The sequence below is a fragment of the Dipodomys merriami genome, unplaced genomic scaffold (assembly GCF_024711535.1).
Source record: "Dipodomys merriami isolate MVZ:Mamm:240054 unplaced genomic scaffold, mDipMer1.0.p SCAF_14, whole genome shotgun sequence".
Taxonomy (NCBI): domain Eukaryota; kingdom Metazoa; phylum Chordata; class Mammalia; order Rodentia; family Heteromyidae; genus Dipodomys; species Dipodomys merriami.
In genome coordinates this window covers 8,331,395-8,390,000 of record NW_027202715.1, presented here as the reverse complement: position 1 = coordinate 8,390,000, position 58,606 = coordinate 8,331,395, and the positions used below count along the sequence as shown (strand labels likewise).

The 58,606-nt window shown below is 44.2% G+C and overlaps 1 protein-coding gene across 2 annotated transcripts; it reads right to left on the bottom strand.

Annotated features, from left to right (window-relative positions):
• Window positions 1-20,829: 20,829 nt before the first annotated feature.
• On the bottom strand, window positions 20,830-44,685 carry Prxl2a (peroxiredoxin like 2A). Of its 2 annotated transcripts, none has more exons than XM_070020729.1 (6): window positions 44,571-44,685; window positions 33,114-33,276; window positions 30,020-30,111; window positions 26,035-26,175; window positions 24,801-24,965; window positions 20,830-21,647 (listed from the first exon to the last, which is right to left on the bottom strand). In XM_070020729.1, exons 2-6 carry the CDS (start codon window positions 33,256-33,258, stop codon window positions 21,534-21,536), a joined length of 657 nt encoding a protein of 218 aa, XP_069876830.1. In that variant the 5' UTR covers window positions 33,259-33,276; window positions 44,571-44,685; the 3' UTR covers window positions 20,830-21,533. The 2 variants fall into 2 exon arrangements, with proteins under 2 accessions (XP_069876830.1, XP_069876829.1); XM_070020728.1 differs by having other exon boundaries at window positions 33,114-33,293; window positions 44,571-44,680.
• Window positions 44,686-58,606: the final 13,921 nt, after the last annotated feature.

The window sequence follows — 58,606 nt, the reverse complement described above, 5'->3', positions numbered from 1 at the left end:
AGCTAGGATTACAAGTGGGAGCCACCAGAACCCAACAATGCTGACTTTCTTGAGAAAGAGGTCAGGGAACCCTGGAGAAAAGAAAGGGGTGGGGAGAGGGGAAGAACAAAGAAGGAAAAAATGTGTTTCTTGGCCTGTCATCCAATGGCTATATTATTTTTCCCAGAATAATCTATTTTAAAGAATCTGCAAACTTTCAAGTATATCTTATTCTGATTACTGTTTCTTCTAAACCACAAGAACTCTCCTGCAGCAAGACAGGACTGAGGCACATGATAGTGGATCACGTGTAGGCACAAAACTCAGGAGCACACTTTAGTGATGGAGGCTAAATGGTGCTGGCAGGTGGGGGTAGCAATCATCCTATCATCTCGCTCACCTAAGCCATTATGTCTACAAACTGGAGACCAAGGAGAGAGGAAGCTTATTTAATAGGTGGCCTCCAGTGTCTTCCCAGCCATGACTTTGACTCAACCACAGTATAATTACCCCAAATAAGAGAAGATGGTTCTGCCAAAGAAGGAAAGTCAATGTAGCTAGGCAAGACATCAGAAAGAGAGGGAGGAAGAAGGAGGGAGAAGGAGGGAGGGAGGGAGGGGGAGAGAGAGAGAGAGAGAGAGAGAGAGAGAGAGAGAGAGAGAGAGAGAGAGAGAGAGAGAGAGGCTGAGTGCTGGGGGCTCATTCCCATAATCCTAGCTACTCAGGAGGCTGAGATCTGAAGATGGCAGTTCAAAGCCATCCCAAGCAGAAAAGTCCATGAGATTCTTATCTCCAGTTAACCACCATTAATAGTGCTATGGCTCAAAGTGGTAGAGCACTAGCCTTGAGTGAAAGAGCTCAGAGACAGTGTCCAGGCACAAAGTACAAGCCCCACAACCAATAAAAACCAAACCAAAACAACAAAAGAGAGACAGATGGACAGACAGAAACATAGAGAGATAGACAGAGAGACCAAAGGTGAGAGAGACCAAAGATGAGAGAGAGACAGAGAGACAGAGAGACCAAAGATGAGAGACAGAGACAGAGACAGAGAGAGGGGGAGGAAGATATCATGGACCAAGGGGTCAGACTCCCTGAGCCAAATGCCAGCTCTCTCCCTTAGAGCTGTGCCCACTCAAGGCTGAGCATTACTCATGTCTACTCAGGGACCTTTGGGATACATACACACGGTGCGACAATGCAAAGAACATCTCAACTGAAATGATCTCTGATGAACTGACTTTCACAAAGCTCCACTTAATAAGCTAAATGAAGGGGGCAGGGTCTCATAGGGAGTTACCCAGCCCATCCATGGTTAAACCAGAACCAGGAAGTAGATGTTTGGATCAAGCTGTAGATCACTATCCTGGAGCAAATATGCTAAGGGACAGTGCCCAGGCTCTGAGTTCAAGCCCTAGTTCTGGCATGTGCATATGCACGCACACACACACACACACACACACACACACACACACACACACACACACACACACACAGAACCATGACTATCAGTTCTGTGTCTGGACCTGATTCCCTATTGTCTTAATCTCACATCCAAGGATTTGGGGTTAAGATCCTCAGACGCTGAGGTTTAGACCCTGTCAGAAGAGATTCAGAAAGTTCCACCTGACCCTGACTTGAAAGTGGAGGAGGCAGGCATACCTGACAGGACGCACAGGTAGATACTAAAGGCCTTTCAGGTCCCCCTCTCGGTCCCTCTGGGAGCTCTGGGGGAGAGGGGTGATGGGGGTGGGGAGAGGGTTGGTTAGCTGGTCCCATGGGAGATTCTGGTTGTCTTCGGGGAGCATGGTCTGGTAGCTGCTGTTATAGGCACACATCGCCACCTAGGGGCCATCCTCTGAATTTCCAAGTTTATCAATGCACTGTGTGTGTGTGTGTGTGTGTGTGTGTGTGTGTGTGTGTGTGTGTGTGTGTGTGTGTGTGTGTGTCCTCAAGACTATGTAACATGCACCTAACTCTTCTCAGCTTCCTTTGGTGCACCCTACTCTCCGCTCTCTGTATGTACATGCTGCTCATCCCAGGGCCAGGCCTCTACTCCATCTTCACAGGCTCTCTGTCCTCTCGGTGCCGCCCCTCGTATCTTCCGATGTCTTCTATGCTCTTGACTGTGCTGTTTTTATTACAGACTTGATCTCTCTCCTGCAGTCCACGTTCCCTGGCTCTAGCTCTCTGATGGGTCTATCTTCCTCCTCCAAGCCCGCTGAGATCCATGCCAGTCCCCTCCTGTGTTCTGCAGAGGGTGACCAGGCCGGGCCTCAGAATGCACTGGCACAGAACATAACCACATTCTGACCACATGCCTCCCTCGCTTAAACTCAGTGGCACAGCCTGTCACTTCCCAGGCTGTGCAAACAGGACCTGAGCTTGGAAGTTGACCACGCACTTAGATTTGCCTCTGGGAGAAGGAAGCTGCCGGCCCCAAGACTTTTCTTCCATTCTCTATCCCATGCTGGAAGACAGGCAGTGGAGGTGTACATAGCTGCAACACAAGCAAAAGAGTCATCATGCTTTCTTGAAACATTTCTTGGCAGCTCCTGGGCTCTCCCAGCTCAGAGCTCCCATGACACCATGGGATTCCCTTGAAGTCTCACAGATTTAATTCTTTTTCTAGTTAATATTGTTTCCATCCCTTCCTGCACAGACTTCTGGGTCCTGTGCTGTTGGTCTCTGCACATGCTGGCATCTTGGCTCAGAACACCCTTGCTCTCGGCTGGCTGAAGACAGGCAGGTAGAAAAACTTCCGGGCACAGCAGCTCCTGAGCAATGCCTTCTGGAGAGAGACCTGGAGGGATCAGATCTAGTAAAGACCCCACGCATGTCACCCATTCTCGAAGTCTTTTTTCCAGTGCTGTGGCAACTTCTGGCCTGCTTGCCTGAAGGGCTCCTGCCAGCCTTCATCTGTCACCTCCTCTGTGGGTCTTTGGTTCTTCCCCACTGCCTCCTTCTGAAAGGAACAATCAGATACTTCAACAACAAGTAGCTAGCCCAGCACTGGTGGGTCATGTCTATACTCCTAGTTATTCAGGAGGCTGAGATCTGAGGACCATGGTTTGAAGCTAGCTCAAGCTGAAAAGTCCATAAGACTCTTATCTCTAATAAACTACTCAGAAAAAAACAGAAGTAGCACTGGGTGCTGTGGCTCAAGGGGTAGAGCATTAGCCTTGAGCACAGAGAGGCTCAGGGGCAGAGCCCAGGCCCTGAGTTCAAGACCCAGGACCAGAAAAATAAAAAAAGAAACATGAAAACAACAACAACAACAACAACAAAAGAAGAATGAGTAGCTAACAGGATGCCCATGGCTCCTGCCTATAATCCTAGCTACTCAGGAAGCTGAGATCTGAGAATGGCAGTTCAAAGGCAGCCTAGGCAAGAAAGTCCATGAGGCTCATCTCATCTCCAGTCAACCACTAAAATACTGATAGTGGACGTGCAGCTCAAGTGGTAGAGCACTAGCCTTGAGTGAAAAGGCTAAGGGACAGTGCTAGGCCCAGTTATGGCACACACACACACACACACACACACACACACACACACACAGAGCAGCTAGCTCATTGCTCTGGTCAGCCAGCAGCAGCTGTCTTCCTTTTGGGGAAGAACTTTTTCACAGTTCATGCAGATTGCTGGCTAGCCCATGAAGGCTTGATGTAGACCACAGGGCTCATGCCTGGTCCAGTCACTGTATCTAGGGTAAGGAATTTGGGACACAGAACCTGAAGCATCTGGGTGAGGTGTGGCATAACCAATTCTCTCAGGTCTCCAGGAGGGGGCAGTAGTGAGCAACTAAGCTCTGAGCTTTCGTGTTCATTCTGCCTGCTTTTGCTGACAGCAGATAAGAAAATTTATAACAGCACATTAACGCAGATTTACTATGCTTTCAGATCTGGTTTTCTAATGATTATGTGATTATTTGTCAATTTTTAAATGTGTCTGAAGCATATATGGCACTATGATCAGAGAACTCTATTAAAATGAGAAGAATTTAATTTGTTGCAGTGTTCGGTGACTCACATCTGAAATGCTAGCTACCCAAGAGGCTGACATTTGAGGATTAAGGTTCAAAACCAGCCCAGGCAGGAACATCTGAGACTCTCTCTCTCTCTCTCTCTCTCTCTCTCTCTCTCTCTCTCTCTCTCTCTCTCTCTCTCTCTCTCTCTCTCTCTCTCTCTCTCTCTCTCTGTCATGGGGCTTGAACTGTGGGCTTGGATGTTGTCCCTGCACTCTTTAATTCAAGGCAAGTGCTCTACCACTTGAGTCACAGTGCCACTTCCAGTTTTCTAGTGGTTTATTGGAAATAAGAGTCTCACAGACTTTCCTGCCCAGGCTGGCTTTGAACCACGATCCTCTACGGGACTCTTACCTATCCAATTGATCAGCAAAAACCCAGAAGTGGAGCAGTGACTCAAGTACCAGACTTGAGTGAAAAACCAAAGGGACAGTACCTGGGCCCTGAGTTCAAGCCTCAGTACCAACAGAGAGAGAGAGAGAGAGAGAGAGAGAGAAAGAGAGGGGGGAAGAAGGAGAGAATTTGATTTGTTTATTGTAGAAGATTGAAGAAGTAGCAGGGGAATAGTTAAAAGAATGTAATTCTTTTGCTTTTCTTCCATTGGACATTAGAGAAGACGTGGAGCTAGATATGTTCCTCTGTATGCACAGAACTATTCCAACCCCAAATAACACCAGCAGGGCACCCCGGAGGATACTGCATGTCAGTGGAGAAAGCAGGGCCCCAGAAATCTTCACACAAGAAGGCAAGAAGGTGTCTATTCTGTGTCCAGCTGGGGCCAGGGGAAAGAACTGGCCTTTTGCAGTAGAGTGAAGGGCTCATTGCTGGCGGCTGCTAGGACCCCACTCCACACTGGCCTCAAGTTTGCCCCAAGGTTCTCTTGATTCATGAGAGCAGCAGAAGAGATGAGAATTGGATAAGGGGAGTGTGGTTTCTACCTGGCAGAGACTTCAAAAGCTTTCTGCTTCAAAGGGCAAATAGTACTCTCTGTCCTAGTAACTCACTGGTCGCCAAGCCAAGGTATTGGCCTTCTCCTCTCCTCTTCCTCCTTCTCCTGTTCCTTCTCCTCTCTTACTTCTCTGTGTGAGCCGGGCTGGGGCAGGAGGAGCCTGAGAGGAGGGGGAGAACTACCCTTCTCTTTTCTAAGCAAGCCAGGCATGGTTAGGATGGGCGATCCTGCAGGCAAGGGTAACTCACACCTGTAATCCTAGCTATTCTGGAAGCTGAGATCTGAGGATCCTATTTCAAAGCCAGCCTAGGCAGGAAAATTCATGAAACTCTTTTATCTCCAATTAACTACCAAGAAAGCCAGAAGTGCAGTTGTGACTCAACTGGAAAAGTGCCTGCCTTGAGCACAAAGAGCTAATGCACAGTGCCTAGGCCTTGAGTTCAAGACCCAATACACCCTGGTACCAAAAACATAAATTTAAATTAAAAAAAAAGCAAACCAGAAAGAAAGTTCTGGAATAGCTGAATCCCCTAGCTCAGAAAGTTTGGCACTTCCAGAGAACTTATCTAGATTTGAATTCCCTTCCAGGATCCTGTCCATGTAAGGCATGTGGGCCAGCCCAGGCTACTGAAGCCATATGGATTTCTTCCTTCATGTGGCTTCAGTTTCATACCACATCTGTCTGTAATCCTCTCTAAGGGGGTCAGGGGCAGAGGGGAAGAGAGGGGAATGAGGAGGGGGGTAGGGCACACAAATGTCTGGGAAAGATTGCTGTGCACACAGGGTAGGGCTATTTTTATAACTTGATTGAAAATGTTTGATTAGTTAACACATCCACATGGAACAAATTATAAAGATTCAAAGGGAAGTAAACGGAACATCCCCAAGGATTGCCAAATACAGTTATCAGGTTTTCATGTTCATTTTCCATGCATATGTTTAAGGCAGACATTGCTGAATTTTTCCCAAAATTATTTTTTAAGTGAGGTTATATTTGGGAGAGAATTACCAAATTGTAACTGGGTAAAAAGCCATCTATGGGAAAGACTGTGTTGTTGTTGTTGCTGCTGCGGTTGTTTTTACAGTTTGAACTCAGGGTCTCACCCTCTTGCATGTCTTTTACACTCAAAACTGATACTCTATCACTTGAGCTACACTTCCATTTCCAGATTTTCGCTGGTTAATTGAGGAATCCCTCCAATTTCTCTTCCAGGAGTGATAGAGGAAGGAGGTGGGGGAGAAGAAAGTAAGGGAGGGATAGGGAAGAAAGAAGAAAGGAGAGATAGGGAGGGAAAAAGGAAGGAAGGAAGGAAGGAAGGAAGGAAGGAAGGAAGGAAGGAAGGAAGGAAGGAAGAAAGAAAGAAAGGAAGGGACATTTTCTAGAAACTCTTGCAGAGAAGTATTCCCTGAATTTTGACCAATAGGATGTGAGCAAAAGTCAGCTGTGCTGTTTCCAGGTTGTGCCTAAGGAATAGCAATATGGCCTCTGTTCCCCCTCCCCACTAACTCTAGTGAACTGGGGGACAAAGAGTTATCAACCCAGGATAATGGAATAAAAATATAGAAGGAAACAGGTCCCTGGGCCAATGGAGCCATGTCCCCCAGTCCTGGATTGCTAACATACATATTATCATGTAAAGGAGAAATGAGCATCTTTTCAGACTCACTAATACATATCCAGACAGATCTGGATAAACTGCATGATTTCCTGTATCTTTTTTTGTTTGTTTTTGTTTTTGTTTTTGTTTTTTTGGGGGGGGGTCCTGGGACTTGAACTCAGAGCCTAGGCACTGTCCTTGAGTCTCTCTGTGCTCAAGGCAAGCGCTCTACCACTTGAACCACAGAGTCACTTCTGGCTTTTTCTATTTATATGGTATGAGGAATCTAACCCAGGGCTTCATGCATGGCATCTAACCCAGGGCTTCATGCATGGTAGGCAAGCACTCTACCAATAAGCCACATTCCAAGCCCTATACTTCGTTGTTGTTGTTTTTGGTCGGTCATGGGGCTTGAACTCTGGGCCTGGGTGCTGTCCCTCAGCTCTTCAGCTCAAGGCTAGTGCTCTACCACTTGAGCCACAGCTCCGCTTCTGGTTTTCTGGTGGTTAATTGGAGATAAAGAGTCTCACAGACTTTCCTGCCTGGGCTGGCTTTGAACGGTGATCTTCAGATCTCAGCCTCCTGAGTAACTAGGATTACAGGCGTAAGCCAGCGGCGCCCAGCTCTACCGTGAGGGATGACAATGACCTGAGTCAGGTAGTAAGCACATTTCCTTTCCTACAGCATCTCTATTCCCTCATTCTCTCCCAGTCCCTCCCTCCCGTCTCCACCCATGAGTTGAATAGTTCACTTTCATCCCTGCCTAGTGAGCTCCACTGCTGTACTTTTCACCCTTTTCCCCTCAAATTCAGTGCCTTCCCCTAACCTTCCTAAAGATATACATGTGAATATACCATATATAAGGTAAAGAAGACTGAATCATCAAAAAACTAAAAAAAATCTTTTGTGGGGCTGGGAAGGTGGCTCAGTAGTAGAACGCTTGCCTTGCATGCCTAAGGCCCTGGGTTCGATTCCTCAGCACCACATAAGCAAAAAGAAAAAAGCCGGAAGTGGTGCTGTGGCTCAAGTGGTAGAGTACTAGCCTTGAGCTGAAGAGCTGAGGGACAGTGCCCAGGCCCAGAGTTCAGGCCCTACGACCGGACCCCCCCCCCCTCAAAAAAAAAATCTTTTGTTTCCATATCTTAGAGTTCATTTCAGTATGTATATTATTTTATATAACCATGAAGAGGTGCTTAGGCATTGACCTTTGTGATTCTCTCCTAGGCATATTCTCTTTTGGTATCACTGTATGGGAGTACAATTTGTCATATACCAGTGCATTTTAGGTCTAACTTCTGCATATCAGGGAGAACATGTGCCATTTAGCTCTTTGAGCTTAGCTTACCTCACTTAACATGATTTGTTCTAATTCCATCTGTTCCCTTGCAAGTGACACTATTTTATTCTCTCTAATGGCTGTTTAAAATTCCATGGTATATAGGTACCACCAATTTAGGATCCACTCATCTATTGTGGGGCATCTGAGTTGTTTATATATCTTGGCTATTATGAATTGTGTGGCAGTAAGCATGGATGTGCAGGTATCTTTATATCCTGGCTCATAATGTCTAGGGTAGATGCCTAGGAGTGGTATTGCTGGGTGGTAGAGAAGATCTATGTTTAGTTTTTTGAGGAACCTCCAGACTGCTGTCCAGAGTGGTTGCACTAGTTTACATTCCCACCAGCAGTGCAGCAGGGATCCTTTTCCCCCACATTCCCACCTACAACAACATCAGTTGTTCCAATTCAAAATGTTGGGCAATCTAACTGGGGTGAGATGGAATCTCAAAGTTGTTTTGATTTGCATTTCCTTTATGGCCAGGGAAGATAAGCATTTTCTCATGTGTTTCTTTGCCATTCTTATCTCTTCTGACAAGTCTCTGCTTAGCTCCCTTGCCCATTTAGTGATTGGTTTATTAGGTTTGGGAAGGGTTAGTTTCTTGAGCTCCTTGTATATATTGGATATTAAACCTTTGTCTGATGTATTGCCGGTGAAGATTTTTTTCCCAATTGGTTGACTGTCTTTCTAGTGAAGTAACAATGTGCTTAGCTGTGTAGAAACTTTTATTTTGATGTGGGCCCACATGTTGAGTCTCTCTCCTCTCCTGTTGTGATCCTGGGGTTCTATTCAAGAAGTTTCTGCCTATACCTATAAGTTCTCATGTTTCTCCTACTCTTTCTCTTGCAGTAGTTCCAAAGTTTCTGGTCTGATGTTGAAGTCTTTAGTCCACTTCAAAGTGATATTAGTGCACAGTGACAAGCAGAGATCCACTTTTAGTTTTCTGCATAAGGCTGCCAAGTCTTCCCACCACCAATTGTTGAAGAAGCTATTTATTCCCCACTGTATGTCTTTGGCTCCTTTGTCAAATATCAGATGACTGTAAGTGTGTGGCTTTATTTCTGGGTCTTCTAATCTATTTCATTGATGTTCAGGTCTGTTTGTGTGCCAATACCAAGCTGTTTCTTTGTTATGGCTCTGAGTAGAGTTGGAAGTCTAGTATTGTAATACCACAAAAAAAGCATTGCTTTTTTTTTTTTTTTTGCCTAGAATTGCTTGGGCTATTCTAAGTCTTTGTTGTTCCATATATATTTTTGGATTATTTTCTCTATCTCAGTAAAGAGCATCATTAAGATTTTGATGGGGATTGCATTGAATTTGTATGTCATTTTTGGCAGTATGGCCATTTTCACAATATTGATTCTACCCAACCATGAATGTGGAAGGTCTTTCCATTTCCTAGCATCCTTTTTGATTTCTTCAGATTTTTGTAGTTTCCACTATAGCAATCTTTTATATCTTTGGTTAGGTTAATTCCTAGGTATTTCTTTTTTTTTTTTTTGAGGCTATTGTAAATGGAGTTGTGTTCATGATTTCCCTTTTTGTTTGTACATTGTCAGCATACAGAAAGGCTACTGACTTTTGTGGATTAATTTTGTATCCTACTTTTTGCCAAAGTTGTTGATCAGCATTAAGAGCTTGGAGGAGTGTTTTGGGTTCTTTAGGTATAAGACCATATCATCTGCAAATAGAGATAGTTTTATTTCATTTTTCCCCCTATTTGAATCCCTTTCATGTCCTTTTCTTGCCTTACTGCTCTGGCTACGAATTCCAGAACTATTTTAAAGAGCAGTGGAGAGTGGACATGCTTGCTTGTTCCTGATTTTAGGAGAAAGGTTTTAATTTTTCCCCATTCAGGATGATGTTGGCTGTTGATCTGTCATATATAGTCTTTATTGTTTTAAGGAATGCTCCTTCTTTTTGTAGCTTCTCCAGAGCTTTTTAACATGAATGGATGTTGTATTTTGTCGAAGGCTTTTTCTGCATCTATTGAGATGGTCATGTGTATACCTTGGCTTTTAATTTACAAATATATTTTCACTTGCCAATGTATTTTGGTTGTATTGTAAATATACAGGTAAGCCAGGCACAATGGCACACCTGTAATTTCAACTACTTGGAAGACTGAAACATGATAATCACTTGAGCCAGAAATTCAAATTCAGCCCTGGCTACAGTGAGCCCCTATGTCAAAATAAGAATAAAACACTGAAGATACTGGATACTTTATTTTTATTTTTATTTATTTTTTGCCAGTTGTGGGGCCTGAACTCTGGGCGTGGGTACTTTCTGTCCCTCAGCTCTTCAGCTCAAGGCTAGCACTCTACCACTTGAGCTACAGTGCCACTTCTGGCTTTTTCTGCTTATGTGGTGCTGAGGAACAGAACCCAGGGCCTCATGCATGCAAGGCAAGCGCTCTACCACTGAGCCATCTTCCCAGCTCCAAATACTGGATATTATTGCACATCAAGTACATTAAAATTCTTCATTTTTAAGGACTACATAATATATTATCTGGTTATACCATCATTAATTAGCCTATTCATGGACATTTGGGTTGCTTTTACTGCTGTATATAAAAAATACATATTTACGCTAAGACCCAACCATACCACTCCTGGGTATCTACCTAGAACATCACAAGACAGGAGACCATAAAGACACTTATATAGCCATGTTCCTGGGTGCATTATTCACTAGAGGAAACAGTCCAGATGCCCTACAATTGTCAGTGGATCAAAAAAAATGTGATATCTATACACAATGGAATTTTTGTTTGTTTGTTTGTTTGTTTGTTTTTGTCGGTCCTGGGGCTTGAACTCTGGGCCTGGGCGCTGTCCCTCAGCTCTTCAGCTCAAGGCAAGCGCTCTACCACTTGAGCTACAGCGCCACTTCCTATACACAATGGAATTTTACACAACGATTAGAAAGAATAATTTTATGTCATTTGAGCCAGGCACCGGTAGCTCATGCCTGTAATCCTAGCTACTCAGGAGGCTGAGATCTGAGGATCACAGTTCAAAGCCCGCCGGGGCAGGCAAGTCTGTAAGGTTTTTATCTCCAATAAACTACCAGAACTGGAAGTGGCGCTGTGGCTCAAGTGGTGGAGCACTTGCCTTGAACTGAAGAGCACAGTGATGTGCCCAGACCCAGAGTTCAAGACCTACAACCGACAAAAAAAAGAAAAAGAAAAAAGAAAAAAATATATATATATAAAGATCTCTCTCTCTCTCTCTCTCTCTCTCTCTCTCTCTCTCTCTCTCTCTCTCTCTCTCTCTCTCTCTCTCTCTCTCTTTCTCTCTCTCTTATGTCATTTGCAGGGAAATGGATGGATCTAGAACAAATCATGTTAAGTGAAGTAAGCCAAGCTCAGAGAGACAAATAGTGCATGTTTTCTCTCCTATGCAGAAGCTAGATCTAAAATGTACAGGGACATGATAAATTATTCAGGACACTAAGCATTCACATACAGTGAGACCAAAGGAGGATACTCTTAGAAGAGGTACATAAAGGTACATAAGTTAGGTTCAGTTGGAAAAGATCCTAGCCTGGCAAAATGGGCCTAGGAGGGCAGTAACTGATGGTCAAGTCAATGACTTCCCAGGTCTGTTAAGCAATAAGCAGAACCAGAAATACCTTCACTTCTGCTGCAAAGAAAATCAGATCTCAAAGCCAATTGATATTCAAGGGGAGGGTAAATAGCCTATCTTTACCTGTGTGCCTCTGATCATATAAAATAATACTTACCAAAACTCCAGGAAATGGAAATAAGAGGTTTTTTTCTTGGTGTTCTTTTTGTTTTCTTTTTATCTTGTTTGTTCATTTATCTGTCTATGGGAAGGTAAGATGAGGCACAGAAATGGAGGGACAAAGAGGAACGAATGCAGCAGTAATACTCACTAAACAATATGTGGAAAATGAACTGTACAATTTGTGGGTGGGGTTGGGAGAGAAAAATTGGAAGAGAGCAAGGGAAGGGATGACATTGTATCCAAAAAGAAATGTACTCTTTACCTGACTTACGTAACTATAACCCCTCTGCTCATCATTTTTATAATAACAATACAATTTAAAGTTAATGAATGACAAAAAAATATATATGTGTGTGTGTGTGTGTGTGTGTGTGTGTGCACGTTATACCTTTTGTAGTGGCCTTACAGTCATTCTGTTTTGGTTTTTATTTAGTCTTTTTTTTTTTTTTTTAGATTTGGTAGTTTTTCTTAAAATATCCTCAGGCTTAGAGATGCTTTCTCCAGCTGTGTTACATCTGCTGAGAAACTCATCAAAAGTAGTCCGTCTTTTGTTTATTTTTTCTTTTCTCTCTCTTTCTTCTTTTCCTTCCTTCTTTCTTTCTTTCCTTCTCTCTTTCTTTCTTTCTCTTTCTCTCTTTCTTTCTTTTTTTTTTTTTTGGGTCCGGTCGTGGGGCCTGAACTCTGGGCCTGGGCGCTGTCCCTCAGCTCTTCAGCTCAAGGCTAGCGCTCTACCACTTGAGCCACAGCGCCACCTCCGGCTTTTTTCTTTTTGCTTATGTGGTGCTGAGGAATCGAACCCAGGGCCTCAGGCATGCAAGGCAAGCACTCTACCACTGAGCCATCTTCCCAGCCCCTCTTTCTTTCTTTCTTTCTTTCTTTCTTTCTTTCTTTCTTTCTTTCTTTCTTTCTTTCTTTCTTTCTTTCTTTCTTTCTTTCTTTCTTTCTTTCTTTCTTTCTTTCTTTCTTCTGTTGTTCCTGGGGCTTGAACTCAGTGCCTGGGCACTCTCCCTGAGCAATTTCCACTTAAGGCTAGTACTCTACCATTTTGAGCCACAGATCCACTTCTGGTTTTCTGGCGGGTTAATTGGAGATGAGTGTCTCAAGGACTTTCCTGCCTAAGTTGGCTTTCTCACTCTCCTGAGTAGCTAGGATTACAGGCATGAGCTGCCAGGGCCTGGCTTTTGTTTCATAGTGTTTTGATCGCTAACCTTTGTTTTGTTCTGTCTTAGAATTTCCATCTATGCTTACGTTTCCTGTTCGTCCTTGCATGCTATGAATTTGAGCCATTGCAGCCCCTTAGTCTATCAGCCAGTGTTGTTTTAAATTCTCCTTCTGATCATTCCCACACTCCTCCACATCTGAGTCTGGTCTGAAACTTGCTCTGTATCCTCTGACTTTAGTTTTAACTTTTCATATTCTCTATATATTTCTTCTTGATACTTTGACCGAATATACTGGATAACAAGAACTTCTGTAATTAACTCTTTTTGTAATATGATGCTAAAGTTTTTTCCTGGGAGGGAAGGGAGGCATTCTTAAGTCTTAATCTTTTAACAAGCCCGTACCTCTGGAGGGTGACTTTCACAAAAGCTTCTCTGTCTCCTCTCCCCTCCATGTTTGGTGAGACAGGATGGTTAAAGTGAGCTTGACTCAGGCATTTCTCATTCTCCTTGTTGGTTAGGTTCTAAAAAAGCCTAGCAGGTTTTTGTTTTGCTTTGTTTTGTGGGTCCTGGGGAACCCATGGCCTACAATCTCCCTTAGCATTTTCTGCTCAAAGGTGGCACTGTACAACTTGAGTCATACCTTCCGCAGAAAGTTTAGGACTTAAATAATCACTTACTTCTATGTAAAGCAAGTTTGTATTATGACCTGATTATTGAACTACCTAAGACAATTCCGGAAGCAGGTTTATTGTTTACAGATACATTAGCGAGGGGCAACAGAAGTCTAGAGTTATTGTGAGCATTTCCCCTGAGGGCCCGGACATCTGACCAGTGTAGGCGAAGTCTCGTCTCTGAGTGCTCCATTTGCACTGCAGTGGAGGGACCCCAGAGAATGGTCTACCCTAGATTTGTGTCCCAGGAAGACATGCTTGATTCATTCTGCTAATGCACTGAAGGACCTTGTTTTGCTCAGAACAGAGCCTAGTCTGTTCAGCCTGATTCCTCCTTATCTTAAGATGTTGGACTCCCAGAACATTCCACAGTTAAATCTTGAGAACTCCAAGTGAGAATGTGGGAAAACCTGAGTCTGTCTGTTGTACATCTCCTTGGCCCAGGATTTTCCCTGTTGAGAAGCTAATCTAAGCAGTGGCATCGATGACCACGCCTGTAATCCCAGCACTCGGAGGCTGAGACAGGAAGATCATGAATTTGGAACTCTGTGAAATCTAATGAATTTAAGACCACATGATCCTTCAGGTGACTCTGCTGTCTACAGCCAGTGAGCCTCTATTTATATTTCTGTACCCTTGGAGGGTTGATCCAGGTAGGAGAGGAAGATTTAGCAATCTCATATACGCTTCCAGTCTGGGCTAAAAGAAAGTTTAAAGCAACTCTGTGGTTTAAAAAAAAAAGAAAACAAACAACTTACATGAGGCCTGAGAAACAAGAGTCTCATTGTGTGCCTTAAAAATAAATATTATTATTGATATGTAGAAGCTCATTATATATTAGGTGTACCTTTATATACCTTTGTGGTATGAGTTTCAATTTTTCCCTCAGGTATCTATGAAACTTTTGAATTGGCTAATGGCTATTTTTGCCCTTCAGGTTTGATTTTTTTATTGAGGGCTAGGCAGGCACTAAGGAGACCAGCACGAACAAGGTCAACCTTGCTGGTTTTCTGGCATGTCCAGGCCACTGCTCCAAAGAGAATGAGGTGGATAACAGTTGCACTGGATGCAAACAGAACTGGGACTCCAGATGTGGTTCTACTGAAGAATCTGTTTTACCAATGATGGCCAAATCCAGATCATCTCCAGCATGACAGAGAGGGAGAAACAGACCTAGGAAAGGAAGAGACTGGCTCCATATTTCATGGTAAATAGATGGTCTAGCTCTAGAGAGTTGACTTCAGAGCCCTTTCACTCTATTAACATTATCCCTAAGAACGTGATTTCTCCTCTCCTCCATAAAGTGAAATTGTAGCCAGGAGCCAGTGGCTCACACCTGTAATCCTAGCAAGTCCAAAAACTGAGATCTGAAGATCATGGTTTGAAGCCAGCATGGACAGGAAAGTCTATGAGACTCAACTCCAATTAACCACCAAAATGCTGGAATTGGAGTTGTGGCTCAAGTGGTAGAGTGCTAGCCTTTAGCAGAAAAGCTTGGGGACAGCTTCCAGGCCCTGAGTTCAAGTTCCAAGACTGCAAAAAAAAAGTGAAATGGTAGAATCTACATTTTGGATGACTCTATCTGTGCTGTGGTAGTATTTAAAGTAGGACGCAGGAGCAGCATGCTTGTGGAAAGAAGAGACTATGTAATTAGAGGCATCACCTGCTGGGACAAAGCTCTGCAGAGGGCTGCCTTTTGGACAGGCCCAGAAAGACATTTTTAGGGACTTATCCTCTCATTCACTGCATCTAGTCATCGATGTTTCAGTTACTTTCAAGTAGCAAAGTCAGGGTAAATGTTTTATTGTTTTCCCTTTATAATCCAGGCTTCAAAAATGAGTCTCGTTTTTTTTTCTTCTCCTTAGCACTAACTAAAGATTCATTTGTTTCAATCAGGGAACTCAATATATATATATATAAAACCAAGCAGGACTTGAACTTGTGATCTTTCTGCCTCAGCTTCTTAAGTGTTGTGTTCACAGGCATGCACCATCATGCCTGGCGGACTTACTGACTCCTCTCTCCTCCTCCCCTTCCATTCTTTTTCTCTCCCTCTCCTCATCTCCCCTCCCCTCCCCACCCTTTCTCACTTTTCCTTCCTTCCTTCCTTCCTTCCTTCCTTCCTTCCTTCCTTCCTTCCTTCCTTCTATCCTTTTCTCCCTCCCTCCCTCCTTCCTTTCTTCTTTCTTCATCCCTCCCTCCCTCTTTCCCTTTCTCCCTCTTTTCCTCCTTCTCTTCCTTCATCACAATAATCTCATGGGTTGAAACACATCTGGTGTGTTTTTATCCACCATATATCAGTCTAATTGATGTTCAAACCATCTCAACTTTGGTCTCCTGAGCGTCTATTGCCTCAGTGGTTTTTGAGTGTTTATTTGATGTCTGGTATGATGAGCAGTTACAAACTCCTCTTATCCAAGTTCTGCCCCCGCCTACAGTCAGCCACTTCTTCAGAGAGTTCCTTTTACCGGAGGCTAATACTAGAAGGCCACAGCGTGAGCTCAGCCACCTTTTCAGATAGTTCATTCATATTTTCTGGTTGACCACCATGGAATCCAAAACAGACGTTGACCAAGCTTTGGTATATGAGGGGAAAATTCCTTTTGCTTTTCAAATATTCCACAATTGTTTCTCAATTTTAGGCAGTGGTTTTCCACCTTGCATGCATCGTACAATCCCTTAGGGAGTTTTTTGTTTGTTTAGTTTTTGGTGCTGATCCTGGGGCTTGAACTCAAGGCCCGGATGCTGTCCCTGAGGTTTTTTTTGCTCAAGGCTGGCACGCTACCACATTGAGTCACCACTCCATTTCTGGCTTTTTTTTGTTGGTTAATTGGACATAAGAATCTCACAGATTTTCCTGCCCAGGCTGGCTTTGAACTTCAATCCTCAGATCTTAGCCTTCTGAGTAGCTAGAATTATGGGCATGAGTCTGTCCAGCTACCCCTAGGGAGTTTTATAGATATAATAATGTGTAGAGCCATTTCCAGAGATTCTGATTTCATGGTACTAGGGTATGGTATGAGTAATGGCTTCTTAAAATTATGAAGCTGCTAGGTGGGGCTCTCAACCTTGGCTGCCTTTATTATTCTATATTTGTCTTTGTGCTTTACCTGCAAGTGGATCTCTATTCTATACTTTGAGCATGTCTTAAACATTTCTATCCATTGTATCCTATTAAATACATCATTCTGTTTTTTTTTTTTTTCTGCCCAGGCTGGCTTTAAACCATGAGCCTCAGATCTCAGCCACCAGAGATTGCTTCCCTTAGCATTGTTCCCTTAGCATACAGCTTAATTCATGTGCCTTTAATTCTTGCTTTGTAACAGTCAGTAGCTCAAAAAAAAATCTCATTGGCAGAGCTGGGCACTTGTGGCTCATGCTTTTAATCCTAGCTGCTCAGGAGGTTGAGATCTGAGGATCCTGGTTTGAAGCCAGCCTGAGCAGGAAAGCCTGTGAGATTCTTCTCTCTAGTTAAGCACCAAAGAAGAAGCAGAGCTGTGGCTCAAGCAGTAAAGTGCTTAAAAAAAAAAAAAAGCTCAGGGTTAGTACCAGGTCCTGAGTTCAAGTTCCAGAACCAGAATTAAATAAAAAAGAAAAAAAAAGAAACAAGACCACAAACAAATCCTTCTCCTTGAAACTAGGAAGTATTCAAGTCTTCAAAGGGTTAAACAGACTCACAAATACAGAGTCCTGCTTGCCCCAAAGGGCTCTAGCAATACAAAATGGTGGAGGGAGAGCAGCCAGATCAGTCCATCCTCACCACCCCTGCAACCTTCTCCAGAGGGCTTGTCTTCCCTCATTCTCCAGAGCCTCCACACCACAGTGGAAAGTCCTGCTCTGTGGAAAGAGTGAGTGTGTAGACACAGGTCTGTTTTTGAGAAATCAGTCAATTGGGGGGAAAGGACAGTCAGGTAACCAGTTTAGGAGGATCTTCCTATTCTCCCGTAACTACAGTCTGACTCTTCAAAGCTTCTCCATCTTCAAGAGTCAGCTACAAGTGAGGCCTGACCCACCCACGGAGATCCACACAGCACTGATACTTGCCACCCAAGCATTTTCCCCTAAAACCCATCTGTGAACTGGGAGTCATTAGGCTCTGGGAAAAGGGGCTCTTCAGGTATGACTGCGGCTCTTCCACACTTGATGCTGAGGTTTTAGAGTGGTTCTCAATCATGGCTTTGCAGGTGTGTACAGAAATATTGCTGGTTGGCCAGGGTGGCTCACATCTATAATCCCAGTTACTTGGGAGGTAGAGGTGGGAGGGCTATAGTTTGAGGCCAGCTCAGGGTAAGGGGAAGCAAGACCCCATCTCAGCCTGTTACTTAGTAAGTGGTGGCGTATGCCTCTGGTCCCAGCTATATGGGAGGCTGTAGGGAGGAGACTCTTAGGTAAAATCATGAGACCCTATCTAAAAAAATATAAAGCAAAAATAGGGTCTAGGATGTGGCTCAAGCAGCCGAGCACCTGCTTAGCTTAGTAAGGCCCTGAGTTCAGCTCTCAGTACTTTACAAGGGGAGGGAAGAGAAGAAAGGAAGGAAGAGATAGAGGAGGACAAGGAGGAGGAGCAGGAGGAGGAAAAGAATGAACAGAGAAAAGAAATATAGTTGCTTCAACCCTGTCCCAGAGATTGGACCTAGACCTCAAGCCCGTTGATTCTACTGGTATTCCTCAAGAATTTACATTCTGGATTTGCCAATCATTTATCAAGTAAAAAACCTGCTAATGGTTATAAAGCTGCTGAAGCTTCAAGCCCAAAGACCATAGCAGACATAAACACCTTTGATTTGCAGGCTTCGCAGAGTAACCCATGTACTAACATAACATCAAAATCACATGGAACTGGCTAGAAATTCAAAGCTCGGGTCCTACTCTAGAGAAATTGCTTCTCATGCAAAAGGCCTTGGGTTCTATCCCCAGAAAAGAAAAGAAGGCTGAGCTTTGGTGGTTCACAATTGTAATACTAGTTACTGAGGATGCTGAGATCTGAGGATACATGGTTCAAAGCCAGCTGGGGTTGAAAAGTTTGTGAGTCTCCAACTAACTAGCAAAAAGCCAGAAGTAGAAATGTGGCTCAAGGGTTAAAGTGTCAGTCTTGAGCAAAAAAGCTAAGACATAGCAACCGGGCTCTGAGTTCAAGCCCCAGAACTGGCATGGGGGGGTGGGGAGAAAGAGAGAAAGAGAGGAAAGGAAGGGAAGAGAAAGGAAAAAGAAAGGCAGGGAAATGAAAAAGTAAAGTAGGGAGGAAGATACACATACAACTGTAAATCCTTCTTTTATCCCTTTGAGATACACACATACCTCTTAAGCCCAGGGTTTTGTAAGAGCTTGGGTATCATGCCTTTGAAATAAAAATTACCAAGAAAGGCAGGGCTGACTCCCAGGCTGTGGGAGAGTAGGAGTCTAACTTCATAAACATGCCAGTCACACAGAGAGAGAGCCTGGTCACATTGCCCAGACCTCAACTTCTACTTCTTTGACCCTGAGGGTCCCCCCACCCCATTACTCACTCATTCTTCCTTCAAAATTCCCAGTCACTGCTGCACAGATCAGAGCTCTGTACTCAGTTCCATGCTGAGGACTCTCCAACTACTGCTCCTCCAGGAGAACAGTATCTGTCTCTTCTGCCCTTTACCCTCATTTCTATTTTAATGAGATACGTATGTGATTTGCACTTACACTGAAACTGGGGAAGTACTACTTTATGTTTACTCTTCCTTCAGGAATTTCTCACAAACAGCCCTGAATGGTAGGCATGAATTTTGTGAGTTTTGTTTTTTCTAGGTGGTACTGGGGTTTGAACTCAGGTTCTCTAGCTCATCTGACTTGTTTGTGCGTGGCTAGCACTCTATCACTTGAGGCACAGCTCCACTTCTGGCTTTTTTTTTTTTTTTTTTTTTGGCTGGCTAATTGGAGCAAAGAGTTTCACAGGTTTTCCTGGTTGGACTGGCTTGAACTGTGATCCTCAGATTTCAGTTTCCTGACTAGCAAGGATTACTGGAGTGAGCTGCCAGTGCCTAGTTTAGACAGGAATTTTTACCCTCACTTTAGCAATGAGTGATGAGTACAAGGGCTTTTATTTAAGGTCACAACAAACTGCAAACTGAACTATGTCATGACTCAAGCCAGTGCCGTTTCTACAACATGGGACAGAGGCCACATGGCCTGTGCAGCTGTTGGGGGTGGGGTAGAAATATCTGATCATGACCTCTATTCAGGTATCAGTGCCATGTGCTCTCAGGCATTCATTCACCTTTCTTCTGAACTTGCAAGAGAACTGTTTTAGATTCACTTTTAGTCACCAACTCTCTTGTGGGCTCCAAAGAACTCATTGGGAATTATCATATCAGCAGTAGCTGGACCCAAGGACCAGAGCTTCAGGGAGAGATGTCAGATCAATACAGTGCAGGTACTGTAGGGTCTTGACTCAAACTGAGGAAACCCAGCCCTCCATCTAGCCACTGCCACCTGAAGCCTGACCTAGGCCTGCCTCTCCTGAACACCTACTTATTCTGCATACTTAGTTCCTATATCTTTCCTACTTTCTCAACTTGAGAGAGATCTTGCTATGTAGCCCAGGCTGGCCTCAGCCTGTGAATCTAAGTGGATCTACACTCTTGTCTTCCAAATACTGGGATTCCGGGTATGTATCACCACACCTACCTTAGTCTCCATTTTTGTTTTGGTAGACTCCCTTTCTCCAGGCTGAGCTAGTCCTCTGAGTAAATCTTCTCCTGATTCTCTGGGTCACCCTTCTACTCCTAGGCCAATTCAAGGTCTTGGGGGAGACTCCTTGGAGCAGACGTCCCCTTGAGGATTTGCTCACCTTACACATGTAGGACACAATTGGAACATAACAAATTCCTGAGTGAACTGTATTTCATCTTTTATGTCCCTTTTTCTCCTGAATTACAGATTTAAACACTAAAGTCTTCTTCCAGAAAGGGTCAGACTACTAACATAAATGATGAGATGAATCTTTCTAATCATTTCTAAGTCTAAGAGTTCCTTTCCCTTATTGAATACCTATGGTAAATACTTTTATTTGGTAAATTTTATTATTATTATTACTATTACTATTACTATGTCAGTTCTAGGGCTTGAACTCAGGGCCTGGACACCATTCCTATGCTTCTTTTGCTCAAGGCTAGTGCTCTACCACTTGAACCACAGCTACACTTCTGGCTTTTCTGGTGGTAGTTTATTGGAGATAAAGAGTCTCATGGACTTTTCTGCCCAGGCCAGCTTTGAACCACAATGCTCAGATATCAGCCTCCTGAGTAGCTAGGATTACAGAGATGAGCTGCCAGCACCTGGCTATTACTCATTTTTAAAGAAAAAACTTGCACATACAAGGTGATTTCTGATACATAATTTTATTAGAGCCATAGATGATTACTTCTAGAAAATCAAATCTCTGAGGTTAGCAATGGCAAAACAATAAAACAAGATCTCATTTTTATAACTTTTCTTTCTTGAACTAGCTCATAACCTATCCTTATGAGTATTACCTTGACATTACATAACAAACAAGTCATTTGTGTAACAGAAAATAGGCAAGCCCAAATTCTTATATTTCCCAATCTTGAAGTCAATCATCAATTTTCCTTAGGTTTTTTTTTTTGTTGTTGTTGTTGTTTTCTTTTTCAGTTGCTGGAGATAGAACCCAGGACTTTGTGCATGCTAGGCAAGTACTCTGCCACTGAGCAATACCATGGCCTCAATTTTTTGTAGATTTTAATAATGAAAATAAAATAATCTTAGATAATAGCACTGAAACAGAATATAATTTGCAATGAGTGGCTATAGTTGGTTTTAAACCTCATACTTTCTCACTTTTACTGCAATTAGCTCTCATTAGTACATTAGATTTTTATCAGTTTTGTTTTGGGGCAATTTGCCTTGCTGAGACTAAACAGGAAATTGTATTAAATACACTCCACTCCACAGCAAGAACGTGGTGTGAGTACGCTTCTCACTCTTCATGGAGGAAACTCGATAGCGCTGATGAGCCAAGGTGTGTGCCCACAGTTACCCCTGAGCCAGAAATTTTTCCTGTGATCATTTTTGCTCTGAGGCGAGAGTCTCTTGTTTTATCTTGGCAGCAGCTTCCAGAACAGAACGCAAGTCTACTTTGTCTCCAAATTCCTTTTCTCGGTGTTCGAGAAGAATGCCCTAGGGAAAAAAAACAAAAACAAAAACAAAAAGGAAACGTCATTTCTTCTTCTGAGCCATTCATTCATGACACAGATAGTGAGCACAAGCTGTCCGCACATCAAGCCCTGTGCGCAAGCAGCAGAGAACAACAGATCTGAATCAGGCTCAACACCTGCCCCAGATGAGGCCAGTCTTCTAGGGAAGGAAGATTAAAGAAGATACATCACATGGACTACACTCTACAAACAGCACTTTAGTAGCAAGCAACCAGGAACAATGATGACAAAGGGACTGAGGAAGAATTCATAGACAACAAAAGCACAGCAGGTAAACAGGATATTCACAGCTAGAGATGCCAGGCACTGGTGACTCAGACTATAATCCTAGCTGGTCAGGAGGCTGAGAACTGAGCTATAATTATAGTTCAAAGGCCAGTTTGGAAAGAAGAATCTTCATGAAACTCTTATCTCCAATTAACCAGCAGAAAGCCAGATGTGGAGCTCTGGCTCAAATAGTAGAACACCAACCTTGAGCAAAAAAACCAAGTCAAGAATGTGAGACCATGGGGCTGGGGAAGGTGGCTCAGTGGTAGAGCACTTGCCTTGCATGCATGAGCCCTTGGGTTCCATTCCTCAGCACCACATAAGCAAAAAGAAAAAAGCCGTAAGTGGCGCTGTGGCTCAAGTGGTAGAGTGCTAGCCTTGAGCTCAAGAGCTGAGGGACAGTGCCCAGGCCCAGAGTTTGGGCCCCACAACCGGACCCCCCCCCCAAAAAAAAGAATGTGAGACCTTGAGTTCAATCCCTAATACAGGCATACACACACAAAAAAAGAGAAGAGGGTCTTCTCTTGGAAGACCCTGCTAGGCATAGCTTAGAGGCTAGATTTGGCGGGTCCTGGATGACAAGCTGAGAAGGGAGACAGAGGCCTTCCTTTAGTCTTCCTAGGAAACTGAAGACCACACTTGCATACTGAGAAGTAAAATGCACTAAGACACAGAACACACCACCTTTATCCTACAGTGGTGAAAAATAAAATAATATGCTTGAGATCAGTATCAAAGAATCCTTCTTAAAGAGTTCATTAATACGGGAGGGAAAAACTGGGAGAGAGAGAGGGAAGGGGTGACATTGTCCATAAAGAAATGCTTTCTTTACCTGACTTATATAATTGTTACTCTTCTGTATAGCACCTTTATAATCTTTATAACAATTAAAAATTATAAAAGAAAAAAAAGTTCCTTAATCTGGAAGCTCAAATTAAATTTTAAAAAGTTGCAATATGCTATCATTATTTATTTGTTTATTATTTTGCTTTGTTTATTCCTTTATTCAGTGCCAGTCCTGGGGCTTAACTAGGGGCCTGGTGCTTTCCTTTAGATTTTTTGTTCAAGGCTGGTACTCTATAGTACACTTCTGGCTTTTATTTTTGGAGGTTCATCTGAGGTAAGAGTCTCATGGACTTTCCTGCCCTAGATTGGCTTTGAACCACATCCTTAGATCTCAGCCTCCTGACTAGCTAGGATTTCAGGTATAAGCCACCAGCACCTGGCTTTTTCTGTCATTATTTATAAAGACCTAAATAAAACAAAAACTCCCAGCACACTAGAGTGACTGAAAGTGTAGAGTCGGAAATTAGATTTCCTTGCTTAATAAAGTAATCAGACAGTAAAAAACAAACTACTGAGGAGGCATGCATAATGCCAGGGGAAAATGCTCATGATACACTGCTAAGTGCAAAACAAGACTTAGTTTAGTAACATATCATTTTGGAAAAATAGAAAAAATAAAGCCAAAGTCTACTGAGCTCTGTTCCAACACCCTGTGTGGTGGCTGAGCCCACAGCATGCTCCAACACCTTCCATTGTTCTGACATTTTTCATTTTCTATAGTACACAAACACTCTGAAGCAACTATGTTTTCCACAATATTACAATAAAAGAAATTCCCAGACTGGGAAGGTGGCTTAGTGGTAGAATGCTTGCCTCGTATGCATGAAGCCCTGGGTTTGATTCTCAGTCCCACGTAAACAGAAAATGCCAGAAGTGGCGCTGTGGCTCAAATGGTAGAGTACTAGCCTTGAGCAAAAAGAAGCTCAGAGACAGTACCCAGGCCCTGAGTTCAAGCCCCAAAACTGGCAAAAAAAAAAAAAAAAAATCCTACCAAGTGGCAACTGACACAGTGGGAATGCAAAAAAGGTTGGGACAGGTGGGTAGTTCAGGGGTGCAGCACTTGGCCTAACATGCATAAAGCTTTGGGTTCAGAGCCCACTACTTCCAATAAAAAATCCCAGATGCTGGGCTGGGGGCATAGCTCAAGTAGGAGAGTATTTACCTAATAGGTACAAGGCCCTGGGTTTCATGACAGTACCAAGCCCCTCCCTCTAACACAAACATATACTAAATCCTGATAACGTACCATCCTCTAGGGAAGGGAAGACCAGACTCCAAGAAGAACCAACACAAACACCACACCCAGCAACACCAAGAATGCACGAGCTGGGCCTGTGAATACCAGGTGAATCATGACGAGGCAGAACAGGCTGCCACGTGTTCCAACTCTTGCCCTAGAGGCCACAGGAGGTAGAGATGTGCCAAGGGACCCATGGTGCCGGAGCAGAAAGGTGAGAGGTAATCTCCTAGAGAAGCAGCCTGCCCAGGTATAAGGGATCTGGAAGGGATCATGGGAATCACTTGTGTGTCTGTGTGTGCACCAGTCCTGGGGCTTGAACTCAGGTCCTGGGCATTGTCCTTGAGTTTTGTTATGCTCAAGACTACCACTCTAACCATTTGAGCTACATCTCTACTTCTGGCTTTATGATGGTTAATGTGAGATAAGAGTCTCTCAAGAGTTTCCTTCCCAACCTGGCTTTGAACTGCAATCTTCAAAACTCAGCCTCCTAACTAGCTAGGATTATAGGCATGAGCCACCAGTGCCTGGCTATGGAAACCACTTTTGAAGACAATTTATGAACAGGGCAGACAGAGTCTGTAGAGCAAGAGGCATCTGAATTCCTGTGCTTCTTACTAGCCCTCTCTGCCCTTCCTCCAGCTCCCTAGACATCTGGAAAGCAGGGCTGGAGACTGTAAACATGCAAAGTCCTGACCCCACACCAGGGCTTCCTACTCCACACAACACCGCTCCATAGACCTGCAGTGAACACTCAGAATTTACCTGCTTTTCTGACCCCATCACAAAAACTCCCCCAAGGATGAAGCCTTCGCCTTCCAGGTTGCCTGAGAAGCCTCCATTCCAGGCCCGGAAGAAGTTGGTCCACACGCCCAGACGGATGAATCCCATAAACATCATCTTGCGCTTTTGGGGACCGTAGAACTTTTTCTATGGAGCAAGAGAGACGTTGGGTGAGTATGCCTTGTATTCCTGCCTGTCTTCCCCGGGGGAAGGGAAGGAAGGTTTTCTGCAATGCTCTGGTTCTCAGCTATGCATGCAAGGTCTGCAGCTTCAGGTCCTCCCTGTGTGTCCCTGGAACCCCACTCAGGACCACACTCAACTGCTAGAGGAACGAGAGTCAACTGCTAGAGGAAAGAGAGAGCACAGCTAGGTTTAGCTTTATTTTTTCTCCTGGGCCCCACCCTTGCTCATAGCTGGTGAGTTCTGCTCTCTTCCTGAGTTTTGCTCTACTTCCTGAGTCTTGTTCATTTGGAGATAAGAGTCTCACAAACTTTTCTGCCTAAGCTGGCTTCTAACTGTGATCCTCAGATCTCTTGAGAATCCAACTTCCAGCCCAACCTTGCAAACAACTCTGTAACTTCTCATGTTCCTACAGTGTAACAGTGTAGAGAATGACAGGGAAAGAAAGACACCCACAACGAATCAAGGGGACAGGAGTTTGTGTTGTAGCTCCAACCAGCAATAGTGGAAGCGCCTGATGGGGTTTAGCTACTTTCTCCTCTCCTCGATCACACTGCAGGAAAAGTCTGTAATAACAACTTTCATGAGTTTGTTGGCTCCTGGGGCGCCAGTAGCTCATGCCTGTAATCCTACCTACTCAGGAGGCTGAGATGTAAGGATCACAGTTCAAAGCCAGTCCAGGAAGGAAAGTCCGTGAGATTCTTAACTCCAATTAATCACCAAAGAGTTGTAAGTAGAGCTGTAGCTCAAGCAGTAGAGTGCTAGTCCTAAGTAAAAAGCTCAGGGACAACTCCTAGGCTCTGAGTTGAAGCCCCAGATCCGGCTCAAAAAAAAGAATCTGTTTGCTTTTAAGAGTCTAACTTTGTTCTGCTCAGAGGGCTGGAGAACCCCTGCAAGTTCAGGATTGCTGAAGGGGAGGCTGCCTCCAGCTCCATGCCAGACAGGCCCTGGTCCACTGAATGCTCTATAGCTGAGCACTATCCTCACCTGCCTGCATATACCCAAGCAGCAGCCCACACCCGCATCCCACACATACCTTTTCATCCAGGAAGATCTCTCCTTTGAAGTAAGGCTGGAAGTCCTTCACTTCGGTGCTGATGTGCTCCTTTACTACAGCATACAGAGGGACACCCAGCTCCTCCAGCTTGGGTTTCAGGGAAGACAGGTCTGAAGCCTCCTGTGGGACACAGTGAAGTTCAGGGTTTGTACAAACTCCAGGGGGCTCTGCAGCCAATAAACCACAGCTTCACCCTCACAGGCCTGGAGCAGGGCTCACAGCGAGCATTGGATGAACAGCAGCAGCAACATGTCAGAGACAGTGAAGGCCTGGGTATCTCTCTCCTACCTTGTCTCCCAGCCCCTCTCCTGTGCTGGACCAAAGTATTGCAAGGACCCATCAGACATGTGTCGTGTAGATCATGGCCTCTATGCTTCTGCTCGAAGAGCTTCCATATCCTACTATAGCCTTCCTCCTTCATCCAGATCAAACCTACCCTCTGGAAAGGTATCCATGTTCTAGAAAGATCTCCCTGGCCTGTCCATCCTGGACTACAGCCTTGCTTCTCGTACATATTCTTTTTTGTGTATGCTGAGTCTGCATGTAGCTATTACATTGAGGGTTTTTTGCTTAGATTCCCAAATGTGTTTCATGGCTCAAATCAATATCTTCCCTTTCTTGGAGCCCTCAGTGCCTAAAACATGGCTGGATATAGAGATGGCACTAGAGAGCAGATGGACAGATGTGAAGGTGGATAATGGGGAGCAGGCAACTGAGCCAAAGAGCATAGACATCCTTGACATTCAGGAGCCGTGCGCTGGATGTATAAACTATACTGCATGAGTCATGTAGAACTTCCACCTTAAGAACAAATTCCTAGCCAGGCGCCAGTGGCTCACACCTGTAATCCTAGCTACTCAGGAGGCTGAGATCTGAGGGTCAAGGTTCAAGGCCAGCATGGGCAGGAAAGTCTGTGAGACTCTTCTCCAATGAACCACCAGAAAACTGGAAGTGGCACTGTGGCTCAAGTGCTAGAGTGCTAGCCTTGAGCTGAAGAGCTGAGGGACAGCACCCAGGCCCAGAGTTCAAGCTCCATGACTACCCCCACCCCCAAAAAAAGAACAAATTCCTTTCTCACATTAGATGTCAGAATTAAAGCATGGGCAAGAAATCTTTTCAAATGTAGCCTGCTAGTCTCTGGTACAAATGTAATTAGTGGCAAGTATATTATTTTTTAAATTTTCTATTTATTTATTTACTTGCTTATTTATTTATGTTAGTACTGGGGCTTGAATTCAAGGGCTAGGTATTGTCCCTTAGATTTTTCCCTCAAGGCTGGTGCTTTATCACTTGAGCCACAGCTCCACTTCTGGCTTTAAGGTGGTTAATTGGAGATAAAATAGTATCATGGACTTTTCTACCCAGGCTGGTTTTGAACCACAGTCCTCAGATCTCAGCTTCTGAGTAGCTAGGATTACAGATGTGAGCCACTGGCACCCAGTAATTTTTCCAGAATGAGGAAAAAAAATAGCTAGTACAAAACATAACATGTTTATCAAGGGTTTCAGTGCTTGAAAGCAGAAGGAGACTACAAGTGTCTAATATGGCTAATGAGTACCCGTTGAAGATGAACTTTCACAGTTTCCTCTGGAAAGTATACCATACAAAGTCAGAGAGTGGAAACTGAGTCACATGGCTTCTCCCTGGACCTCTCCAAATAATTCAGATTACCATCTGCCTACTATTTTGGCATCTGTAAGTTTCCACACTAGGCTACAATTAACAAGCGTTCTGTTGTTCTAGGAACTTTCTGGGCTTTACTGACCTTGACAGATCAAGCCAAAACAAGCTTTTAGGTTGGTATTTAGAGGCACAACCGATTTGGAATTCATCCTGAATTTAAACTTTAACTCCAGCAGGAGGCAGACTAAACAAGCCTAAAAAGATAATCATATAATGCTTGGGATGTGTGAACATGCAGTTACACAGCAAAAAGGAATGAAGACAGAGATGAAATTTAGATTTCTAGATTCAGTAGACTTAAAAAAAAGATGATCATAAGTTATATGACTTGACCCAATGTAATCACCAAGGTCCTTAAATGTGCAAAAGAGATCTCCATGCTGGGCACCAGTGGCTCAGGCCTGTAATCCTACCTAGTCAGGAGGCTGAAATCTGAGGATCCTGGTTCAAAGCCAGCCTGGGCAGGAAAGTCTGTGAGACTTTTATCTCCAATTAACTACCAGGAAACCAGAAATGGCACTGTGGCTCAAGTGGTAGAGCACTGTCCTTGAGCTGAAGAGCTCAGGGATGGAGCCCATGCCCAGAGTTCAAGACCCACAGCCAAAGAAAAAAAAAGAGATATAGAAAAGTTGGTGTCACAGAGACACAGCGTGACCTGAACATGGCCAGCTATTGCTAACTTTCCAACTAAAGGAAGGGGCCACAAGCAAAGGAATACTGGCAGCCTCTAGAAGCTGGAAAAGATAAAACAGATTCCTGCTACTGTGTCTGGGAGGAATGCAGCCAGAGTCCATATTGGAATTCTGATCTCCAGCACTGTAAAATAACTATGTTCTATACAGCAATTTGTTAGAAGGCAAGAGGCAATTAATACACCTCTCCAGGCAATGTGGCTTGACTATAGCGTCTGCACCACCAAGCTTCTCCTTTTTCATAAAATGGGAATAGTAATTCCAGGTTGTACTGCCAAGAGATAAGGAGGGGAAAAGCCTGCAAGACAACAGAAATGCAATGCCAGAAGGGGGGCACTGAAGGGTAAAAGGCCAGCAGGGCTGACAAGAATATCCTATCGGGTTGGCCTGGGCACCCAGAGGAATGAGAATGACCCCAGACAGAGTCAACAGAGCTACCTGTCTCAAGGGCAAGAATATTATCGATGCCAGCTTCCTCTCAGACAAGTCAGAAGTCTCTGAACTTCAGGCTTTTACAAACACCTGGGTAAGTCCTCAAGCCATTCTGGCCTTTGTTCTTTTTTGTTCTTTGTGCCACTAATGGGACTTGAACTCAGGGTCTGGGAGCTATCCCTTAGCTTTTTCACTCAAGATTGGCCCTCTACCTCTTGAACTATAACTCCAGTTCCAGGGTGTGTGTGTGTGTGTGTGTGTGTGTGTGTGTGTGTGTGTGTGTGTGTGTGTGTGTGTGTGTGTGTGTGTGTGTGTGTGTGTGTGTGTGTGTGTGTGTGTGTGTGTGTGTGTGTGTGTGTGTGTGTGTGTGTGTGTGTGTGTGTGTGTGTGTGTGTGTGTGTGTGTGTGTGTGTGTGTGTGTGTGTGTGTCGTGATTGGAGATAAGTATGGGATAGCTTTCCTGCCAGGGCTGATTTCAAATCATAGTTTTTAAATCTCAGCCTCCAAGAGTAGCGAGGATTACAGGTGTAAGCCACCAGTACCTAGCTCTGACCCTTGTTTTACCCATCAGCCTTATTTTACAAGGCTGAGCAGAACTCTTGCTTTCCCTTGATAAGATACCTTACCACAGAGACAATGATGGCTTCCCATCGAGAGGCCAACCTGAAGCTGACCGAGCTGATGAGCTCCAACTTGGTGACAGAACCAGGCATGCCCCCAAGGGGAGGGCAGGCAGATAGGTGTGTCCTTAAGAGTTTGACCTTGTGGGGAGCCACGTGCTGCAGCTTCACTATAGACCAAGCAATATGAGCAGTGCTGCAGACCCTGCTGGCCACATGCATCTGTGCACACTATCAGGAACACAGAAAAGGGCCCTAGGACCGCTGCAGTCCAATGGGAATCTAGTCTAAGACACAGCTACTTCCACACACCTTGCAAGTACCAGAGGAAGTATGTTGCTAAACCCAGGAGGAGATGGTGAGATTAAAAGGCAAGAACAGAACCTGTTAAAATAAGCATGGAGAGTAAGTAACAGAGACTAGTCAGGGCTGAAGAAAGGTGAGTGCACTGACAGGCGGCCCTTGGTCCTGGCTGAATGCTCCTGCGGACATTTGTTGGGATCTTCTTCTCTGATCAGATTCTCAAAGTTCACTCACCTCTCGACAGAGAAAACAACCTGGCCGACGCACAGCCATAATCACGGCTCCCCTCTTCTGCCATAGTTCCTTTGCTTTGAAAGTTCTTGGTTCTAAGGGAAAAGAAATGAAAACTCAGGATCTCTTCCTAGCCCGGCCCAGCTCTTCCCCAAGCCCTATGTGAAATACACAGAGTGGAGCCAGGCATGGGAGAGGATCAGATCAGGTACTTTATGTATGGAAAAAGACAAGCACAGGAGAGGAATGCTCATTCTCCTCAGGAAAGTTAGTAAAACTTAAGAATTCTACAGCATGTATATTCTAAAGGCCACTGCCCCAGAAAAATTTATTTTCAAGGGCTCAGCATAGTGGATCACTCCTGTAGTACCACCTACCTGACGGGTGGAGATAAAAATGATGGAAGTTAGCAGCTAGGCCAGGGAAAAAGCTAGTGAGACTCCATCTCAATAAAAAAGCTAGGTATGAGCTGGGTGCTGGTGACTCATACCTTTAATAAGTACTCCTAGCTACTCAGGAAGTGAAGATCTGAGGATCAATCAAGGTTTAAAGCCAGCCAGGCAGAAAAGTCCATGAGACTCTTATTTCCAATTAACCAGCAAAAAGCTGGAAGTAGAGATACAGCTCAAGTGGTAGAACACCAGCCTTGAGTGGAAAAAGCCACGAGAGAGCTTAAGGTGCTGAATTCAAGCCCCAATACTGGCACAAATTAAAAAATGAATAGCTGGGTTATGATAGCACCCAGCTGTAATCCCAGCTACTAGGGAACTAGGGAAGCACAGACAAAGGGATCAGTCTAAGATCAGCCCACAAAAAAATGTATGAGATCCTAAAACACAACTTAAGCAAAAAAGGATAGGGATGTAGCTCAAGTTACAGGGAAGGCCCTGAGTCAAACCCAGGCACTGAATGTTCCAAATTGTGACATTTCTAGTAAAATGTCAATTCCCTTAATGGCTAATGTTGTTAGACATGTAATATCTGTACGGCAGAAATATTGCCAAAACTAAAAAGGTCTTACACTTTGAAAAAAGAAAAAAAATCTTAAAACTATTCAAAGTGATGAGGAATGGTAGTACATGCTTGTAATCTCAGCTATTCAATAAGAAGAGGTAGAAAAATCACAAGTTCAAAGTCAGATCAGGCTAAGGTTAGGGAGATCCATTTAAAAAAATACAGAAACCAAAAAAGAGCTGGAGGTGTGCCTCAAATGCTAGAATATCTGCCTAGCAAGCATGAGTTCAATCACAAATATTGAAAAGAACCCCTAAATTTCCCTAAACAAAACATCAGCCCAACATACCAACACACACACACACACACACACACACACACACACACACACACACACACACACACACACACACACACACACCTGTTTTCAAAAGGAATAAGTCAACATAAGTTTAAAAAATAATTTTTTATAAGCCAGGCACCAATGGCTGAAACCTATAATCCTATAATCCTCCCTACACAGGAGGCTGAGATCTGAGGATCGAGGTTCAAACCCAGCCCGAGCAGGAAAGTCCATGAGACTCTTATCTCCAATAAACCATCAGAAAACTGGAAGTGGTTCTATGACTCAGTGGTAGAACGTGCTCACATTGAGCTGAAGAGCTGAGGGACAGTACTCAGGCCCAGAGTTCAAGCTTATGAGCGACCCCAAAAAATTCTTTTTACATTATTTAGGAAATTATTTTGAGGTGGGTGCTGGTTCACACTTATAATCCTAACTACTCAGGAGGCTGAGATGTGAAAATTGCAGTTCAAAGCCAGCCCAGTCAGATAAGTCTGTGAACCTCTTATCTCCAATTAGCCATTACGAAAGCTGAAAGTGGAAATGTGGCTAAAGTAGTAAAGCAGTAGCCTTAAGTGAAAGCACTAAAGGACAGCACCTAGACCCTGAGTTCAAACCCTAATACCAGCATAAAAATGGAAAAAAAAAAAGTTGAGCCAGGTATCTGTGTCTCATTGTTATAATCCTTGCCACTCAGGAGGCAGAGATCTAGGATCATTGTTTGAAGCCAATCCAAGCAGAAAAATCTGTGAGATTCTTATCTTCAATTTACCAGCAAAAAAAAAAAAAAAAAAAAAGCTGAAAGTGGAGTTGTGCCAGTCATGAGGGAAAAGGTTAAGCGCCGAACCCTAAGCTTAAGCCTCACTACCAGCACAAAAGGAAAACAAACAAACAAACTTGGAGTTGGGTTCCTAGTTAGAAGTGAGATGCAGAGAATTGAAGACAGCTTAGGCAGAAAAGCTCATTAGACCCCATTTCCAAAATAGCTAGCAAAAAGCAGCACTGAAGGCATGACTCATGTGGTAAAGATCCGGCCATCAACAAGCAAGTTGGATGAGTGCAAAGCTCTTGAGTTCAAACTCAAATAACACTCTTCCCTCCCACCCCAGACAGAGCGAGAGAAGGAGAGAGAGAGAGACAGAGGAATTCTTTCAGTATTTTTCACAGGCATCCATGTGCCTGTGAGATATTAGATGAACTACAAGGCAGGAGAGGAAATGGAAGTCAAAAAAGGTTGGGAAACCCTGTGTTGAACAAGCTTTGTTGAGTAACGAGTTCTCCTCAGGCCGACTTAACTCACTGCTTTTTCTATTTTTTTATTTTTATTTTTGTAAAGAACCCACAAGCTGGGGATTCCTTAGAACACTCTGGAAGGGCTGGTTTATTAAGTGATAGTAGAATATTACAAATTATCATTACAGTTAGTGAGACAATAAGAGTAAAAAAATGATTCTGATTTTTTTTAAAAAAGATAAACTAGCCACTAATTTCAAGATCACACCTATATAATTATGTGTACTCATGGAAAGGAACAGGCCCAAATCAAAAAGTAAGCAAAATGTTCTACCAAAATTCCCTTAATTGCCTGGCTTTTCAAGTGAAAAGAAGTAAAGAAAGGAATGATGCTGATCAAGATGCATTGTACTCATAAACTGACCCGCTGAATTGTACACTACTTAAACATAATTTAAAGAATAAAGAAAAAGAAAAAAAATGAAGAGGAATTTAGGAAGTAAACATGAGCAAGCCTGTACAACGGGTCCTTGGAAAAGTACTGAAATTAGCAAAGTGGCTCCTTACCCTTCTCCAGCGTCTTTAAATCAATTTCTTCCAGATACTCCAGTGCTGCTTTCTTTGGCTTGGACAGAAACAGGTCTGTGTTGGCCAGGAGCACTGCCAGGGTCGCAGCCCCCAGGGCACCTGCACCAATGGACCACATCCCCATGGTGAAGAAACTTGGATCCTGGAGAAAAGACATTTCTGGAGATTGAGAGGAAGGAAGATGTTACTGTTCTCACAGGGCAGCTGGGATCTGATCTCTTCTGTAGGAAGTTCAGGAGGGTGATTCACCAGGAAGGTCATGGAGGAGGGGCCAGAGCATCAGAGACTGACCAATCAGAGGCAAGTTCCTCAGAACCCTTTGTAGCAACTCTCCCAGAGCCTGGAGATAAGCACACATGGGTTTTTAGTACTGTGCCTTCTCCTTTTTCCTGTTATTGGCTCACCTATCAATCACCCCTGCCCCACTTTCAGTAGGAACAACTTTCTTTTTTTTAATTTATTTTATTTTATTTTTTTAATACAAAGACAGAAGAGGCAGGGATTGGGGTGTGGGGGGGGGTGTGCTCAGGCCCGTAATCAGAAGTAGAGCTGTGGCTCAAGTGATAGGGCATTAGCCTTGAGCTAAAGAGCTCAGGGATAGCACCCAGGCCCTGAATTCAAGCCCCATGACCACCACCAACAACTGGAAAAAAAAAAAAAAAGAGGGAGGTGTTAGGTTTTTAAAAAGAGGTAGCAGAGTAAGAACTGCACCATGCACGTGGTATTCAGGTAAGGGGTAGGTTTATTCAGTAGACCTGCTGGGACCAGGCAAGGTTGGCACTCCACGTGGCTTGGAAAGAGAGAGAAAAGAGCTAGAAAAGAGAGCATCTGGGAAAGAGGTGGGAAAGAGCATGCTAGGAAAGAGAAGAGAGCTGGGAAAGAGAAGAGAAGGAAAGAGCTGAGAAAGAGCTAGAAAAGAGCAGAGAGCGTGGAACAACTTTCTCTTCTCTCTTGTTTAAGAACCCTCCACAAGCAGGGACCACGGCCTCATCAAGACCCCAGCCAGAACCCAACCAGTGCCTCCTTTTCACTACAGGAGACAATCTCAGTAGATTTCTCCTAAATGAAAATAGCTTAATTTCAGACTCATTAGAGAAACAAAACAGGCTCATGATTTTTTTTAAGAAGCCAACAATAAAAAGAAGGCAATATAGAAAACCACAGTTGATAAGAAAGCCAATATCCTTAAAAACAAACCAGCTGCAAATGCCATGTTTAAGCTTGGTGTTGGATCTGGAATTTCTGCTGAATGAGTGGAAGAGTGGAAGAGTAGGTGCACTGCTTCAACAGAGCTGGGCAAAGGGAAGAGCTTCTCAAAGGGTCTTTCCTGTCTGAATCCAGCCTTGTTCCCAGCTGAAGCTTGAATGCCCGTAATAAGGCTCCCCCTGGATAGGAGATCTTAGGAGTACCCAACTCTGTCCTTCCATTTGGCTCTCTAGCCATCCTAAGATGGACTCATCCCAGTGCCTTCCTCCCTAAGACTCTGGCTGATTCTACATGCTTCAACCACTGGGGTCAGGTCTTTTGAGTGTGACCCACCAAACGTAGACACAACTCTTCCCTAAAGGATCCAGTCAGGAAAGGGTGTAAGACTGGAAAATTCTGCCACTGTTCACATCTGTAATCCTAACTACTCAGGATCTGAGGATCATAATTTGAAGCCATCCTGGGCAGGAAAGTCCATGGACTCTAGCTCCAATTAACGAACAAAAAGCTGGAGGTGGATCTATATGGCTCAAATAATACAGCATTAGCCTTAGGCACAAAAGCTCAAGGACAGCACCCAGGCCCCAAGTTCAAGCCCCAGGACCAGTACCAAAATACATACATGCATGCATGCATGCATGCATGCATACATACGTACATACATACATACATAGATTGGAAAATCCACATCACTGTTGAGGGACGGTGAGGGATATATCACAGTGAGATACGAGCAGGTAACCTGGTGAGGTGACTTTGGGAGAGGCCAACCTGAACTTCTTGATCAAATTTAGGAAATAAAAGAGAACTTCCAGGCCAAAGGTAAACATGGTATTTAAGAAATCTGGCACTTACCTACTTGGGAAGAAGAAAGAAACAGGATATCTGGGGGCCGGAAGTATGGCTGCTAGTATAGTTCATTTGAAGTGGGGGATTCCAACTCCAGAAGACTATAATCACACTACTCAAAATGTGGCCCATGGACCGTGGCCTCACCGCAAACATGTGATGAAATAAATCCGCACACTGAATGCTAAAGATGATTTATGTACAGTCAGGTTAGATCTTGGGCCAAGCCCGAAAGAATTTTCTACAGGCCTGTTTCCAGTTCATTCATGTGACAAAGTTATACATTATAACAAAATGGTCATAAGGGACAGAACAATTAGGTGGGAACACTCAGCTCTCTGCCACCTATTGTAAACAGGAAATTCCACACAGTCTGGAACAATGGCTTCATCTTTACATACTTCTTAAAACATCTCTGGATTTCTGGCATAAATGTATGATTTGGGAAAACATGAGTAGTGGCTGATCACATATATGTAAACACTTGGGTGTCAGTATGTATAGGCTGGTTTTGTATCTACCCTATGAGATTCGCTTGGATTCCTGGGACATAGTAGTTCATTCAGGAGTTCAGAGACCCCAAAAGTCAATCCATATCTTTCTAACACACCCCTATGCTCTAGAGGTCAACAGCCTCCATCTCCCTACCTCCCTCAACATGTTTGCTCAAAAAGGAATCCAAATCAGCCAGACTCAACATTTCCAAACATTGATTTAGCACTGATCTGTTCAATAAATTGCAATCTGAGAAGATGTAAAAATGAAACAATACAGAATACTCAAGGAGACATAGGCCTGATACCCAAGTAAACAGAAAAATGGGAGGGCCAGGCAGCTGCTTGGTAAAGGGCAAATGACAGGTGATGGAGGTGACAGGAGACAGCCAATCTGAGCAGCTGTAGATGCCTGGACTTGGAGATGGTACAGCACCCAGGACACAGAGTGAAAGCCTAACCAGGCCAGAGCTGATATGGGAAAGGGCAGACTAGGGAGTGGGGGTAGAGGTGGAGCCAGATTCAGACCTGAAGTGACTCATAGAACTCAACTCTCAATATCCCAAAGATTCCCTTCTGTTTACTGCAAGTCTGAGGATTAGGGTACAAGATCTGGGCTTCAAAGTCCCCAGGAGTACAGTTTTCTACTCAATCCCCTATTCCTACCAGCCAGTGGTGATCTAGAACATATGAGCAGAGCCAGGCAATGGTGGCTTACACTTGTAATCCTAGCTACTCAGGAGGCTGAGAGCTGAGGACTGTGGTTCAAAACCAGCCCAAGTAAGAAAGTCCATGAGACTCATCTTCAATTAACCACCAAAAAGTCAGAAGTGAAGCTGTGGCTCAAATGATAGAAATGCTAGCCTTGAGCAAAAATGCTAAAGGACAACATCAAGGATCTGAGTGTAAACCCCAGTATCAGGACACACACACACACACACACACACACACACACACACACACACACACACATACACACACACACACACACACACACACACATACACACACACACACACGCGCGCATGAAGTCACCTCTCTGGGGAGGTGGCCTCACCAACAGGCCCTTAAAACACCAAGCGGTCAGAGCCTTATCTACCCTTCTGACTGAAATACTTCTCAAAGAGGTCTCCAGCAGGTGGCTCTTTTGCCAGAACTAAGCAGTAAAAACAGACTCTATTCCCACCACAGGAAAACGAGGCCAGGTTGAGGGAGCTTTAGCATGCAGATAGAACTCTGCATTTCCACATGGGTCTCCCAGATCACTGAAGGCTACTAACTCTGAATTACCTGTCAGCTTGACTGACATATCTTGAGTTCATTCCCCCAGCAGTCTTGTGATGCTGACTGTTCTGTTGGTTGCCACCAACACTGAGGTTTGAAGAAGTTTGCTTGGCCACACAACTTCAGTAGTAAGTACCATTTGGGTGGGGTCAATGAGGCCTGAAAACTTGTCTTTCTGCTGTCACACCTGGCCTCACCACAGAGCAGAAATGACTTTGTGAAGGTATGATCCCCTCTGCCTTCAAAAGAATTAACAAAGATCAATGTATGTGTGTGTGTATGTGTGTGTGTGTGTGTGTGTGTGTGTGTGTGAGTGAGTGAGTGAGAAAGAGAAAGAGAGAGAGAGAGAGAGAGAGAGAGAGAGTGTGTGTGTGTGTGTGTGTACACCAGTACCAGGGCTTGAACTCAGGGCCTGGGAGCTGTCCCTTGGCTTTTTTGCTAAAAGCTGTCAACTCTTCCACTTGAGCCACAGCTCCATTTCTGGCTTTTTGGTGGCTAATTGGAGGCAAAGTCTCATTGACTTTCTTACCCAGGCTAGCTTTGAGACACTATCCTCAGATCTCAGCTTCTTGAGTAGCTACGATTACAAGTGTGAGCCTCCAGTACCCAGCTGCAACATTTTTTTTTCTTTCAGTCATGAAATCATGTCTGCTCTAAAGGAAATTTACCATACACCAGCTGTCCCTTCTCTTCCCCTCCCTCTGTGCCCTGAAGATTGTTTACAGAAGAGCCAACCCCCACCTGCCAACTACAGTATTGCCTTCCCCACCACCACCAACTTTATCTGATCTTCCCTGTCTCACAGAAGGTAAGGCAAGATAAAAGCACAGACAAACAACAGCTGGAGCAGCTCAGAGTGGCAGCTTTGGTCTGGGAAGAAGTTGGGGGTAGGAGGAAGGCATCCAGCTGGGCTCCCTAGTCTAAGCTATCATCGGATCTTCCCTAGGAGCCACTTTTTTCCCCCTTCCAAGTAAAGGCAGGCAGGGGAGAGAGGGCAGTTTGCAAGACTCCTAAAACAGTGCCCCTCCCTTTTTTTTGATGGGGGGAGGTGGTCGTGGGGCTTGACCTGTGAGCCTGGGCTCTGTCCCTGAGCTCTTCAGCTCAAGACCAGCACCCTGCCACTTAAGCACAGCACCATTTTTGGTTTTCTAGTGGTTAATTGGAGATAAGAGTCTCACAGACTTCCCTGCCCAGGCTGGCTTTGAACCACAATCCTCAGATCTCAGCCTCCTGAGTAGTTAGGATTACAGGCATGAGCCACCGGCACCTGGCTAGCAGTGCCCTTTTGAGTTCAACATACTTTGTTCTTCATCACCCGCATCTCCACCCACCCTGCTCAATCACTTTCAAGCTTTGAGCCCATCTCTTATACAAGGAACCTGTCCCATCCTTCCCACATGGACCTTACCCTCAAACCTCCAGCAGATGAAACTGGAGCACAGGTAACTCACCGTGCAGCGTCCTCACCTTTGTTTCTACTGAATGAAAAGTGGCAGATGCAGGCAGGGCAAGAGGAGGCAGGGAAGGACTAGACAGAGGTGGGGTTCTGGAGTTTTGCCTAGGCCTCTAAGCTCAGTCACCCCCATAGGCAGGACTAGGCTACACAGAAACCCTTGGGGCTCTCTCAGCTGCCAATTGTTAATCTTCTAGAAACATAGAAGTGCAGAGCTGCCACATCCCCCACCCCCACCCCACTCCCCGCCTGGGGCTTGCACTTTGCTCCAGCTCTTCAAAATGTTGAGCAAAGCTTTGAGTCATTTGCAGTCACGCAGATTATAACTTTTTCCAAGTGCTAGCAGACCTCCCCCCCCCCCCACCTCCCGCTTTGCTTTCCGGTGCAGATTAATGAAGTGGAGCTCTTAACCCAGCACACAAATCTCACAAATAGCCTCGAAGTCTCTTTCTCCACAACTCCTTGTGACTACTCTCACCCCACCTTTTAGGGCATTGCCAAAGACCCTCCTATTGTCTGATTCTCCTTTCCCTTTGCTTTCTCTTCTTCCTCTGTTACTCTATGGCCCCTCTCCCAACCCCCACACCCTCCTATTCTTCCACCCACTTATCTGGGTTATAGACTTCAAAGTCTTCATCCCTCTTCCAACTCAAAGTTTCCACTTGGGGGTTTTGTATGGATCTCTGTCTGCATTCAAAAGGGACTACCTCTCCACTACAATTTCTCTTTCAAAGTTCCCTGCCTCAGTGAATGACACAGCATCCTGCCCTGGGCTCCAGTTACAAACTAGAGTGACATTATTACCCAGGGCCCACGCCTAGCCAGCCAGGAAGTTCTGTCCATTGTGTAAATGTGTTTGCTGGCCAACTTCTCACCTCACTGCTCCCTTGCTGGCCATGGACCCCATTATTCTGTTGTGCCTTGCTTATTTCAATAGCCACAGAAGTGAATGGAATCAGCCGTAGTCTACTGGGGCTACTTATAGCTTCTTCTCCATACTCTAGCCAGAGTAACCTTCATATATCCCTCTCTGGTTTCAGATGATGACTGACAATGAACTTCTCAGCTCAGATAACAGGGCCTCATCCCTAGCCACTAAAGTGCCTTTACCGGACTATTCCAGGTTAAGGCTGCACATTTGTTCATGATGCTTCCTTTACTAAGAATGCTCTGCCCACCCAATGTCAGCTAAACACTGATGTATTTGTGAGGTTCAACACAAATAACACTTTCGCCCCAAATCCTTTCCCAAACTTCATGCTAAATGACTACTCTCATCTCTGATAGTGCACACGTATGTGTGAACATACACATACCTTTGCACACTGTGCAAATGGGCTATATGAACTGTAGGTCCTTGCATAGCCTGAAGACAATGGCTGTTGTCTTTTTTTTCCTTTGGTTGGTCATGGGGCCTAAACTCTGGGCCTGGGTGTTGTCCCTCAGCTTTTCAGCTCAAGGCAAGTGCTCTACCACTTGAGCCACAGCACCACTTGCGGCTTTTTTTCCGCTTATGTGGTGCTGAGGAATCACAACCAGGGCCTCATGCACGCAAGGCAAGCGCTCTACCACTGAGCCACCTTCCCAGCCCCAAGGGCTGTTGTCTTACTCATTCCTGCATCCCAGCCCTTAACATGGATTCTAGAAGATATGTTTAATGCCTAATGAAGGGATGTGAATTTTATTCTTTAATTTTCAGTGAGGCAGAATTGGAACTTACAATCATCCAATTTTAGCTCAGTATGGGAGGCAACTTTGGACAGGTTTGACCTAAGTTTGGGGCTTAGGTGACCTTACATTGAGTCCTAGCTCCACTGCTAGGCAATCTAACATAAACCATGAAAATATTCTGGGCTTGGGTCTCCTCATCTGAGGAGATGACAGAGGACATCCTAACTCTGACATCCACATACTAAAATACCAACAACTGAAGCCACAGGGATCTGATTTCTAGAAAGCCATGGGAGTGCCTGACATGATTATTTGCCAGCTGGTTGCACCCATTCTCACTTCCTTCTCTGCCATAACTGCTGCAGGTGGAAGAAGTTGCCTCTGCACAGGAACTGATAAAGTCTTAATAAGATAAAACATCAGCACTGTGTGGGTTAATTCATGCCTGAAACAAGTAGAGACAGCATCACATCATAAACATCAAGGGTACACCTGCCCAGCTGGGCCTCACCCAGGGAATCCTCCTTCAACAGAACAAAGGGGCCTGAGGCAGAAGGGAGAAAAGGAAGGAGGGGCAAGGGAGACAAAGGAGGACAAAAGCCTCTTGAGCCTCCTTGCCTCAGGTCTCAGTGAACAAGGCTGCAAGAATGCTCCCTCTACCCCAGATCTCCTCAACCAGCTTCTTCTTTAAAGCAACACTAATTCAGTTTCCCTTAAATGAGAAAACTAAGGCCCAAGGAAGGACTGGCTAAAACATGGCCAAATGCACAGCTAGTGAGTCCATAATTCTTTTTTTGGTGGGACCAGTACTGGGGCTTGAACACAGAGCATGGGCGCTGTCCCGAGCTATTGCACTCAAGGCTAGCACTCTACCACTTTGAGTCACAGCTCCACTTCTGGTTTTCTGATAGTTAAATGGAGCTAAGAGTCTCAGGGACTTTCCTGCCCATGATGGCTTTGAGCTGTGACCCTCAGATCTCCTGAGTAGGCAAGGATTAAAGGTGTAAGCCACCAGTGCCTGGCTGCCCACAGGTGGTTGTTGTTGTTGGTGATGGTGGTGGTGGAGGGGCTTGAACTCTGGGCCTGGGCGTTGTCCCTCAGCTCTTCAGCTCAAGGCAAGCGCCCTACCACTTGAGCCACAGCACCACTTTTGTTTTTTTCTGTTTACGTAGTGCTGAGAAATCAAACCCAGGGCCTTATGCATGCAAGGCAAGCACACTACCACTGAGCCACCTTCCCAACCCCTGCCCATAGTTTTTAATATAAAATCAAACACTCTGGGTCCTAGGTAGCTAGCTATGGGCCAGGCTTCTAAAGCCAGGACAGTAAAGGTAAGGGCTCAGGAAAAGAGGCCTTGCAGGTCTAAAACTTGATCACTAGCCCCAAGCACTCTGAGAGTGACAGTGTTCCTAAACCAGGCCTGGGAAACCAGGTAAGGGGAGCAAAGCCTGGCCTCTCCATGGTCCTGGCAAGTAGCTTATAAACCAATGTCAAATGTTATCTTAAGGGCCATACTGCTCATTCGCAGCTGAGAAGCTGGTAACAAAACCCTGGCAAGTGTAGATGCTAAAGAGACAGCTCAAAAGTAGCAGCTTAGAGCCCCTGGGCTCTGGTGACTCACACCTGTAATCTTAGCTGTTCAAGAATCAGATCCAAAGCATTGCAATTTAAAGCCAGCCCAGGCAGAAAAGTCTTGGGAGTTCAAAATAACCACCAAAAAGGGAGCTGGGCTCCCTACCACAAGCATGGCTCAAGTGGTAAAGCACCAGCCAAGCAATCAAGTCCAAGCCAAGTATGACACCTAAGTTCAAACCCTCCAGTGCCAGCAAAAAGTAACTAAATAATAAATGAAACAAAGGCCAGCTCATTAATGTGATGACACATTAAGCAACAGGAGGTACCCTCAAACCCACCTATGTCTTTAAGTATGGTAGAACTGGCCACTTGCAGTGAGCTCCATTTATGTGTCACAGCCTCCAGCCCTCATCCCATGGGGTGACTAACTGGCTATAGCTCCATCTTCTCCCACTCACACAGAGAATTCAGTTTTGAACAAATGCTCAAATCAAGCAAGTTAACAGAGTGGGCATACCTGAGGGTGGGGCATTTGGGGATTGCCACCCCTACCTACTCCCCCCCCCCAGCCCTGTCCCCAACTAATACAGTCTGGACTTAGAATCCCAACTCCATCAAGTTACCTGAGTGTGAGTAGAAGGCAAAGACTATACTAAAAAGGACATTGGACTACAGTGTCCTTTCCTGAACTCTTTCCTGCCCCCCCCCCAGAAGTCAACCCAACCCTCTGGTACCTCAGATCTTATTAGAAACAAGAACATTTTAAAGGATTTCAAAAACAATGTTCAAGAAAGGTATATGTGAAAATTAAAAGGAAGCATTATCTAGTCCTATTGTTTTTGTTTGGGATGTTGTCTTTTTTTGTGGATGCTATTTTTGTTTTTTTCTGGACAGGTTTTCACTCTGCAGATCCAGCTGACCTTGAACTCCCCCCCCCCCCCCCCCGCTAGGTTTTAAATCATCATTTTAATCATCATCTCCTTTCATTCCTTCTCCACAGACATGGCTTTCTTCCTAACGTAGTCCATTTGTGTTTCTATAACAAAATACCTTACACTGGAAACCTGGGGATAGTATTAGCATCCCCTGTGCTAGAATTACAAGCACACACCACCACACTTTTTCTTTTCTTTGTAGGGCTCAGATTCACTCACTGTCCTATACAGATACCAAATGTTGAACACCCTCTTCAGCTGTGTTACTGCATGTCTTCCTCCCAGGCAGAAGTTCTAGGTGGAGATCCCTGGCTTGTCTCCCTCTACTGCCATCTGTACACACTTCATGCCACCCCTGAGGCAGCTTCACAGTGTCTTCTGCTCTAGCAAAGGGCAGGAGGCAAAGGGCACTATTCAGTTGCAAAGGCCACTGGACTCAAGGGAGTGATGCGGGCTCTCTTCTCACCATCTCTGGACAGTTCTTGCCACACAAGCCATAGCCAAGGGACCCTGGGAGCCTTTGCCCAACATTTCACAAAAAAGCAAGTACCCAACTGGAAGGAGAGTTGCTTTTTTTTCTTGAGCAACTGGTAAAGTTGGACGTGAGCCTTAAAGTTCCAGTCAGAACCAAACCTTCTGGGTGCCACATAAGCTGAACAGATGACCTTGTTGTACCCCTTCAGGAGCAACACAGAGGGTCTCAACTAAATCATATACCCCTATAAATGAATATGGGAAAGGGGAGGTTCTAATTCCTAGAAGCTGTATGAATAACTGAACTCTAACTCTTACAAGCTGTATGAACCTGAACTGTTTTGCATTGGTGAAAGGAGGATGATTCTTGAATCATCTCTACAAGAGATTTTTTAAAAATTAAAGGAATAGAATGCCATAGACTTGATGTATAATAATTCTTACTCACTTCATCAATGATTCATCAATTTTTGCCTAAAATGTGATTTGCTCGAGGGTTTCCTGAAAACTGAGCTGAAAACTTTATAAGCTGACTCTATGACATTGCTTCTCAAAATAAAACTTTCCCTTTTTAGTTTGTTTTTTCTTGCCTTTTGTGTGTGTGTGTGTGTGTGTATGTGTGTGTGTGCGCGCGCGCGCCCTTCCTGGGGCTTGAACTCAAGACCTACACACTGTCTCTGAGATTTTTTTTCTTCTCAGAGCTAGCTTTCTACCACGTGAGCCACAGCTCAAGAGACATTCCTGCTGGGGCTGACTTGGAACCTCGATCTTCAGCTCTCGGCCACCGGAGTATCTAAGATGAAGGCCACAGGGGTCCAGCAACACTTGGCATTTTAAGTAGATCCATCTACTGGGTGTAGTGGGAAAATGTTTGGAAAGCACAAACTAAGTCGGGGGCTGGGCAATCGGGGCTGTGGAAACAGCATGGTGTGATTCGGGTAGGAAGAACCAACGTGGTTTGAATCTGAAGTCCAGTACAGACCGCCCTGGGGCCTGCGGGTGTGCGCCCCGCTCCCACCGGAAGCCCGCTGGGCCTCCACAGGGCCATGGCGCGGCCCGGCCGGGCCCCCTGCACCTGCCCAGGCCCAGGATGAGCTGTGTCACTGCGGCCCGGTTCATCCCTGCGTTCCCACGCCGCCTCTCCGACTTACGGGGTGCAGGGGGGAGGGGAGGCGCCCCAATTTGGAGCTGGGGTTTTGGGGGGTGGCACTTTTCTTGGGGAGGAGGGCACGCGCCCCCGGGGCTGGAGCAAGCTCCCTCAGCTGCACAGGACCGCGGGCACTCTGCCTCGCCTCCCTCCTCGGGGCAGGTCTGCACCATCACCCCTACCCCCACCCCCACCCCCCGCCCAGGCTTCGTCCTCAGACCCGGGCTCCGTGCCGCGTCTCCGGGCAGGGGAAGGTGGCGTGCACGGTGTTCAGGGAGGATCGGGCCGCTACACGTCCCCAAGTCTACCATCCCGCGCGCTGCCCACCAGCCCCGCCGGGATCCTCACCTGCCCCGCCTCGGCCTGCCCCGCCTCCGTGGACCTCACGGGCTTAGCCAAGACTTGCGGACCACGCTCGCCACAGGTGCGCCTCTCCCGCCCGCCTGGCTCCCGAATGGGGCCGCGGCGCCGCGCACCACGGCTTTAAGCCGGCATCGGCCGGGCCCGCGCCTGCGCACCCAGCGCCGGCTCCCCGCGCGCTCCCACGTGACCTGCCCCGCCCCCCGCGGAGGCGCGCTGGCCACGCCCCTTGGCCCGCCCCTCCGCGGGGGCGCGCGCGTGCGCGCGCTCTGGAACCTCTGAGGCTTTTGAGCGGGGCAGGTGCAGCGCTTGTTCAGCTCACGCCCTTGCTGATGGTCCGGGGAAGTCCCCGAATCCTTGCTAGAAGCACCTTTTACAACTCCTTCCCAGCCTGGGTATCCCAGCCTGGAAAGTTTTTTGTTGTTGTTTGGTGAGTGTGTGTGTGTGTGTGTGTGTGTGTGTGTGTGTGTGTGTGTGTGTGTGCGCGTGTGTGTGCATTCCCTGAACCCGAGGTCTCAGTGCCCGTCCTTGAGCCTTTTTGTTCAAGGCTAGCTCTCTACCACTTGGCTTCATTTCCACTTCTGGCTTTTCGCTTCTTAAATGGAGATAAAGAATCTCACGGGTTTGTCTCCCTGGAGCTGGCTTTGAACCGTGATCCTCAGATCTAAACCTCCTGAGTAGTTGGGATTACAGGTGGGAGCCACCAGGCCTGGTAGAGACCGCGCCTGCACAGTTTTGATGGTTTTGTGTGTTTGCTTGTTAGTTTGGGCTTGGCTGCAGAGGGCATTCTGGACTGCTGCCTTTGATGAGTGTCCCTCCATCAGATTTAGAATTGTCAGCCTCCATCCTCATTCCACACTCCTTTTTTACTACATGAGGTCAGTGCCCAGAAAGAGTGCTGAGCCTCAGCCAACAGAAATGGCTTCTGGTTATCTGCCTGCTCCTCACATTCTGACAGGAGTTTGTCCCCTTCACATTCATCTATCTGGTTTTTCTTTTCTTACTGTAAACGAATGGTACATTGTGGTATTTTCATACATGCATGCATATATATATATATATATATATATATATATATATATATATACCTATATTTGATCAGACATCCCCTCTATGACTGTTTCATTAAAGAAACAGAAAATATATAATACAAGAAAACATCAAACATCTTCCACATCAGGCTGAACAAAACAGTGACTTCTTTCCCCTTTCATTCCCTCTAATACCAATCCTACCCACACTCACATGAGTTTAACTTTTGAGACTTTTTGGGAGTAGCAGTGAAGAAGGAGCTGCAGGAGCAGAAGAGCCTTAAAACTGGCCTCTTTATGTCCCAAGAGAAAGGAGCCATGGGCCCAGTCAGCAAAGCTTAAGTTTATTTGGTAGGTCTACAAAGTAGTTGTTCACCTTCCTGTTCTGTATTCAAGTCCCCAGGGAAAGGTCTGGCAGTAGCAAATGACTAGGTTTGAGCTTCTCAGGTCAGAGCTATTAAAGCATCCTCTGTTCACCAATGCTCCATTATCTCTGGAGGACAGTGAGCTGATTCTCCAATGGGGAATGGAGAATTACACATCAATTGGGATCTGCAAGCCAATGTATCCCTGAGGAAAAGTCTGGAAGAACAATCCAAGAAACTAGTAACAAACCAGGGCCAGAAAGCTGTGGTACAAAAGTACTGCAGGCTTCTGGAAGGCTACAGATCCTTTCTCTTAAGGGCAGGATCATTTCCCCCAGTCATAGTCAATGTTCCACAAATAATATTTCACTTTCAGTCAAGCAGAGGGAGCTGGATGCCAATGGTTCACACCTGTAATCTTAGCTACTGGGGGAGTGTGTGTGGAGGGGAAGAGGGGATTCAGATCTGAGGAATGTGGTTTGAAGCTGTCCCAGGCAGAAAAATCTATGAGACCCTTATCACCAATTAACCACAAAAGAAATAAGTAGAGGTGTAGCTTAAGTGGTAGAATACCAACCTTGAGCACAAAAGCTCAGGAACATCTTCTAGGCCCTGAGTTCAAACCTTCAATACTGGCACTAAGAAAGAAAGAGAGGGAGGGGAAGGAAGGAAGGAAGGAAGGAAGGAAGGAAGGAAGGAAGGAAGGAAGGAAGGAAGGAAGGAAGGAAGGAAGAAAGGAAAAGGAAAGAAGGAAGGAAAAGGAAGGGAGGGAGGGAGGGAAGGGAAGAGAAGGGAGGAGGAAGGGAGGGAGGGAAAGAAGGAAAAAACAGGGAAAGATGGCTTATTTGAGCTTGAGTCTCAGCTATGTTCTTCAGATAACTAGCTCAGCATCTACCCTTTTACCTAAGACAGTCTCTGTCAAAAGCCACTAAGTATTCAAATGTTTTTTTTCTTTCTTGCGATTGTTTCTAACATATTTATAAGATGATTTCTTTGTTGCTTTGTATGTCCCTCCCCCACGGTATAACCCCTGCTTTCATTGTATTTGATGTTGGTATAATTTGTGGAGGGGAAGGGCAAAAACAAACCATTTAAATAGGGATACAGGTGGACCCATTGCAACAATGAGATGTACAAGTAGTAATGTTGAAAAACAAACTTTACAACTTTGGCAGGGTGAGGGAGTGGGGGGGAGGATGGGAAGGGGAAACAAAGGAGGAGGCAACAAGTATATCTAAAATATACTTGGAACTCAAAAAATTAAATCCCCCAACAACAAATCCTCAAAGAAACAACTGCCCAATAAATAAGTGGAATAAAGACTTACAGAGAAACTTCTGAAGGATAGCTAATAGACACATGAAGAAATGCTCAACCTCTCTAGCTATAAAAGAAATGCAAATCAAAACAACATTGAGATACCACCTCACCCCAGTTAGAATGGCAAAAATCAAGAACTCTAATAACAACAGATGCTGGAGGGGATGTGGACAGAAGGGAACCTTACTGCATTGTTGGTGGGAGTGTAAACTTGTTCAGCCACTTTGGAAAGTAGTATGGGGGTTCCTCAAAAGACTTCACATAGAGCTCCCCTATGACCCAGCAATCCCACTTTTGAACATTTACCCAAATGTTTACAAACAAAACCACACTAAAGCTACTGGCACAACTATATTTATTGCAGCATTATTTACCATAGCTAAGATATGGAACCAACCCAGATGCCCCTCAGTAGATGAATGGATCAAGAAAATGTGGTATATATACACAATGGAATCCTATACCTCCATCAGAAAGAATGACATTGCCCCATTTGTTAGGAAATGGAAAGACTTGGAAAAAATTATATTAAGTGAAGTAAGCCAAGCCCAAAGAAACATAGGTCCCATGGTTTCCCCCATTTGCAATATCTAGCATATATATGAGTCAAGCAGAAAAGGTCAGATAAGTTGGTGTTAGGAAAATGAACCCTTAGATATGTATTTAAATGTTTTTTTTTTCATGCATTTGTTTCTAACCCATTTATAAGATTATTTCTTTGTTGCTTTGTATGTCCCTCCCCCACAGTATAACCCCTGCTTCCACTGTATTTGATGTTGGTATAATTTGTGGAGGGGAAGGGGAAAAACAAGTCATTTAAATAAGGATACAGGTGGACCTGTTGCAACAATGAGAAGTACAAGTTGTCATGTCGAAAACGAACTTTACAACTTTGGTTGGGGGGGAGAGGTTTGTGGGGGGGAAGCTGGGAAGGGATGTGAAGGGTAAACAAAGGAGGAGGCTACAATGCTTGATAAGAAATGTACTCAATATCTTGCCCATGTAATTGTAACCCCTCTGTACAGTATGTTCACAATAAAAAATAAAAATAATAAAAAATAAAAAAGAAATGTACTCATTATCTTGCCCATGTAATTGTAACCCCTCTGTATGGTATTTTACAATAAAAAATTAAAAATAAATAAAATAAAGCCACTGTGCTTGGAAAACAAGATAGTCCTAGTGGAAAAGTAGTATTGAAGGGGTAATATTCCATTTGAGTACATTTCACCCAGTGTAGCCCCTGGTCTGGAGAAAGCAGCTGGATGTGTGCCAGGCAGGTTCTCGACATTCTAGGAAATGGAACCAAACTTTTGCCCTCAGAAGCTGTCATTCTTGAAAAGGAAGCCAAGTTTAGACCTACAGTTGGGCTTGCAAAAAGAGGTGTGTTAATACCTACAAGGCCTGCTGGAAAAGAGCCTAGGTGCCAAGCTGCCTGGGAGGAAGCAACTTGACCATGGCCTAATCACCAGTGGACCTTAGGAAGTCAGCTGGACTTGAACCTTCTACTCTTTCTGAACCGCCTCCCCCATGCCTCTCCTTTTAAAGTTTATTTTTATTGGGTTTCAAAATGCTGTCTGTATATAATATATAATACTTTGATCCCCATAATCCTTTATTTCTTCTTCCTCCCCCTTCTTGGTTCCCTGTTCCAACAACTCAACTTTTACAATCATACCATAATGTTGTTGTTGTTATTTTAGGTTTACATTCTACATGTGAACAAAAAACATAAGATGCTTTTCTGAGCTACTATGGAAATCAGTAACACACACACACACACACACACACACACACACACACACACACACACACACACACACACACACACACAAACTATAGCAGGCACAATGGTTCACAGCTACTTGATAGGAAGAAATTGAGGTTTCAGGCCAGCCCAGACAAAGCAATTAGCAAGATACCCCATCTTAACCAACAAGCTGAGAGTGGCTTACACCTATGGTTCCAGTATGCAAGAGGCATAAATAAGAGGATCATGGTCCTGCTATATCATACCTGGGCATATGTCTGAAGACATATAAATCAACATACTATAGAGATTTCTGCACATCATATTTATTGCAGCACTATTCACAGTATCTAAGCTATGAAATCAGTGATCAGTGAACACATAAAGAAAATGTATGTGTATGTCCCTCCCCCACAGTATAACCTTTGCTCTCACTGTATTTGATATTGGTATAATTTGTGGAGGGGAAGGGAAATTGTTTAACTAGGGATACAGGTGGACCCATTGCAACAATGAGATGTATAAGTTGTTATGTTGAAAAACAAACTTTACAACTTTGGGGAGGGGATGGGGGGATGGGGGTGGAGATAGGAAGGGATAGGAAGGGGAAACAAAGGAACAGGCAACAATGCTTGATAAGAACTGATGTTCTCATTATCTTGCCCATGTAATTGTGACTCCTCTGTATGGTATTTTCAAAATAAGAAAAGAACATGTACGTGTACAGGTTGGAGATCATCGTGGTGATTTTTTTCTTTTGTTTGTTTGGTATGTACCCAGGCAGACCTCAAACTCAAGGCCCTTCTACCTCAGTGTCCTGGGTATTGGGATTCCAGGTGTGTGCTACCACAACCACATTTGCTCTTGTGCTCCTCAGATAAGCCCACACAATTCTGTAAAAGATAGGTAGTGAAGAGAACATCGTTTTAGAGATTGGATTAACTGAGTCAAAACTGGACAGATCATGGAGCAACTTTTGAGGAAGTAGCCATGCAGGCTGATACATACATATTGATCAAAGGTAGGAATCTGTCTGCAGTAATCTCTCCCCTTTATCTCCCCAGGCTAGTGGTGTACAAAGTCCATCCAAAAGCTTTCCTGATATGCCTCTCTGACTTCAACTCCAGCTGACCATTTTCCATGTGAATTTATGGCAACACTCAAACCATAGAATCAGTTCAATGGCTCTTTTCCTAGCAAGATGGTAAGTATTTTTGCTGCATTCCAGGACCTCAGAGCCTGGTCCAACATTCAGTTGTACCTGGGAAGCTTTGTGAAAGGAAGGGGTGGGTCTAAATTAGAGAGTGAGAGAAAATCAACCAGATAGAATGTTCATGCAGTTTCCTTGCAGGTGTAGGCTTCTGACTGAAGGCCCAACATATGATTAATACCACTCAGTACAACCTGGATATAGTCAAAAGAGGCCATGTACCTCCAGATACCGTCTTTTCTGTCTGTCTCATTTCCGCCTATCTGTAAAGAGGTGCAAAGAAGGCTTACTGTCTACATTTCTGACATAGGTGAGGAAATTTGCAAGGAAGGCCGTTTCAAACAGGAAGTTATTTTTTGGGGGGGAGGGACATGGGCACCCAGAAACTGACCATAATGACAGCACCATTTAGGGGTTACGAACAGCAAAATTCTGGGTTGGGGGATGCTCTGAGGCCTCTGCTGGAATACACTTACCAGTCAAGTGCAAAATACTGTGATTATATCTTCACTTCTGTAACATCCCAACCTGAGGATTTCAGAGACCAGGCAAGCATGGAGAGCTAATTAATATGCACCGCACACTCTCAAGTTTCTCTCTGTACAAGAAGGCACAGGCTGAACTCATTAAACTGCCATCAGAACACAAAAATAAGTTATGGGCAAGCAGGCACAGGAAAATTTATTTACAAAACTCCAAGATGTATATAGAAAAAAGGAACCTTGAAAAACACACCAAAGACCCTAGGCAGCCTGCTGAGGTTTAAAGAGAAAAATGGAATTCAGAGTTGTAAATATGATAGCATAATAGCTTTAGTTTTTTTTTCAGTGCTTGGGCATGCTAGGAAAGCACACTACCACTGAGCTACCTCCTCTGTCTTTTGTTTTGAGATAGGGTCTTTTTTTGTCTGTGGCCCACACTGGTCTTGAATTTGTGTCTCTTGAATGCTGGAATTATAAGCATGCCTTGTTATATCTGACTAGATGTAGATTTTGAATTTTAAGAGGGGTAGAAATTAAGGTGGACTAGAGCTCTGTGACAACTTATATATGTAACCATCATGACAAGGGCTAGGATACTTTTTTGTCCCTTGCAAGTCTCAGTAGAAAACTGCAGGAAAAGCCAGGCCTGGGAAAGACTTGTGCTGTACTCACTGGTGATCTATACCAGCACATGACATGGTTTTGTTAAGTTGATGTTCCTGATCTGTCTACACTCAGAAAAAAATGATTCAGAAATCATCTGGCATCAAAGTGCAAATAAATAAATAAATAAATAACTAGGTTTTGCTTGACTCCATTGTCTTAGATGCAGATTCCTATTCTGTGGATGCACAAAAGTCAAATCAACATCAAGGATTGTTTACTCACTAGGCATAGGTGGGATTCCATATATTCACAAGGCTGAAATCGGGATCATGGTTCAAAGCCAGTTTGGGAAGGAAACCCTGAGAGATTCTTACTTCAAATTAAGTACCAAAAGCCAGAAGTGAAGGAATGGCTCAAATGGTAGAGCACCAGCTTTGAGCAAAAAAGCCAAGCAAGACCATAAGGCCCTAATTTCAAGACCTAGTACTAGCATACACACACACACACACACACACACACACACACACACACACACACACACACACACACACATAATTATGAATCATAAACACAGATGGTCCTAGATCAGTGCTACAAGTTTTCCCTACTTGTCAGTATCCTTCAATTCAACTTCATCTTGTGTGTGTGTGTGTACTGGGACTAGGATTGAACAAAGGGACTGAGTGTTGTTCCTTAGGTTTTTTTGCTAAAGGTTGCCACTCTATTACTTAAGCCACACCTCAGCTTCCTGTCTTATCTTTTAAAAACAAAGATATTCTACTTCCTTACTATGTCCCACAGCAAGTCTCTTTCTAGAGTTCTAGAGCCTGGCCTCCTGCTTTGCCAAGTTCACTAATGGTGAACTGAAGGCTAAATGGTGGAGTTATTCTGCCCCAGGTTAAGGAATAAGGGCTGTTTGAATGTCCTCACACCATTTGCAATGTTCTTTAAAAATATTTTTTAAATTTTTCTGTTGGTCATGGAGCTTAACCTCAGGACTTAGGCACTGTCCCTGAGCTTTTTCACTTAGGGCTGGCACTCAATAACTTTGAACCATAGTGACACTTTTGGTTTTCAGTTGGCTAATTGGAGATAAGAGTCTCACAGACTTTCCTGCACAGGCTGGTTTCAAACTGTGAGCCTCACATCTCAGTCTCCTGAGTAGCTAGCATTATAGATGTGACCCACCGGTGCCCAACCCATTTGCACTATTAACTAACATTCATTAAGCCATTATTCAGTTAGGAAAGTTAGACTTGCAAATAACAGGAAAACTAAGTCAAATAACAGAAAAACTGAGTCTAATTGTTTTGAAGCAATCCCAACGTTCAATAACATCATCAACAACCCAGGTTCTTTGCTTTACTGCTGTCTACGTGTTGGCTCCATGCTAAGATCAGTTCTCCTCATGGTCACAGGACAGAGCCAGCATCAGTGAAAGTATATGGAGGCTCAGAAATGAATAAGACCAGGGATTGGTTCTAATTAGCCAATCACTGTGGCCTAGGCACTGCTGCACTCTGATTGGTCTAAATCTGTGTCACTGTGGTGTTTTTTTTTTTTTCTTCTGGTTGTGGGGCTTGAACTCAGGGCCTGAGTGCTGTCCCTGGGCTCAAGGCTAGCATGCCATAAGTTCTGCCTCTAATCCCATCTCTGTTTCCATTTCTGACTGTCAGGGTCCAACCTGTGTGATCAAGACATCCCTATTACCAAGTCCCTTCCTTTCTCCGCCACCTCCATTGAAGACTATATCTCAAAGATAGAGACTTTGCTCCTCCTGTCCATACTGTCAGACAAGAGCTTGATGGTTCTTTTCTAAATTGTTATTATAAAGGTGATGTACAGAGAGGTTACCATTTCATAAGTCAGGTAATAAGTACATTTCTTTTTGGGCAATGTCACCCCTTCCTTTGTTCTCTCCCAATTTTTTCCTCCCATCCCTGACTACAAGTTATATAGTTCATTTTCAACATAGGGTCTAGTGAGTACCACTACTGCATTCATTCACTCTCTGTCCCTCCATTTCTGTTCCTCCCTTACCCACCAAAAGACAGATAAAGTGAACAAACAAGACAAAAAGGAAAGGAAAAAAGAAATCCTCTTGTTTCTAGTTCATTTCAATAAATATAGTTATTGCACCTTTGTGTTCCTTCCCTCAGAGTATCCTCCTTTGGTTTCACTGTATGTGAATGCCTACAGCCCTGTATAATTTTTCATGTCCTGGTATATTTTAGATCAAGCTTCCACAAAGGAGAGAAAACATGCATTGTTTATCTCTCTGAGTTTGATTTACCTTACTTAACACAATCCATTCTAGGTTTATCCATTTCCCTGCAAATCACATAATATTATTCTTTGTATAAAATTCAGTTGTGTATAAGTACCATGGTTTTTTACAAATCCATTCATCTATTGGCTTGATGGCTCTATTGAAGAAGAAAAATGGCTGTTGGCTCCCCTCCTACCACTGTTAGTAGAACAAACATTCAGATTGTGGACATGAACCTAGAAGGTTTCAGCAGATCCACTCAAGTTTTTGCTGTACTTTCTGTTGATGAGGATTCTGTGATTAATGATTAGTTCCTTCTGGACCCCATTCAGCAGGCACACCTATAGTTACATATTAATCATCTTAATCATCTGACAGTCCCCACCAGCCCATTGAGTCACTCTGCTGTAGGGGCAGGTTCTCGTGTTTAAGAACATGCCTTCAAGTATGACTCTCAGCCAAACCTTTCAACAGCGCTACCCAGGAGAGAAAACCAAACCTTCCTTTCAAAGGAGGATGGATGGTTTTAAATGTTCCCCCCCTGCAGGGTGGTATCTATGACTGAGTTTGGAATGTATTTTTCTGCCTATCTGGCAAGCAAGTAATTGCCCATCTTTCTAACAAGTCAATGCATGGCTCATTTAGAGAATGGTTTGTATTAATAGATATCCATTATCTCTTCTCAAAGGGTTTCCTAGATACTGTTTGTGACCAAATTTATAATTAGGCTGCACCATGCCAAAACATTCTCTGCCAGGCCCTGCTCAGCGCCTTCTGATGGTATATCTTTAGGACTTTATTGAAATCTTATTATTGAGTCTCCAAACTTCCTAAAATCAATGTCTGTTTGTGGTGTCCAAGATGTTAGTTTCAATTGAGTCACTCTTTGAAAGGCTTGTGATTATTTTGAACAAAGTACTAATAAAACTTGCAACAGAACTCATTCATCACATCTTAATCCTGAAGGTTTAAGCCAAGACAAGTCACACCAAAAAATACCTTTACACTCCTGCTCAGAGTGGCATCAGTTACAGTAGCCCAGAGGCAGAAGCCATGCAAATGTCCATCAACAAATGAATATAAAATATAACATAGATCTATTTATATCATACACTTCAGAGTGTTCAAATGAACCCAGAAAGTTTCAGTGGATTAGTTCAGCTTTTGTACATTTTTTTCTAATGTAACTTCAGTGATTAGTGATGATTGATTTCTAAAACTCTAACCAGGAGGTACACCTATGCTCACATATTCATTTTAGCCTGAACCCAGTGGCTCACACCTTGAATCCTTGCTACCTCTAATCTCAGGAGGCTGAGATCTGAGAATTAGAGTACGAAGCCAGCATGAAAAGGAAATTCTGTAAGATTCTTTTTTTGGTCTGCTCTAGGGCTGGAACTCAGGGTCTGGACGCTGTCCCTGAGCTCTTTTGCTCAAGACTAGTGCTGTACCACTTTGAGCCACAGCTCCACTGCCACTTTTCTGGTGGTTAATTGGAGATAACAGTCCCACAGACTTTCTTGCCCAGGCTGGCTTTGAGCTGTGATCCTCAGATCTCAGCCTCCTGAGTAGCTAGGATTACAGGTATGAGCCACCAGTACCTGACTCTGTAAGATTCTTTTTTTCTTTTACTTTTCCTTTCTTCTTTCTTTCTTTCTTCCTTTCCTTCTTTCTTCCTTCCTTCCTTCTTTCCTTTCTTTCTTTCTTTCTCTCTCTCTCTCCTTCCTTCCTTCCTTCCTTCTTTCCTTCCTTCCTTCCTTCCTTCCTTCCTTCCTTTCTTCCTTCCTTCCTTCCTTTCTTCCTTTCTTTCTTTCTTTCTTTCTTTCTTTCTTTCTTTCTTTCTTTCTTTCTTTCTTTCTTTCTTTCTTTCTTTCTTTCTTTCTTTCTTTGTTTTTTGTCAGTTGTGGGGCTTGAACTCAGGGCCTGGGCACTGTCCTTGAGTTCTTTTGCTGAAGGCTAGGGCTCTACCACTTTAAGCCACAGCTCCATATCTATGAGATTCTTAACCAACAAAAGACTGGAAGTGGAGCTGGGGCTAGTGTGGTAGACTGCCAGCCTTGAGAAAAAATAACCCAAAAAGTTAAATGACAATGTCCAGACCCCTGAGTTCAAAACCTAATAGTAGCACACAAAATGTTAATCATCTAGCAGTCCCACAGCCCCACTGAGGCAGAGTGCTGGATAGACAAGCTTCAATGTATATGATATTGGATGTACTCCAGTGTAAGATATATGTGTATATATATGTACATATTATATGTATTTTATATGTGTATATGTATATAGACAGGCAGATAGATGGATATGAATCTATTCATCCAGCCCTATGACTAAGTATACACATATGTACCTATCTATATACAAATTCTATCAGTCTATCTATCTCAGTAATAGTCCTAAAAGGAAAGAAATCTGTACCTATGCTACAAAACGAATTCTGAGAACTTTATGCTAAGTGAAACAAGCCAGTCACAAGAAGACAGATGTGATTATAGGTAGATGAAGTATTCAAGGAAATAAAATTCATAAAGACAAAGTAGAACCATAGTTGAAGGAGTTGGGGGAAGGAAAAATAGACAGTTGTTGGGCCAAGTTTCAATTTTGCCAGATGAACAGCTTCTGGAAGTCTGTAGCACAGCAATGCAAACATACTTAATACCACTAAGATGTGCACTTTAAGTAGGGTTAATATGATAAATTTTGCCATATGCTGATGGCTCATGCCTATAGCTACTTGGGAGGCTAGAAAATGGGAGGATCATTTTAGGCCAGTCCAATCAGAAAAGTTTGTGAGTTGTCTTTTCACAGTGGTGCTCTAAGCTATGTGGGACCACTAGATTTGGAGGATTGCAGTTCTAGACCAGCATGAGCAGAAAAGTCCACAAAACTCTATCTCAATGGAAAGATGATGTTACATGTTGTGTGCCTGTCATCCCAGCCAGAACAAAGAAATCTAAAATAGGCAGGCAGACATCCAAGTAGGAAATAAGACTCTATCTTAAAAATAAGAAGTGCCAAAAAAAAAAAGGAGGGAGGTTGGAGACATGATTCAGTGATAGGGCTTTTAGTTAGTACTGTCAAAAGCAAAGTAATAAAGATTTATATCATATACTCTGATTTTTTTGTCATCCACAATAAATCTCTGAAAGGTCTTCAGGGTCACCCAGGCCATCTGTTTGTTCCCTGATTGTACAGAGACTTGATCTGTGTCACCATCTGTTCATATTAGGTGGCCTGACTCAGTGGGATGATCACTAATACCCTTCCAGCTACCCCTTCCACAGTTCTGGTGGGATCTCTGCTATCTCTCTGTGCATGGTGGCTCACGCCTATAATCCTAGCTACTCAGGAGACTGAGATCTGAGGATCACGGTTCAAAGACAGCTGGGGCAGGAAAGTTTGTGAGACTTTTATCTCCAATTAACCACCAGAAAACCAGAAGTGCTGCTGTGGCCCAAGTGGTAGAGCCCTCACCTTGAGATGAAGAGCTGAAGGACAGTGCCCAGGCCCAGAGTTCAAGCCCCATGACCAATTAAAAAAAAAAGTCTCTCTTTGAGGACATCTCGTGGGCCTTCTTAGGGGGCTATGTTCCAATTTACACAGCAAACATACTCAGAGTGGTAGGGCTGGGAACCATTTTAGATCTATGGATCTGACCTCTTCCCTTCTGTCTCCTTGCTGTGTTAGATCCCAAAGTCTAGGTCAAATTTATTTCCTATTTTCACAATTAATGCCCTTGCCTTGAATTCTCTGGCTTTGTGGTTTTTCTCTTGTATCACCATGCATGATTTTTTTTTGTCTTTTGCCAGTCTTGGTGCTTGAACTCAGGGCCTGGGCACTGTCACTGAGCTCTTTTGCTCAAGGTTAGTGCTGTACCACATTGATTTACTGTTCTACTTCCAGTTTTCTGGTGGTTAATTGAAGATAAGAGTCTCATAGACTTTCCTGTCCGGGATGGCTTTGAACCTCGATCCTCAGATCTCAGCCTCCTGAGTAACTAGGGTCAGGGGTGTGGGTTACTGGCACCCAGCTGTGTGATTATTATAGTGTACAATTTACACCTCTATTGGCTTAGAAGCTTCTTCAGAGCAAGGACCGAAGTGTTCTCCATGAGCAGAGCCTAGCACAGTATGTAGTTTATGCTTGGTACTTAATGGTTAGATTCTCAGTGGTTATGTGATGATTTGGTATACTAATAAATATGATTACTACTGTTTCACATACCTGTTACCTGTCTGGCACAGTGTTAAGTGTTTTCCATATATTTTCTCACCAATCCTCACATCAGTTCTGTAAGACAAGTATGGATATCTTCTGGGAAGCTCTGAGAAGTTAAATGACTTAGTCAAGGCCCTCGAAGTGGGAAAAGGTTCTCATTTCATTTCCACACGAACAAATAAATGAATGGATGGCTAAGTGAAGCGCACACATAGAGCGTCATTGAATTTGCAAAATTTCTACATCATTTGGGCGTTGGTGGTACATGCATGTGATCCTAGCTGTTTAAGAGACTGAGATCTGAGGATTATGGTTCAAAGTCAGCTTAGGCAGAAAAGTCTGTGAGACTCTTTATCTCCAATTAACCACCAAAAAGCTGCAAGTTGAGGTGGTAGAGCAATAGCCTTGAACAAAAGAAAGCTAAAGAACAAGTTCTAGCCCGAGTACTGGTGCACGCACGCACACACACACACACACACACACACACACATGCACACACACACACATGCACACACACACACACACACACTTGACATCACCTCTGAAACTAGTCATGCAACCCTGAAGACAATTGGCTCCCCACAGACAGCTTGGTTCAGCACCAGGGTATAGGCTGCTATTTTCTGGTTTTGTTTTTGATTTTTTTGTTCCATTCTTGGCACTATCCTTGAGTTTTGTTTTGGTTTGTTTTGGTTTTTGGTTTTTTGGGGTTTTTTTTTTTTTTGCTTAAGGTCAGCACTCTACCACTTACCGTCTGAGCCAAGGCTCCACTT

Excerpts from the sequence above, each read along its gene's own strand:
- Prxl2a (XM_070020728.1), bottom strand. The coding sequence starts at position 33,291 with ATGTCTTTTCTCCAGGATCCAAGTTTCTTCACCATGGGGATGTGGTCC. Across the intron at positions 26,176-30,019 it reads GTTGTTTTCTCTGTCGAGAG|GAGGCTTCAGACCTGTCTTC; the intron begins GTGAGTGAACTT and ends TGTGTCCCACAG. Across the intron at positions 21,648-24,800 it reads TGATGGGGTCAGAAAAGCAG|GGCATTCTTCTCGAACACCG; the intron begins GTAAATTCTGAG and ends TTTTTTCCCTAG.